General features: G+C 48.8%; 1 long non-coding RNA gene across 1 annotated transcript; it reads left to right on the top strand.

The window, feature by feature from the left end:
* The first annotated feature begins 1,681 nt into the window (after positions 1-1,681).
* Positions 1,682-41,698, top strand: LOC132537434 (uncharacterized). Its single transcript, XR_009548866.1, has 3 exons — positions 1,682-1,862; positions 38,247-38,437; positions 40,092-41,698. It is a non-coding gene; the product is annotated as an uncharacterized LOC132537434 (long non-coding RNA).
* Positions 41,699-71,437: the final 29,739 nt, after the last annotated feature.

Here is a 71,437-nt window from a genome sequence, read left to right on the forward strand (position 1 = left end):
GTGCTGGGAGCTCTCCCTCCCTCCTGGCTATCTGTCCACTGGGTTGGAGGAGCCCTGAGCAGGTGAGACCTGGCAGGACCAGGAGGAAGGGACAGTGGGGGACACAGCCAACAGGTGTAGAGAAGGCAGAAGGCAGGCAGCGGGCATGAGTGTCCTGGGCTCCAACAGGAGCCTGGCCACAGGCAGCTGGGTCCCCAGGGCCAAGCTCCGGGCAGGGCACCAGGCTCTCTGAGGCTGGCACAGGGCCCTTCTCCTTTGTGCCTGCCATTTAGACGGTCCTGGGTTCGAGGTTCTGAGCTGTGGAGTCACCCCTGGAAGCCAGCCTGCTAAGGAAGCCTCCCTCCACCCTTAGCACATTTGCTAAAGGACCCAGATGGGGTGGGTCCCCCCGACATGGGTCCCCTGAGAGAGGGACTCCTCTAGTGCAAGCAGTTCTGAGGTCTGGAAGGACTTGAGACCCCCCCCCCCCAAGTTGGGTCTAAAGGACACCTGTCCATTCAGCAAAGACCCAGTGAGGCCAATGAGGGACCTGAGGGTGGAGCTGGTGGGCAGGGGGACTCACAATGGCCTCCAAGAGAAATGCTAGAGGAGGCTGCTTGGCCTCAGCCTGAGGGCTGTCAGCAGATTCATGGAGGGACGGAGCCCGGCCTTCATTTTAGTCAGAGCAGGGGCTGCACAGGGCCTGTGCCTACCACACACAAGGCCTGAGTTCAAGCCCTGGCACCACGTGGGGAGCACTGAGAGAAGCTCTGGTGTTGTGATGTTTCTGTCTCTGAGTGAAAAGGCAGCCTGGGATGGGGAAATGGCACACAAATTAGACCCTGGACACACACACACACACACACACACACACACACACACACACACATACACACACACACCAGAGCAGTTCCAGAGAAATAGAAGGGGGTAGATGTGTTTTACTCTTTCCCACTCACTTCAGCCTGCTAAAGAGCCCAGATGGTGTTACTCCCCCATCCATCAACACCCCAAGAGAGAGGGATTCCCACAGTGCAGTTTTGGGGTCTAGAAGGACTGCTTTCACTCAAAAACAGCAGGACCAGCCTGGGGAGAGAACACACTGGTTCTGAAAAAAAAGACCTTCCTGCCTGAGGCTCTCAGGTCCCAGGTTCAGTCCCCAGCACCACCATCAGCCAGAGCTCCATGTGGAGACAGAGCGGAAAAGGGCGTGGCTGGCATCCTAGGCTGGGGGTGAAAGTATGCTGCAGACATGTTATGCGGAGCTGGGAAATGGAGCTGGCAGGGTGGGGTGGGGGGAGACCTGGGTCGGGGGGGGCCCTGAGAATAAGGGTGAGGTGAGAGACCCTTGTCTTCAGCAGGAAGCCAAGTTTGGGGAGCAGCCTCACTCAAGACTCCTCAGTGTCCTCTCAACCCCCCTCTACACTTGGGGGACCCTGCTCTTGGCACAGACTGGCCACAATTGTGCTGTAGACCTTTAAGTTCCAAATAAAATGGAAAAACAAAACACTTAAGACCAGGAAACCGGCAGAGATGGAAGGAGATGACAGAGCCACAAACCCAAAGGGCAGGCCGAGCCCCAAGCCCTGGACAGGAGGATGAGGTCTGCCCACAAGGGCAGGGTGGATGGGCCAAGGACAAGCTGCTGGCACTGTCACTACTGCGAGCTCCTCCATGTGACAATTGTCCCTGGGTTATACAAGACGGGAGAGCTGGGTGTGCGGGGACTCTCTGTACTATCTTTGCAGCTTGTCTGTGGAACTAAAATCACAGCAAAGCAGAAAGTTTGACGCGGAACAAAATCGAAGAGGATTGAGGACTCTGAGGGGAGCCGTGCCCTGGACAGGAGAGGGGGTCTTCTGCTCTCAGCCCTTCCCGGCAAGGTCTGTCTGTGCTCCTGGCCCAGTTTGGGGTGTTTCTCTGTTTCTGCAGAGTCTCTGCTTCTTCCCAAAGGAGGGCTGTGTGACCTATCTGTGCCTAAAACAGTCCCCCCACACCTCAAGTGTGGGCATCTCAGTGGACACTGAGGAGCCTGGAGAGTGGTAGCTTCCCAAACTTGGCTTCTTGCTGAAAACAAGGGTTTCTCATACCACTCTTATGCCCTGGGTCCCCCACCCAGGTGGCCCCCATCCCCATGCTCTGGTCCCCTTGTCTGGTCATAGAGAGTCCCTTGGGGCTCAGAGAGGACGGCACACTCTGTAGCCTCCATCCCTCTCTCACGGTCTATATCCCCCCCACCCCCAGACCCATCAGCTGCAAGGAGTTGCAAGCTTGAGTGTCCAGTCTGGAGATTTGCCTTGGATGGGGGGGGGGGGGGTTCTTTCTACACCAACTCCTTTTCCCCTCATCTTTCATCACAATACTTAATCTCTTTCAAGTCTCACACCAAACTCTGTCCTCCTGAGTCCCTCCCATCAAGAGACCCTGATGTTTTCCCATTCACCTCACACGGGGCCGTCAGGGCAGGGAGACAGCATGGTGGTTCTGCAAAAGGCTGTTATGCCCGAGACTCTAAAGTCCAGGGTTCAATCCTCAGCAGCACCATAAGCCAGAGGGAGAATAGCGCTCGGGCTGTAGGGCTGTCAGATTGTCCCTGGAGACAGAATACAGCTCAGGGTCCTGGGCAGGAAGACATGAGTGAGGGACAGAAGGACAATGGTGTTTGGGAGGCTTTGAGGAACACACTCTCAGCCCTGCCCTCGGCCAGGTCTAGAAGGCACTGAGGGTAGCTCCCTCCTGCCCGGGGGTCCACACAGAGGCCAGAACCCCCTAGGCGCCCCCCACCCCAGATGTGACCCCAGGGCCTCCCACACACACACACACACAGTGGGTACAGAGGGAACCACTGGGTTGTAGGTTCAGACTTTTGGGGGGTGTTCTGAAGCTCAGAATATTCTCAAGCCTCTGGAGGTGGGTTTGGGGACCTCCCAGTGAATGGAGACCAGGCTGGCCTGCTCAGCCTGGCAGGCTTTTCTCTGGCCCTGCTGGAGGCAGAAGGTCGGGCATGGGGGAGGTGCTGCTCTCAGGGTGGCCTGGGGGAAGGGGAGACCATAAGGGAGGAACCACAAGCAGCCCCTCCATTACTAACTCGTAGCATTTAGTGAACATCTATGTGCCAGTCACGTGCAGACCCGTCATTCACAGTTCTTGATCTCGCTGCATACTGCCAGATAAGCATGGTCACCCCCACTTAGCAGGAGCCGGGGGTGGGCAGACTGACTCCTACACGTCAGAACCCAGTGTCAAACTCAGGTCTGTGCTGGTGCCTTGGCTCTGCACCAGGTGGGGGCGGCAGGGTTGGCGCGGGGGCAGTGGCCCAGGCCGGGGACAAGGTCCAGTCTGAGGGACATCATGATCCTTTAAGAGTCAGGTGACAGGGCAGAGGGTGTGTGTGGTGATGTCATTCTCTGCAAGGGGGTTGGGCTTACAAGGTCAAAGTTCTTAAGGGTAAAGGGGCAAGATATTTGGGGAGGGCAGGGGAGGCTTCCAGTAAGTTATATTGTTGGGGGGATCTGAGGAGGCTGTGGCCTCTGGGCATTGATAGAATAAAGTGGAACCCAAGACTGACCCCCCCCCATACTTTGGTCACTGTTTTGTGCTTAGAGGGACCTGGATGCAGCTGTTTGTCAGTCCCTGATCTGTCCATCTTTCTGGGCCTTGCCTCTGACCCCCACCCTTCTCACCCCTCCAGGACACCCCCCAGTGCACAGCTCAGGTGTGCCCTCCCTCCCAGCATCACATCTGCCATCCCTGGGATGGCCACTCTTCCCAGCTCTTTGAATTCCAGAGCCAGGCAGGGACTGGGGCCCCCATCCCTGGACCCCCACCATGATGGATACTGGGCTTGGGGCTCTGCACACAGCAGCATGTAGGGCTAGGCCAGCTGGGTGACCCCAGGCACAGACCAGAGACCCCTCATGAGGGCCTGGAGTGCTGTTCCTTGTCCCTGGAAGGCTGAGCTCACAGCTCAAGGCCTCCTCCAGGGCCAGGGCTGGCTTTCTGCCTGGGGTTCAACCTCTCCTCTCAGCCACAGTCCCTGGGGCCAGAGGGGAGCAGTGGAGCTGGGAATGTTCTGTGACTTCAGGCTGTGGGTGCCAGGCCTGTTTCAATCAAGGTCTGAGTCACAGAGAAAGTAATTCGGCTTCCCTCCTCCCTACTTATTCTTAGAAATCCCAGAGAGCAGCCCATAGCAGCAGACAATGTGGGGAGCCAGCAGAGACCACCCTCGACCCCCACTCTGAGACTGGAGCCCTGTGTGGGCCTGACACCTTCCCCCAGTACCAGGGTGGGGGCCATTTCCTGGGCTCTAAGGCAGGTCAGGGGCCCTGCTGTGCCCAAGGCCACCCTCCTTGTCATTCGATGCCTTTCTAGTTTTAGACTCCTTGGTTGACAGGCTCTCTTCCCCTATTGAGAAATTTTATCAGTACTACCCTTCTCCCACCCCTAGGGTCTTCCTGGAGGCTACAGGATCATAGTTTCAAGTCCCTAGCTCTTAATTCCTTGTTTGTGGCCTTGGGGACCTTCGAGCCAGGCCACAATTAGTCTTGCTTATTCGAGCAGTAATTGCCTGTGGTGAGGCCAGGGGGAGACTCAGACCCCAGTCCAAGCCTCCTTAGGGAGCACAGGCTGAAAATATTGAATGCATACCCCCCCCCAAGACTATATGGAAGTCAGTCCTTAAAGAAAAACATTCCCTTATGACCCAGGGATACCACCTGCTTTTAGGCATTTATCCAGTGGACACTCAAAAAGTACTTAGAACGGACATATATGCACCCCCATGTTCATAGCTGCGTTGTTCACAATAACAAAGAGTGGAAGCAGCCTAAATGCCCATCCACAGATGACTGGGATAAGGAATTTATGGGATAGGTACCCCATAGAATACTACTCTGCAACCAAGAGGGATGATATTGTGTCCTTTAAAACAAAAGGGTAGGAGCTGGAAGTGATTATGTCTAACAAAATGAATAGAGATTTACTGCTGGATGGTTTCACTCATAGGTAGAATCAGGAGAACTGATACCCATGAACTTGATGTGTTACGGGGATGGGGTTGGTGAGTGGGTGGGTGGGGAACCAGAAGCAAAAAAATTGTTTCTAAGTCCTGTGGGAGGGAACTCTGGTGGCGATCTCTGGGAGGTGGAAGGGTGGAGGACACAGAACTTTGCTGATGGGTGTGGTGTGGCACTAGACACTGTCATTTTACAATCTTATAAACCACTATTAATCACAAATTTAAAAAACAAAAACCTGAATGCACAAATAACTCCTTAGCAACAAGTGTGGGAAGGGCCTCTGCAGGGGCCTGACAAAGCATTATGTAAGTGGGGCTGATCGGTAGCGCAGAGGGTTAAGCGCACATGGCAAAGTGCACAAAGCGCAAGGACCGGCATAAAGATCCTGGTTTGAGCCCCCGGCTCCCCACCTGCAGGGGGGGTCACTTCACAAGTGGTGAATCAGGTCTGCAAGTGTCTCTTTCTCTCCTCCTCTCTGTCTTCCCCTCCTCTCTCCATTTCTCTCTGTCCTATCCAACAACAACGACAGCTATGACAACAATAACAACAACAACTACAACAAACACAACAATAAGGGCAACAAAATGGGGAAAATGGCCTCCAGGAGCAGTGAATTCAGGCACTGAGCCCCAGCAATAACCCTGGAGGGGAAAAAAAAAGTTATATAAGCAAAGTAAGAAGTTTGTCCAACTTAAACTACCCCAGTAGGCTTCCTGGAAGAAGGGTCATTTGATTGAGACCTGAGCAGTCAATGGATTTTTGATTTTGAGTGTTAAAAGGAGAGCAGGCTGGAAAAAGTCTTGGACAAGAAGAGTTTCTGAGGTAAAGTGGGGAGAGGACTGGCCTGAGTCTGGTTCCTAAGAGAAGCCATGTGATTTTGGGAAGACTGCCTCCTCCCTGAGTGAGTCTCCTCACTGGAGGTGAAGATGTGAGAAAGCTCCCAGCCTTGGAGGCATGTGTGGGGTCACACTCATGTGTGGCTGAAGGTGCTGACACTTGGCAGAGGCTCTGGGCCGCCTCCAGGCTGATCTAGATAATTCTCTGTTTAAAGGCATTATTAGGCATCAAACGCCCTCTGCACACCGTCAGCTCGCAATCACCACCCAAGAAAGAGATCCGGATCCCTCCCAGCTCAGCACCCGGGAGTCTGTGAACTGAATCTTCAGCCCAGAGCCTGGAGGACTCCCTACTCACATCCTGCTTTGCAGAGAAAGGAGGTCTGGCCTGTTCACACAGCATGTCAGAGGAGAGTCACCCTGAGGCTCTGTCCTAATGCCAGGCCTGTCTACTTTCTGATGGACGCTTCCTTCCTTCCTGGGTCAGGCCTGGAGGGGACTTGAGCCAGTACATCCACCAAGAGGGACTGTGCACATTCAAGCAAAGGGGACATCTGTTGGTACTTTTCTCCTCAGGGCTAGTAACTCAGTCAAGGTCCTCTGCTTCTAGGGTGAAGGACAGAGGGGTGGGAGGCAGGTGGGCACAGAAGCCTTTTGCTTCTGAGCTGAAACGTTGACTCCATTCCACAAGCAGTTCAGGAAGCAGAAGGACACATAGGGCCACACTGGAGTTAATACGACCTGATCTCAAGATGGCTGCTGGGCAGAGAAGGACTCTGGGCGGCTACATTCCAGCCCAGTTGCAGAGGGACAGCTCAGTGGGTGGATCTGCAGAGAGGTGGGAGAACTGTGGGAGAGACTTCTTGCAAGATACGCTGTGCGTTCCTCAGACTGACAGAGGCTATGGCCTGGGCTGGGCCCTGCCTCCTGTGGTTTAGAAGTCAGAGCTCAGGGGCCCGGTGGTGACACACCTGATTAGTACATACATCACAATATGTAAGGACTCGGGTTCAAGCTCCCAGTCCCCACCTGTTGGGGTAGGGAAGCTTCGCGAGTGGTGAAACAGTGTGACAGGTGTCTCTCTTTTGTTCCCCCTATCTTCCCTTCCCTCTCTCTTTCAAAACATTTTTAAAATTTTATGATTGGATAGAAGCAGAGAGAAACTGAGAGGGGAGGTGGATCTTTTTGGATGGGTGTGTTGGGTTCCTTAGGAGAGTTCCAGGAGAGGAATTGCAGGATAATAGGGTAGGTCTATTTCTAGCATTCTGAGAGTTCTGAGAGTTCCCCAGACTGTTCTCCACAGAGCTTGGACCAATTTACATTCTGCCAGTAGTGCAGGAGGGTTCCTTTGACCCCACAACCTCTCCAGCATTTGCTGCTGTTACCTTTTTTGATGTATGACATTCTCACAGGAGTGAAGTGGTATCTCATTGTTGTCTTTATTTGCATTTCTCTGACAATCAGAGACTTGGAGCATTTTTTCCTGTGTTTCTCAGCCTTTTGGATCTCTTCTCTGGTGAATATTTTGTCCATGTCCTCCCCCCCCCCATTTTTGGATGGGGTTATCTGTTTTCTTGTGGTTGAGTTTGGCAAACTCTTTATATGTTTTGGTTATTAGCCTCTTGTCTAATGTATGGCATGTAAAGATCTTCTCCCATTCTATGAGGGGTCTCTTGGTATGGGTAGTAGTTTCATTTGCTATGCAGAAGCTTTTTAATTTGATGTAGTCCCATAGGTTTATGCTTGCCCTAGTCTTCTTTGTAATTGGATTCGTTTCATTGAAGATGTATTTAAAATTTATGCGGAAAGAGTTCTGCCAATATTTTCCTCTAAGTATCTGATACTTTCTGGTCTAACATCCAAATCCTTGATCCACTTGGAATTTACTTTTGTATTTGGTGAAATACGGTGGTTCAGTTTCATTCTTCTGCATGTTTCAACCCATTGTTTCCAACACCTTTTGTTGAAGAGACTCTGATTTCCCCATTTAATGGTCTGGGCCCCTTTGTCAAAGATTAGATGTCCATAGGTGTGGGGGCTTACTTCTGGGCTCTCAATTCTATTCCACTGGTCAGTGTGTCTATTCATGTTCCAGTACCAAGCAGTTTTGAGGACAGTGGCCCTGTAATACAATTTGAGATCTGGGAGTGTGATGCCTCCAGCTCTGTTCTTTCTTCTCAAGATTGTTTTGGCAATTCTAGGTCTTTTCTGGTTCCAGATAAACATTTGTAGCATTTGTTCTATTCTCCTAAAAAATGTGCTTGGGATTTTGATGGGGATAGCATTAAACTTGTAGATGGCTCTGGGTAATATATTCATTTTGATTATGTTAATTTTTCCAACCCATGGAATATCTTTCCACTTCTTTGTGTCTTTTTCAATTTCTTTGAGTAGTGACTCATAATTTTCAGAATACAAGTCTTTCACTTCTTTGGTTAGGTTTATTTCTAGATATTTTATTGTTTTTATTGCTATAGTAAAAGGAATTGATTTCTGAATTTCATCTTCTAACTTAGTGTTTGCATAGAAGAATGCCACTGACTTTTGAATGTTAATTTTGTAGCCTGACACCTTACTGTATTGCCTGATGATTTCCAAAAGCTTCTTCCTGGATTCCTCTGGTTTTTCTATGTATACTATCATGTCATCTGCAAATAGGGAGAGTTTGACTTCTTCTCTTCCAATCTGTATCCCTTTAATTCCTTGCTCCTGCCTGATTGCTATGACAAGAACTTTCAACACAATGTTGAATAGTAACGGTGATAGTGGGCAGCCCTGTCTAGTACCTGATCTGAGGGGAAATGCTTCCAGATTTTCGCCATTGAGTATGATGTTGGTTGTAGGTTTGCTATATATATATATATATATATATATATATATATAGGAATTTTCCATCTATTCCCATTTTTTGTAGTGTTTTGATCATAAAGGGATGTTGTATTTTGTCAAAGGCTCTCTCTGCATCTATTGATATGACCATGTGGTTTTTGGTCTTGCTTTCGTTGATGTGGTGGATCACATTGATTGATTTACACATATTAAACCAACCTTGCATCCCTGGGATAAACCCCACTTGGTCATGATGAAAAATCTTTTTAATAGACTGTTGTATCCAGTTGGCTAGAATTTTGTTCAATATTTTATCATCTATGTTCATCAGAGATATTGGTCTGTAGTTTTCTTTTTTGGTTGTGTCCCTGTCTACTTTTGGTATCAAAGTGATGTTGGCTTCATAGAAGCTGGAAGGGAGTGCTCCAGTGTCTTCAATCTTCTGGAAGACTTTTAAAAGTAGAGGTATGCTGGGAAATTGTGCAGATGCAGTCACATCTGCCATGTTGTGCCCTCAGGGCACTGTCGATTCCCCGTGATAGTTGGAGCGCTTTTGTTACTCCTCCCCCTTCCCATTCTCACAAGAGTTATTATCCTACCCTGGAGTGCTATGGTTACTCTCCCCCTTCCCATTCTCGCGAGAGCTATTCCCATAAAAGCCCTCCTTCTTCTGCTCCTTTCTCTCTTGCTCACCTTTCACTTCAGTGATTAGACGCAGGGAAGGTTGCTATGTGAGGCGGCCATTTTTGCTATCTCTACATGGCCCAAACTGCTGCTCTCTCACCCAGCTCTGAGGTGCCAGCGCAAATAAAGGATTGAGTTCCCTTTCTGCTCCAAACCTCCTTTTTCTGCATCCCGCTGCAGCAAGTGACAGAGGTATTAATTCTTCTTTGAAGGTTTTGTAGAATTCATTTGTAAAACCATCTGGTCCAGGACTTTTATTCTTGGGAAAGTTTTTGATAACTGTTTCAATTTCATTAGCTGTGATGGGCCTGTTCATGTTATCTAGAACCTCTTTACTTAGTTTTGGAAGTTGGTAGGTATCTAGGAAATCGTCCATTTCTTCCAGGTTCTCTAGTTTGGTGGCATATAGTTCATAGAAGTCTCGCATGCTATGTTGAATTTCTCAGTGATATCTCCTCTTTCATTTACTATCCGATTTATTTGGGTCTTCTCCCTTTTTTGTTTTGTGAGTCTGGCTAAAGGTTTGTCAATTTTGTTCACTCTTTCAAAGAACCAGCATTTACTTTTGTTGATCTTTTGTATGGTTTTGTTATTTTCAATGTTATTTATTTCTGCCCTAACTTTAGTGATTTCTGTCCTTCTTACTGCTTTAGGGTTCCTTTGTTCTTCTTCTTCTAGGTCTTTAAGATGTTCAGTCAGGCTGCTTATTTGTGCTTTTTCTTGTTTCCTAATGTGTGCTTGTATGACTATGAACTTCCCTCTCAGTACTGCCTTAGCTGTGTCCCAAATATTTTGATAGTTTGTGTCTTCGTTTTCATTGAACTCTTGACACATTTTGATTTCTTCCTTGATTTCCTCTTTGACCCAGTAGTTGTTAGTAGTGTGCTGTTGAGCTTCCATATTTTGGGACTATTACTAATCTTTTGTTGATTGTTAAGTGTTAGTTTAATTCCACTATGGTCTGAGAAGATGCTTGGGATGATTTCAATGCTCTTGAATTTGATGATGCTGTCTTTGTGGCCTAACATATGGTCTATCCTTGAGAATGACCCATGTGGATTTGAGTAAAATGTGTATTTCAGTTTCTTGGGATGAATGACTCTGAAAATGTCCAATAGTTCTAATTTATTTATCTCCTCATTTAGCTCCCTCATGTCTATTGCTTTTCTGCCTGGATGATCTGTCAAGTTGAGACAGTGGGGTGTTGAAGTCCCTTACTATGACTGTGTTGCTTTTAATATATTGCTGTAGCTCTTTCAGTAGATGTTTGATATATTTAATGGCTTCTCCTTGGGTGCATACATGTTAATAATTGTTAAGTCCTCTTGATTGACTGATCCTCTGAGCATTAAGTAGTGTCCTTACCCATCTTTTTAAATTTTATTTATTTTAAAGTCTATCATGTCAGATATGAGAATAGCTGTCCCTGCCTTTTTTTGTGGGTTGTTGGCTTATATGATAGCTTTTCATCCTTTCACTTTGAGTCTGTGTTTGTCTTGTTGAGTTAGGTGGGTTTCCTGTAGACAGCATATTGTTGGGTTGTGTTTTCTGATCCATCTTCCTACTCTGTGTCTTTTAATAGGTGAATTCAGGCCATTGACATTTATTGATATCAAAGATTGAAGATATTTTAACACCATTCTTGTAGAGTTTTAGAGTGTTTTGGTATAGGTCATATTGATGGTGGTCTGACTGTTTATAGGAGACCTTTCAGAACTTCTTTCAGGGCAGGCTTGGTGATAGTTGATTCCTTCAACTGTTGCTTGTCTGAGAAGGTTTTTATGCCTCCATCTAGTCTGAATGACAGTCTAGCAGGATACAGTATTCTTGATTGAAAGCCTTTCTCATTGAGCACTCGATAGATATCTTGCCATTCTCTTCTGGCCTGTAGTGTTTGTGTGGAGAAGTCTGCTGCTAATCTTATGGGTTTTCCTCTGTAGGTGACTCTTTGTTTTTCTCTTGCAGCCTTAAGGATCCTTTCTTTGTCCTTATTCCTTTCCATTCTAAATATGATATTTCTTGGTATCTTTAAGTCTGGGTTATGTTATGCCCAAAGGTTCAGGTCCTGATCACACACAAGGAAGTCCAGAATAGCATGCAAGTACAAGAACCTTTATTAGCAAGCTTAAGCTTGGGTCCCAAGAGCCTCCATGCAGGAGACATCTTGCGACCCCAAACATTTTTCATCTCAGGTTTTTATAGTCAGCACAGGGTGGGTACAGGTGGGGATGTTTACGCGGGTTTCAGGTCAATGGCTATTCTCCTTTCTCAATATTTGGGGACTTTCCTGCTCATCTCTGATTGGTTGGCCCTCCTCAGGTTAATTCCGTTTGGGACCCTCTGGGCTTCTTGAACCTTTATGTCTTTGATGTTGTCTAGACTAGGGAAATTCTCATCAATTATGTCCTGAAGAATGCTTTCTTCCCCTCCCTCTCTTTCTTCCTCTGGTAAGCCAATAATGCGTATATTATTTCTTTCAAAGTCATCCCATAGGTCTCTGTTTTTGTTTTCAGTATCTCTTAATCTCTTTTTGAGATCTCTTACTTCTTCTCTAGTTGTCTCTAATTTGTCCTCAATCTTTCTAATCCTGTTTTCAGCCTTATTTATTCTATATTCTCTCCCCTCTACTGTTTTTTGGAGTTCATCTATTTTGTTACCCTGTTCTGATACTGTTTTAGCTTGTTCAGCTAGCTGTGTTCTTAGCTCAGCTATTTCAGCTTTCAGCTCTCTAATAACCTTGAGATAATTAGTGTTTTATTCCAGGGTCTCATTTGTTGTTTCTGTATTTCTGATGACAATCCTTTCAAACTCTTTACTCACTCTTGTGATTATTTTCTTAACTAGTGTTTGGATGTTGACATCATTATTTTGTGCTTCAATCTTTGGAAGGCTTTTAGCTGGACTCTTGTCCTGGTTCATTTCTCCAATATTTCTTCTTGTTGGTTTAACCATTTTATATAGTATGTTATGAGGTCCCTCTCTCAAGACTTTTCAAATTATTGGTCACTCTTGCCTGGATTCATTTGTGTCTAAGTAAGGTAATGAAAGGGTTACATAATTAAAGTTATGGAAATTGACAGTTGTTTCAATAGTGTTTAAATCACTGAGTTGGAGCTCAGTGGCTTAAAAGCCTTTTTTTTTTTTTTTTTTCTTCCCTGTAGGGTATGGGAGCTGGAGGGCTTTTAAACTGTAAGTAGGTTTCTTAGCTTAATCACTGAGTCCTGACCAAGAGATAAAGCAGGGTGTGGCAGGGATAATCCAGTGGTTATGCAAAGAGACTCTCACAGCCCCAGTACTTGGCCACTGAGTTAGAGATCTTCTCGTGAATTTCCTTGTTAGTTCTCTGTCCCCTGCTGTCAGCACAGGGCCTCCTTGCTGCTGCTCCAGATTCTGAGGGCAGTAACAATGGAGACTCACAGTTGCATTTGGTGAGTCTTAGGGGAGTCCTCTCCTCCCTTCAGCCGTCTTTTTTGCTTTTTTGCACGACTGGAGGTGGTGTCTCAACTGGTAAACTGCCAGACTGTTACCAGCCACTTAATCTCTCCCTAGGCTCCTCTCTGTCCATGAGCCGTACGTGTTTGCCCTCACTGGTAATTGGTGGGTTCCTGAAGTCATTCTAGTCCTGTCTTATTGCAGTCCCAGATGATCTCCTTTGGTATTCCTAGCTGACCTTGGAGAAGAGAGGAGAGAAACACAGCTGCTGCTGCTCCATAGTTCCACCTCCAGAAGTCTAAAAGCATTTTTTTAATGATAACTTTCCTATTCTTTATCCCTCTGGGAGAATGGACCAAGGGACATTATGGGGTGCAGAAGGTGGAAGGTCTGGCTTCTGTAATTGCTTCCCCATGGAACACGGGTGTTGACAGGTCGATCCATACTCCCAGCCTGTTTTTCCCTTTCCCTAGTGGGGCGGGACTCAGGGGAATTGGGGCTCTAGGACACACTGGTGAGGTTGTCAGCCCAGGGAAGTCTGGTTGGCATCACAGTAGCATCTTGAACCTGGTGGCTGAAATATAAGAGTTAACATATAAAGCCAAACAAATTGTTGACTAATCATGAACCTAAAGGCTGGAATAGTGCAAATGAAGAGCTGGGAGTCTCTGTTTTGTAGATAGTTAGTAGGATTATATTAGTTATATTCCAAAGGGTCCATGACTATATTAGTATTTTTTGCATTCTTAACTTTGTTCTGGAGGACATGTGGTAGCTGGGCACTTCTGGTGGCCTTGAACCACCCGCTTCTCCCCTGAAGCCTGACCTAATAATAATACATTGCCAGCTGCCACCAGGATTAGTGGGTGTAGGTGCCCAGTTCCCGACACAGGGCACTATTAATACAATGCCACCAGCTGGCTTCAGCCTCCTCCAGCTTCAACCCCCCAGCCACCTCCAATCCTGGTTAATGTTACAGTGAGGTGATGGTGGGTACCCAATAATATGAGACAGGACCCTGCAGTCCGGGGGATGCCCTGAACATAAGGAAATCCGATGACTTCTCTGATGCCACCTCCCACACAATTTTTCCCCCGCTGCACCCAGAAGCCAGCTGGTCCCACAGTCTCTTTCACAGGAGGTATATAGCTGTGTCACATGTCCATTTGTCACAAAATGGAAGCATTTGGACTGCAGGGGAAGCCCTAATTTCTCACCCAAGCATTGCTGCTTTTATCTCAAGATATGAAGCAGGCCTGTTCTAATTGCATACTGAGAAGGGTGGCCCTGGATATCTGATCAGCCTCTTGTCTCCTCCCCTGCGGCAGCTTTGATGGCTGGGTGGGAGAGAGGCATCCCCAGCTCTGAGCTAATAGGCCTATGCATTATTGAGGAGCCAGGCTGGGAAGCTGACTCTTCCAGGGAGCTCTCCAGACTGCGGGCTGGAATGCCAGCTGCTGCCCTATCTGCCTGCCAAGCCCTGGAGCTCTGTGATCTGTTTTCTCGCTGAGAAAGAGCTGTCTGCTCCACTGGCCCCTCTTGCTGCTTACAGGGGTAGTGTCACAGAGTGATCCAGTGAGGTGAAAGTGCTACTCCCTGGATCCAAGGGTCTGAGGACTGATGAGCTGCCCAGGGAGCATCTTCAGGAAGTGCACATCCAAGACCTCAGCCAACCCTGGACCCACTGGGGCCTGACCATGTCCTCTTACCCCTCAGAGTAGGACATTGGGGCAAAGGTTGGGATATAAATATCCTTGAGGTTTTGCAGGAAATGATCCCCACTCTCATTTGCTGTTTGAATTGGATAGTCTCGTTAGACCGGCTTTTATTCAAAAAGAAAGTAATACCTTGAGAGGGGGCTGGGTGGTGGCACACCTAGTAGAGCGCACACGTCACAATGCACAAGGACCCAGATTCAAGACCCCCATTCCCCGCCTACAAGGGGAAAACGTCACAGTGTTGTGTTGCAGGTGTCTCTCTGTCTCTCTCCCTTTCTATCTCCTCTTCCCTCAATTTCTCTCTGTTTCTATACAATAAATAAATAAACATTTAAAAAAGTAATGTCTTTGTCAGGAAGTGCACTACCCCCAAATAGAATTAAGGAGTCTCATCTCTCCATAGCTCTGCCCCACTAAAGAAAGATAGAAACAGGCTAGGAGTATGTATCAACCTGCCAATGTCCATGTTCAGCAGAGAAACAATTACAGAAGCTAGGCCTTTCACCTTCTGCACCCCATAATGATCCTAGGTCCATGCTCCCAGAAGGATAAAAAATAGGAAAGCTATCAGGGGAGGGATGGGATACAGAACTCTGGTGGTGGGAAATATGTGGAATTTTACTTCTTTTATCCTATGCTTTCGTTGATATTTTCTATTTTGTAAATAAATTTTTATATGTTTATTTTCCCTTTTGTTGCCCTTTTTATTATTGTTGTTATAGTTATTATTGTTGTTATTGATGTCATTGTTGTTAGATAAGACAGAGAGAAATGGAGAGAGGAGGGGAAGACAGAGAGGGGGAGAGAAAGATAGACACCTGCAGACCTGCTTCACTGCCTGTGAAGCAACTCCCCTGCAGGTGAGGGGCTGGGGGCTTGAACCTCAATCCTTACTCTGGTCCTTGTGCTTTGTGCCATGTGCACTTAACCCATTGCACTACTACCCGACTCCTTATAAATAAAGATGTAAAAAGTAATTCCTTGAACATTTATTGCAATGCAACGCGCCAGGCACTGTAGCTATGACACAATACACAAGGACAAACGGGACACTCAGTACATGGCCTTAAAGTAGCACCCAGTGAGTTCTGCCATCTTGGATTCGTGCACTTAACAGAGCCCCTTGTCACTCCGATTAGGGGTATGACCAACTCTGACCTGTGTGACTGATAGAATACTGTGGAGATGATGGAGTAGAGATAATGGAATGTCTGAAGCAAGATTACATGTTTGCCTTGCTCTCTTGTTCAATAAGGGAAGCTCAATGCTGTATTCTGAGGAGACTCAAGGAGCCTGATGGAGCGACTGCACCGCCATCTTGGAAGTCATCTAGTCCCAGTCAAGCTAGAGTGACAGTTTGAATGCCATCTCATGAGAGAGATTGACCTAGAATCGTCCAGTTGAGATACCTTTGGACTTTTGACCAGTAGAAATTGTGAGGTAATAAATGCATGTTGTTTTGCGTTGCTAAGTTTCAGGGAAATGTATTGTAAACTAGTGGATAGCCAATCCATTTGTCTTCAGGGAATGTGGCCGTCTGGTGGAGACCTTGATATGGAGGAAATAATTACACCAGTCACTTGCTGTAAGTTGCAACTGCAAAAGTAGCTGTAACTTCCTCAATAAGAAGCAAGTGACCTACTCAGAGAGGTCATGGTGGCTTCTGGAAGGGAGAAGGCTGATCTGAGACTGAATGTACACCCAGTAAAGCAGGTGGAGAAGGTGACAACTCCAGGCAGGGAAGCAACCAATGCCAAGACGCTGGCTGGGAGGGAGCCAGAGGCACAAAATACAGCAAGAAGGTCGACGGTTGATGTACAGCAAGGGAGAGAAGTCAAAGGGCTGAGAAAGGCAGGAGGTGCTTTGATGCTGAAGTCGTACTGGGCATTCCCCAAGGGTTTGAGCAAATAAGCAACGGGCTCTGATCGGCACTGTTATCGGGTCAGGGTTTCATCAGGGCTTTGCACGTGCATGATTCCATCTCGCCCAGCAGACTAGCCCTTCTCTCCTTCTTTCCCTTCTTTCTCCCTTTGCCTTCTTTGCTTCCTTCCTTCCTTCCTTCCTTCGCTCTTCCTTCTTTTTCTTCTTTCTTTCTTATCCTTTTTTCCTTCCTTCCTTCTCCCTTCCTTCCTTCCTCCTTCCCTCCTCTCTCCCTTCCTCCCTTCTTTCCTTCCTGTTGTATGCTTTACATTGGGTTGTTCTAGCTCTCCCCTGCCAAGAAAATTGGATCAGTCCTGCTAATTTCGCGGGCCCGCTTGGCCCCGCCCCAAGGAACCCTGAGAGGGTTCCAGAGTTCCAGAGTTGCAGAGTTGGAGAATTGCAGCGTTAGAGAGTGCTTGGCACCGTTGCGGGGGAAAGAGGCAGCAGAGTTCTGTTTGGTGATTAGTTTGTCTTAGTTTATGAATCGTTGTTCCTGAATAAAGAAATACAGCTTCCCTGCCCAGCCATATGTCTCTGGTCGTCTCTGTTACCCACCCGTGAAGCTAGCCCGGCCAGCTAGAGCCACCGAATTTTAACAACACCTTCCTAGCTTTCTTTCTTTCTTTCTTTCTTTCCCTTTTTCTTTCTTTCTCCCTTTCTACCCTTCTTCTTTTCTTTATTTCCTGACAAAAAGAAATTGAAAGGGAAGGGAGAGAAGGGTCAAGTGGTGGTGCACCTGGTTAAGCGTACACACCACAGTGCACAAGGACCCAGATTCAAGCCCCTGGTCCCCGCCTGCAGGGGAAAATCTTCACGAGTGGTGGAATCAGGGTTGCAGGTGTCTCTCTGTCTTTCTCCCTCTCTATCTTCCCCACACCTCTCAATTTATCTCTGTCTCTATCCAATAAAAATGAAAAAAAGGGAAGGAAGGGATAGAAACAGAGAGACATTTGCAGCACTGTTCCACCACACATGAATCTCCCCCCACACAGGTGGGGGCTGGGTCCTTGTGCATGGTAGTTGTGCCCTGTACTGGGTACACCATTTCCCAGCCCTATTATTATTATTGTAAAAGGTTTTTCAGGGAGTCAGATGGTAGCACAGTGGGTTAAGTGCAGGTGGCACAAAGCGTAAAGACTGGCATAAGGATCCTGGTTCAAGGCCCCGGCTCCCCACCTGCAGGGGAGTCACTTCACAAACGGTGAAGCAGGTCTGCAGGTGTCTGTCTTTCTTCCCCCCCTCTCTGTCTTCCCTTCCTCTTTCCATTTCTCTCTGTCCTATCTAGCAACGGCATCAATAATAACTTCAACAATAAGGGCAACAAAAGGGAATAAATAAATAAATATTAAAAAATCTTTTAAAAAAGTTTTGTTATCTATATTTATTGTGTAGAGACAAACATAAATGGAGAGGGAAAGGGGAGATAGGGAGGGAGACACCTGCAGACCTGCTTCACCACTCATAAGGCTCCCCCCCTGCAGGTAGGGACAGGGGGCTCAAACCCCGGTCTTTGTGTATTGTAACAGGTGTGCTCAACCAGGTGTGCCACCACACAGGCTCCTTTAAAAGGCTTTAGGAGAAAGCCTTGAACGCATATTTGCAAGTGAATAAACATTTGATTCACCCAGGCTTCCAAGGTCATGAAGAAAGCTGTCTTTTCAAGAGCCCAGGGTGTGAGGGCCCTAGTCTCAGGGCTAATTAACAGGACAATGACCAAGGCTTTTCTTTGCCACATGCTGAAGGCTGAGCCTCCCTGCACTGACCTGAGAGCCAAGCCCGCCTGCCTGTTAGAGGCCAGTTCTGAACCCCCACTCGCAGACAGTTGGGACCTGGACTCCTCCAACATGCAGATCATGTCACACACCTGTTCCCTGAGAAGCCAGGGAAGCCCTGCCCTGCAAGGTGACACATCCCTGTCACAGGGTCAGCAACATCCTCAGTCCTGAGGGATCATTAAGAGGCCCCACCTTTGCAGCTGTGGCCGCAGCTCACAATACCGGTTAAGCTTTAGCCGACTGAATGGCAACGTGCTCCAGTTACTGGAAATGATTTCACCCTGGAGTCACTCTCCTTACAGGGCTTTTAGAGAAGATTTATTTCTTTATCTCACGAGAGGGGGGCAGAGAGATAGAGAGACCAGAGCTCCATCTGTTGTGCAGGGGACTGAACCCCAGGGCTTCCTGCCAACACGTTCTGTGTACTATATCCATGGATTGCCAGGAAGAAATGCATCATTAAAAATTATTTAACTAGTGATTTAATATTGACTTACAAAATAGTAAGATAATAGGGATATAATTTCACACCTTCCCACCACCATAATTCTGTGTCCCCATTCCCTCTATTGGAAACTGCAGAGGCTCTACCAAGATCACAGACATGGGTGGACTACTATATATATACTCATTTTTAGGGTACTGTCTTCTCCTGCTTTCTACGTCACACTGGCTACTTTTGAGTGTCCTTCCTTCCCCCCTCCCTTCTCTCTCTGGGTCCTGATGGAGTTGGAGCTCAGAGCCCTCTGATCCTCTTCCCCTAACATCTCTCCCTCTCTGGGGGTAAGGACCAAAATTCTCTATGGGGTGCAGAAAGTGGAAGATCCGGCTTCTATAATTGCTTCTAGGCCAGACACGGGTGTTGGCAGGTAGATCCATACTCCCAGACTGTTTTTTATTCTTTCCCTAGTGGGGTAGAGTTCTGGAAAGGTGAGGTTCCAGGATATATTGGTGAGGTCATCTGCCTAGGGGAATCAGGATGGAATCATAGTAGCATCTGCATCTTGGTGGCTGAAAGGTGTTAAGACATAAAGCAGGATAAAATGTTTAATAAACAGGAGCCAAAAAGTAGGAATAGAGCAGCTGAGAATAAGGGAAGAGAGGTATTTTTACATCCGTTTCAATCATTGCTTCCGAGTTGAAAACCCTCATTAGAATCCCATTGTCTCTGGATCAAGAGAATCTTCCTCACTGTCCATTAAGCCAACTACCCAGGTCAGTGTGACCCCATGAAGAGGGGAAAGGAGTCATCTGGGGGTGGAAAGGTCACTGTATCTCACCTCCAGCTCTGCCACTCCACTAACCCTCTCAGACTGAGCCCCTGCCCTTCTTTTTTTAAAATGTATTAAAAAAAAGGAGACATTAACAAAACCATAGGATAAGAGGGGTATAACTCCACACAATTCCCACCACCAGGCCTCCGTATCCCATCCCCTCCCCTGATAGCTTTCCTATTCTTTATCCCTCTGGGAATATGGACCCAGGGTCATTATGGGATGCAGAAAGTGGAAGGTCTGGCTTCTTAATTGCTTCCCCACTGAACATGGGCATTGACATACCCCCAGCCTGCCTCTCTCTTTCCCTAGTGGGGGCCCCTGCCCTTCTGTTCCAGAAAGCCTGAATCCTGGATGGGTGCTGGATGGGTGCTGTGCTGGCTCAGGTGTGCCCTGTGACATCACAGTCACCTTTTAGGTCACAAAACCTGCCGAGACAAGGTGACCCATTTCAGAAATAAACAGTGAAGTGAGGCTCCAGATGATATGGGATTAGCTGGTGGATGATAGCTGTGTACTTAGCCATTATTATTACTATTATTATTATTATTGTATTACTGTTTTGCTCATTCATCTGAGGAGTGTCTATTTCCCTGCTGATGTGCTAGGCAAACTTTCCAAGGAACTTTGCCTTTGCAGAAAGGAAAGGGGTTGGAAAAATAGCTCACCGGATAGTGTGTTGCTTCACCATGCTTATAACCCAGGTTCCAGCCCAGTCCCATTGCACTGAAAGAAGCTTCAGTGTTCTGGTCTCTTCCAGCTTCTCAGCTTTCTCTGTCTCTGTCTCTGTCACACACACACACACACACACACACACACACACACACACACGCACCAGTGCATGTCATTTTATTTCCTTGGAAAAATCAGGAAACCCAGTTTCACAAGAATGACCCCAACAATCATTCTCCAGTGGCAAATAAGAAGTTTCCTTCAGTCTGGCTCTCCAGGGTCAACTAACACAAGCCTGAAGTCCATGCCTGCCCTGGGGGTGTAACATTTGAGGGAAAGAGGGACTGGGGTCCTAGGCTCTGTGCTGTTCACTCTCTGCTCCCACCAGCTGTGGGGACATGGCCAGGCTAGTCATTGCATGGATAACAGGCAGGTCCCACTGGCACCGAGATTTTAGCCCGGCACCGCCAGCCAGAACCCACCCTTAGAAAGACCTCCCTGCTCGGCCTCCTGTGTGCAGCTGTTGAGAGAAGCAGCGAAGGAAAGTGTCCGATGATCGATGGGCTGTGTACGTCTCTTGTGCTCCTGCGGGTGTCTCTGTTGGAAGGGAGAGGCTTATCCCTCATTTTTTAAAATTGATTTTAATGCACTCGGCTGAGCTAGATCTCATCTCAAGTCCTCGGGGCCTGGGATGGATGAGGCCTGAATGCTAATGAGAGGAGCCCAGGAGAGGCCACTGTGCGCCTGGGAGACTTCCTCTGGGGCCTTGGCCTTCCTGGCTGAAGTCCAGGATGGGTCCTCTGGACGTCAGGGGGACAGTGTGGATATGGGGGGTGGGGATGACTCGGAATGCCTTGAAAGAGCACCGTGATGACAGTTACTGCAGCCTAGAGGGCTTCTGCTGCCATCCACAGGCAGCTGTGGGCCTCCAGCTACGGCCGCCCGCCTTTCCCAGACTAGCCCCTCTCCTTCCACCCACCCATTCAATGTACTCCCACCTCCTCTTCAAAACCTCCTTGGGACTTGAGCAACATTTCTCTATAGCACCTGGGAGTGGGTGGGGCTTTGCTTCCCACTTCCTGTCTTTCTCTTTTTCGCCACCTGTGTATCTGGCGTCCATCTGTCCCTCCATCCTGGCTGGGCTCTGCCTCTTTGTGTGAGCTGACACCAATCCCCAAGTTCCTCTGGCTCTCAGGTTTCTCCTCCCACGAAAGGGCGGTAGCAGGGGTCACAGGGCACCAGGAGGCGGAGAAGGCGGGCAGGTGAAGAAGCAGCAACGCTGTGCACAGAGCAGGTGTTTTCACTTCCACCAACAGGGAGGCAAGAAGAAACAGGATGGAGACACCAGAAGCAGGAGGAGGCTGGGGGTGAACTGGGACCCTCTTATAACTGTGTGACAGGAGAGTTAACTGATGAATGGATGCCCAGCCCTGTTTTTCTCGACTGGGCCAAGGGGTGTGTGAGAGGTAGGAGCTCTCAGGATTCTCTGCTAGGGGAGAAACACACCAGGCTGTGCTCTGGTAAACCAGAACCAGGCTGATTCCCGTGGCCTGGGGAGGGTCGGGGGAGAGGGAGGTTGGGAATATTAGAAGGCTGCTGAGGGGAGTCGGGCTGTAGCGCAGCGGGTTAAGCGCAGGTGGCGCAAAGCACAAGGACCGGCATAAGGATCCCACAAGGACCGGCATAAGGATCCCGGTTCGAACCCCGGCTCCCCACCTGCAGGGGAGTTGCTTCACAGGCGGTGAAGCAGGTCTGCAGGTGTCTGTCTTTCTCTCCTCCTCTCTGTCTTCCCCTCCTCTCTCCATTTCTCTCTGTCCTACCCAACAACGACAACAACAATAATAACTACAACAATAGAACAACAAGGGCAATAAATAAATAAAATAAATATTAAAAAAAAAAAAGAAGGCTGCTGAGTTGAAGATGTGCTGGAGTGGAAGAACTTATCCCAAAGCAGGGCCCCTCCAGCGTTCACTTATTCATTCTACTCGGTAGGCCTCTGCAGGCCTTTTCCTGGGGTCCCTACAGGGTCTCCATCAACCCAGGCGACAGGTGAGTGGAGGAGGAGGCATCTGTCTCTTCATGTTTCTTCTTTTAATTGTCACCAGGGTTACCGCGGGGCTTGGTGCCTGTAGCATGAATCAATGACTCCTGGTACCCTTTCCTTTTCCCCTCTTAGCTTTTCTCTTTTTTTTTTTATGTGCAATTAATAATGGATTATAAAATTCTAAGATTACAGGTTATCATTCCACACTACACCCACCACCGACTATGTCCCTACCCTCTCACCTTCCAAAGATGACACCCAGAGTTCTCACAAAGTCTTAGAAACAATGTGCTTGCTTCAGTTTTCTCTTTCTTCCTTCCTTTCTTTATTCCTTCCTTTTTTTCCTCCCCTTCTTTCTTTCTCTCTTTCTTTCTTTCTTCTCTTCTTTCATTCTTTCTTTCTTCCTTTCTGGCAAGTTCAGGTGTTGCAGATCTGTAGATTCCACAGATAAGTGAAACTATCTGCTAGTTGTTGTTTGTCTCTTTACTTAATTCGCTAAGCACAATCACACCCAGTTCCATCCATTTCACCCCAAAGGACACAGTATTGTCTTTTTGATTGCAGAGTAGTATTCCATGGAATATATATCCTATAACTTCTTTAGCAAGTCATCTGGTGATGGGCATTTAGGCTGCTTCCACTCTTTGGCTATTGTGAATAATGCAGCTGTGAACATAGGGGTGCCTGTGTCCCTTTGAATTAGTCTCTGAGTGTCCACTGGAAAAATGCCTAAGAGTGGTATAGCTGGGTCATAAAGTACTTCCATTTTTCCTTGTTTAAGAATTCTCTATACAATTTTACAAAAGGGCTACTCCAGAATGCATTTTGATGGTCATTTCTTTTTCTTTTCCTTGATTGGACAGAGAGAAATTGATGGGAAAGGGAGCTATAGGGAGAGAGAGACACCTGCAGACCTGCTTTACCACTTGGGAAGCTTCCCCCCTGGGGGCTGAACCTAGGGCCTTGCTCATGGTGATGTGCACACTCAGCTGGGTGCTCCACCACCTGGCTCCCCTCCATCCTTCTTACCATCCATCTCCTCACCTCTCACTCAGGAGAGCCAGCTAATCCCCATAGGAGATGCATGTTCAAGGGCTTCTGTCATGCCCCGGCCAGCGGGGCGTGAACAGGGGCTAGGAACCCATGAACCTGGAATGAATGGAACAGGAGACACAAGAAATGACAGCAAGACAGGATTCTGATCAAGCTGCAAAATTTTATTGTGTTCACAGGCATTATAAGGCTTTGGGGAAGGGGGAGTGGAGGAGAAGGAGGGGGGGGAGCAATTATCAGGGTGGAATGTCCCTTGCAACATACATAGCCGAAACCATGTTTGTTACTATAACTATGTGGTGTGTCACCTGATTTCTGATAAATGGCCTACCTGCGGGGAAATAGAAATTTGTCTCCAGGGCTTCCATTGTTTCAAATCTTATCTTCTATCAAGCAGAGAAATGGCTCTTGGCACTGTCATGGGCTCAGAGACCCAAGCTCTAGTGTCTCCAAATGTTCAAATGACAGAACACCCTTCGCCACAGACGCCTCTAGTCCTCAATGTACCTTCTGACGAACACGGACTCCGTGCTCGTTGTCATTTTTATTGAAACCCACGCAGTTACAGACACAACGCAGGAAAAGAACTGTGAAGGTCTGCGACTTCCCCTCACATCTAAACGCCTGAGCTGGCGCATAGATGCTGGTAGAAAACGCACACCTCCTGTGTCAGAGTGGAGAGAAAGATGGCTTCCTTCACACAGCGTCTGAGTGCTCATCCTTACAGGATGGCAGAGCTCCTGGACTCAATGACATCTGGCTGGCAGTGATGTCATCAACTCTGAGTACCTGGGAGGAGATTGGAGCTCAGGACACCGAGCAGTGAAATGGGAGCCCTGTCTGCCCTGGGCCCCAGAGGGAGATGCTAAGGTGACTTGCATTACAGCATCTTTAGAAAGATAGCCTGGCTCCCCACCTGCAGGGGAGTCGCTTCACAGGTGGTGAAGCAGGTCTGCAGATGTCTTTCTCTCCCCCTCTCTGTCTTCCCCTCCTCTCTCCATTTCTCTCTGTCCTATCCAACAACGACATCAATAATAACTATGTATGGAAAACTGAGAAATGTTATGCATGTACAAACCATTGTATTTACTGTCGAATGTAAAACATTAATCCCCACTAAAGAAATTAAAATAATGATAATAATAATAACTACAACAACGAATGACATCAACAGCAACAATAATAACCACAACAAAGCTACAACAACAAGGGCAACAAAAGGTGCAAAAAATGGCCTCCAGGAGCAGTGGATTCATGGTGCAGGCACTGAGCCCCAGCAATAAGCCTGGAGGCAAAAAAAAAGATAGCTGGGTGTGGGGGGAGGTAATAGCAGAGTGGTTCTGCAAAAGACTCTCACAGTCCTTAAACAAATAAAGATGGAAAAACCTTATGGTCCCACAATACCAGTCTTGGGCATTTATCCAGGGGACACTCAAACACTAATTAGAAGAGGCACATTCACCCCTATGTGCATTGTTCACAACAGTCAAATAGTGGAAGCAGCCTCAGTGCCCATCTTCAGGTGACTGGCTAAAGAAGTTATGGGATGTATATTCCACATAATACTACTTTTTTTTTGCAGTCAAAAAAGATGATCTTGTATCCTTTGGGACAAAATGGGTGGAACTGAAGGTGATATCACGCTGCTTAGTGAAATAAGTAAAGAGATAAAAGACAATGACCAGATGGTTTTGCTCGTATGTGAAATCTAGAGACCTGATACACAGGCACTTGAAGAAAAACAAACAAACAAACAAAAACAAGAGCAAGCAAAGTGATTCTAAGACTCTGTGAGAAATCTGGTGGTTCTCTTTGGGAGTTGAGAGCATGGGGACACAGAACTCTAATGGTGGGTGTGGTGTGGAGCTAAATGCTGTAATCTTACAATCTTGTAACCCACTATTAATCACAGATTTTTTTTTAAAAAAAAAAAGAGCCAAGAGACCTTGAACTCTGAAGGCCGGCCCATGATGTCACAATGGCTGCTTGACTTCATCACACACACACACACACACACACACACACACACACACACACACACACGGGCATCCCTCCTCAGTATTTGAAATGCCCTGTGGAAGTCCTGCTCTGTTGTGACCAAGAGCCCTGCCCTAGAACATGAAATTCCTCAGTCTCCAAATCCCTTCCCAGGACACCTGGCCACTCACTGCCCCTCTGGCTCACCCCCTCGCCCGTGCTCTCTCCTGCTTCCCTCCCCTGCCCCCGCACCAGAACACATGGTGCTGGCTGGAAACAGCAGACCAGGGTTCCCTCCCCGCTGCATAGCAGCGCCAGAGAACCTTCTCCACTTCCCCCTGCAATTTCAGAAGATGCTGATTGCTGTCAGCTGCACTAATGAATCACAGCCTGGGAGGCGCCAACCTTCCTAAAAATATCCCAGAACCCTCAGTGCTGGGAGCGGCTGTGAAGGCGTGTGCACCCCAGGGCAGCCTGCATGCCTGCATGCCTGCCGAGGCCAGCTGCCTTCATGCCTGCTGTCCCTCTGTGACCCCAGGTTCTCCTGATCTGAGCCCCACAGCCTGGTTGTCATGCCCGTAGTCACAGGACTGGCAGGGGATAGTCTTCTCTCAGGAGCCCTGAGCCGGGCTTAACTAGCCCCGGAATGAGCCCTGCTGCAGTGGGGTTCACAGGTACCCCATGGACCCCCATAAAGAGCTCTTCTGGGTAGGGGTAACCATCAGGAACAGGTGGATTGTAAGGAAAACACGAGTGTCCCTAGGTCCTGGTGGGGTCACCCAATCACAGCCCTTTGTGACTTTTTAAAAAATATATGTTTTTATTTAATTATTATCCAATAGAGACAGAGAGAAATTGAGAGGGGAGGGGAGGTAGGGAAGGAAAGAGACAGAGACCTGCAGCACTGCTTTGTCAATTGTGAAGTTTTCCCCCTACAGGTGCGGACTAGGGGTTTGAACCTGGGTCCTTGCATATTGTAATGTGTGAGCTTAAGCAGATGCACCACCGCCGGGCCCATGTGCTTTTTTTTTTCCAATTGCCTCCAGGGTTATCACTGGGGATCAGTGCCAGTAACGACTGCCACCTCTCCAGATTCAAAGGAGGTCTCGAAACTTTACATCAGGCTCAACCTGACGCTGTTGACTGGCTACGGAAGAAAGGCAAATGCTAGAAGAAGAAGAAGAAGAAGTGCCAGTATTACAAATCCACTGCTCCTGCCAACTATTCTTCCTTCCTTCCTTTCTTTCTTCCTATTTTATTGGAAAGGAGAGAAGAGAGAAATTGAGAAGGGGAAGGGAGAAACAGAAAGGAAGAAAGAAATATAGACACCTACAGACCTGCTTCACTGCTCATGAAGTGTCCCCTGCAGGTGGGGAGTGGGGGCGTGAACCCAGGTGCTCGTGTATGGTAATGTGTGCTCTTAATGGGTGCACCACAGCCCAGCCCCAGCCCTTTATGCTTCTGCGAAGCCAAGGTGGCCTGCTACCACAGAAAGCTTAGGCAGGACCAGAAATCTGGCTTATCGTGCTCTCTGGGAGTTCATGAGATCAGATCCAAGTGCTCTCCTCAGAAGAGTGTCAGCCTCTTCTGTAGGTAGAGCTTGGGAAGGTGACAAAGTCAGGAGCTGGATTTATTTTTTGTCAGTGATTTAATAATGATTAACAAGATTTTAAGATCACAGGGGTATAATTCCACACAGTTCCCACCACCAGAGTTCTGTGTCCCATCCGCTCCACTGGAAGCTTCCTTATTCTTGATACCTCTGGGAGTATGGACCAAAATTCTTTATGGGGTAGATAAAGGTGGCTGTCTGGCTTCTGTAATTGCTTCTCCAGTGGAGAAGCTGAACTTTTGACTGTTGACTGTTGGGTGGGGATCCTCAATCTCCCCAGCTCCTACAACACTTCCTGCCACTAAGACCACAGAGCCCACAGTGGATCTCCACAGCTCTTCCTTGTAACAAGAGCTGACTCCCTGAGGAAAGGGGTGGAGTTTGATCCCTCAGGCTGCCCTGTGTTCAGACTGGATTCTAGCACAACCAGTGCCCAGACTGAAGTTCAACACAACTTACAATTCCCTGGGCATCCCCTCTCCCGAGGGATCCAGTCTCTCTGGGGATTGATTCCATTTGAGCAGTGAGACTAGGAATAATCCCAGCTGGAAAGCAGTCAATTTAGTTCTGCTTCAGAAAATACTAAGACCACTCCTTTGAAATGTCTCCAGGGATGGGGGGGGGGGCACTTCTCAGCCCTCACCCACCCTCCCTCTGGGTCTCAAGAATGGTCACAACCTGGTTTCTTTTACCAAGTGTGGTGTCAAGACTGAACCTGCTCAGTTGCCTTGCCCAGTGGCTCCAGGACCCATTGGATGTGCTGAGATGTGCTGGCTTATGGAGGTTGCCAGCGGGACTCCTGCAAGGGCCCAGTTGCACGTGCTCAACATTGTTAACGGGCCAGAGAGTGGGGAGGTCTGCAAGAGGAGAGGATGTCAGACTAGCTTCGTGGGCAGGAGACAGACGACCAGGGACTCATGGCTGAGCTGGGAATGTAGTTCAATCTTTATTGGTGAGCAGGAATTCAGTGCAATAAATCTAATCTCTATTCATTAGAAAATCCTGTTCTTTATATCTCCTGAGGCGCAAGTGTCAGGTCGGAAGAGGATGTACGTAGGATAGTGGGTGGAGAGAAGGAAAAAAGCACTCGAGTTTGGAGTATCAAGCTTGCATCTAACCAGTGGGGATTAAACCAATGCCCTGTAGGCAGGGCAGGTCTCAGGTAAAGCAATGATTATGTAAATAGACCACAGCGTTAAGCAATGCAAGCAAACCTAACGTGATGATCAAAACAGAAGGGGTGAATATTCTGTCCAAGTCCTCCCCCCATTTTTGGATGGGGTTATTTGTTGTCTTGTTGTTGAGTCTGGCAAGCTCTTTATATATGTTGGTTATTAAACTCTTATCTGATGTATGGCATGTAAAGATCTTCTCCCATTCTGTGAGGGGTCTCTTGGTTTGGGTAGTGGTTTCTTTTGCTGTGAAGAAGCTTTTTAATTTGATGTAGTCCCATAGGTTTATACTTGCCTTAGTCTTCCTTGTAATTGGATTCGTTTCATTGAAAATGTCTTTAAAATTTATGCGGAAAAAAGTTCTGCCAATATTTTCCTCTAAGTATCTGATAATTTCTGGTCTAACATCCAAGTCCTTGATCCACTTGGAATTTACTTTTGTATTTGGTGATATACAGTGATTCAGTTTCATTCTTCTGCATGTTTCAACCCATTGTTTCCAACACCATTTGTTGCAGAGACTCTGCTTTCCCCATGTAATAGTCTGGGCCCCTTTGTCAAAGATTAGATGTCCATACGTGTGGGGCCTCATTTCTGGGCTCTCAATTCTATTTCACTGGTCAGTGTGTCTGTTCATGTTCCAGTACCAAGCAGTTTTGATGACAATGGCCCTATAATACAGTTTGAGATCTGGGAGTGTGATGCCTCCAGTTCTGTTCTTTTTGGACAAAATATTCACCACAGAAGAGATCCAAAAGGCCGAGAAACACATGAAAAAATGCTCCAAGTCTCTGATTGTCAGAGAAATGCAAATCAAGACAACAATGAGATATCACTTCACTCCTGTGAGAATGTCATACATCAGAAAAGGTAACAGCAGCAAATGCTGGAGAGGGTGTGGGGTCAAAGGAACCCTCCTGCACTGCTGGTGGGAATGTAAATTGGTCCAGCCTCTGTGGAGAACAGTCTGGAGAACTCTCAGAAGGCTAGAAATGGACCTACCCTATGACCCTGCAATTCCCCTCCTGGGGATATATCCTAAGGAACCCAACACATCCATCCAAAAAGATCTGTGTACACATATGTTCTTGGCAGCACAATTTGTAATAGCCAAAACCTGGAAGCAACCCAGGTGTCCAACAACAGATGAGTGGCTGAGCAAGTTGTGGTCTATATACACAATGGAATACTACTCAGCTGTAAAAAATGGTGACTTCACCGTTTTCAGCTGATCTTGGATGGACCTTGAAAAAATCATGTTAAGTGAAATAAGTCAGAAACAGAAGGATGAATATGGGATGATCTCACTCTCAGGCCGAAGTTGAAAAACAAGATTAGAAAAGAAAACACAAGTCGAACCTGAAATGGAATTGGAGTATTACACCAAAGTAAAAGACTCTGGGGTGGGTGGGGAGAATACAGGTCCATGAAAGATGATGAATGACATAGTGGGGGTTGTATTGTTAAATGGGAATATGGGGAATGTTATGCATGTACAAACTATTGTATTTACTGTTGAATGTAAAACATTAATTCCCCAATAAAGAAATAAATTATTAAAAAAAAAATGGAAGGGGTCTTATAAGCAGAATTAGAAGCAGACCAACAAGAGGAGAAGTCTCCAGGAGGACAAATCCCCAGGAGAAGTAAAGACGGCCGCCCAGATGGCTCCTCCTGGAAGAACTAGGTTCATGGAGTGAATCCAGGGGAATAAGGCCATCAGACTGGGTCTAGTCCTGCCCTCTTCCTTCCTAAGGTAGGGAGCCCCTCTGTAGTCTTTCTGACAGCTGCTCCTGGCTGGGGGCTCCCTCTGTGCTGGAGGACTCACTACCTGTCTCTGCCCCAAGTGCTCAGCTTGGGAGCACAGACCCACCTCCAGGAGCAAATCTGGGGGTGAGGGGGTATATAGCGCCAACACCAGCTGGGAACCTTTCAGAGATGCAGAATCCCAGGCCCCAGACCCAATGAATCAGCAGCTCTGGTGGTGGGCCCGGGCATCTGTCTTAGAAACCTCCAGGTGAATTATTTACAAATTTGAGTCTGGCACCTCTGATCTAGAAGACACTGCTGCCCTGAGGTCCCAGGACTAACAAGATAACATTTTAGTAGTGAGGAAAGTTGATCAAACCCAGAGCTGGGTGGTGGCGCAGCGGGTTAAGCGCACAAGGCACAAAGTGTAAGGACTGGTTTAAGGATCACAGTCTGAGTCCCCGGCTCCCCACCTGCAGGGGGTTTACTTCAAAGGCGGTGAAGCAGGTCTGCAGGTATCTATTTTTCTCTCCCCTCCTCTGTCTTCCCCTCCTCTCTCCATTTCTCTCTGTCCTATCCAACAACAACAGCAATAGCAACAAAACTAATAACAAGGGCAAAAAAAAAAAAAAGGGAAGTGAGGGAGTCAGCCAGTAGCACAGCAGGTTAAGCACACCTGGCATAAAGTGCAAGGACCAGCTTAAGGATCCCTGTTCGAGCCCCTGGCTCCCCACCTGCAGGGGGGCCGCTTCACAGGTGATGAAGCAGGTCTGCAGGTGTCTCTCTTTCTCTCCTCCTCTCTGTCTTCCCCTCCTCTCTCTATTTCTCTCTGTCCTATCCAACAACAATGACATCAATAACAACAACAATGATAACTAAAACAATAAAAAAACATGGGCAACAAAAGGAAATAAATAAATAATTTTTTTTTTTAAATGGGAAGAGAGAGAGAGAGAAAAAAAAAACACCTCCAGGAGCAGTGGATTTGTAGTGCAGGCACCTAGCCCCCACGATAACCCTGAAGACAATAAAAAAAAAAAAAGAAGAAGAAAAAAGAAAAGAAAAGAAAAGAAAAGAAAAGTTGACCAAACCCACCAGGACTAGCAGAAGCCTCCCACTGCCGGTCTAGGAACTTGGGGTCTCCAGAAGTGGGTGTGACCTGCTTCCCAGGACAGGAGCCCCCTGTAGCCTCCAGGCCACGCTCTGAGACTTTGCATCTTAGACCTGGGGGTGGGGGCTCCCTGTGCTGGCCAGTTTTACGCAGCCTTTATTTTCTTTTCCTCTTCCTTTGTTACTGATTGATTTTTGGATACAGAGAAACATTGAAAGGGAAGGAGAAGTAAAGAGGGAGAGACACCTGCAGCACTGCTTCACTACTGATGAAACTCCCCACCCCTCCAGGTGGGGTCTCGGGGCTTGTACCCAGTTCTTTGCGCTCTGTAATGTGTGCGCTTAATCAGGTGAGCCACTGCCCAGTGCCCTCTTTTTCTTTTTTAATGCAAGAGATCTGAGTGTCACTCAAGTCTGGCATATACAGTGCCCAGGATCAAACCCAGGACTTAAAAAAAAATTTTTTTTAATATTTTATTTATTGATTGATGAGAAAGATAGGAGGAGAGAGAGAAAGAACCAGACATCACTCTGGTACATGTGCTGCCAGGGCTTGAACTCAGGACCTCACGCTTGAGAGTCAAGCGCTTTTTATCTACTACGCCACCTCCTGGACCACTTAAAATTTTTTTATTATCTTTATTTATTTATTAGAGAGAGACACCCAGAAATTGAGATGGGAGGTGTTATAGAGAGGGAGAGAGACAGAGAGACACCCGCAACACTGCCTTACCACTCACAGAACTTTCTCCCTGCAGGTAGAGACCAGCAGGGCCTTGAACCTTGGTCCTTGCGCATTGTGACATGCGCGCTCAACCAGGTGCGCCACCACCTGGTCCCTGAGCCGGGGACTTCTTATGTGCAAGTCCTGTGCTCTTCCACCAGCTCTCTTCCTGAACCTTGAGTCATTCTCCCTGGACTGACTTGGGTGGCTTCCTTGTGCCCCTCACCCTCATCGTGGGAGTCTGTGTGGGGCTGTCAGAGGGTCTCCGTGGCTGTGGGCTGGCCTCCGGGGATGGCTGAGCCCCACTTCTGGGCCCAGCTGCCCAAGCTGATCGTGAGTCTGACGCATGGGCCAGGGCAGGGGGTCTCCCAGCTCTCTGCTTTCCTGCCCCAGCTGCCCAGGAGCTCTTAGCACCCCTCAAGGTCTCACGTGCCTTCCCATGCTTTGTAATTAAGTAATTTATTTACTTATTTATTGCCACCAGGGTTAGTGCTGGAATTCGGTGCCTGGACAATGAACCCACTGCTCCTGGCAGACTAATTTTTTGGGTTTTTTGTTTGTTTGTTTGTTTGTTTATAGAGACAGAAATTGAAAGGGGATGGGGAGATAGTTAGAGAGAAAGAGAGATGGAGGGAGGGAGAGAGATGACAATGACACCTGCAGCCCTCCTTCACCACTTGTAAAGCTCCCCCCCCCAACAGGTAGGGACCGGGGTTTGAACCTGGGTCCTTCTATATGGTAATGTGTGTGTTTCTCTGAGTGTATCAGTGCCCTGACCCACCCCACTCTTGATCCAGGGTGATGGGAGAAGATTCTCCTAGTGGCCCAGCACGGGCTCCTCTCCCTGGCTGCATCCCCCTCAGGAAGATTCCTCATGGCATCTTGAGAGAAGTACCAGAGACTCTGGGATCAGGTGTGCAAAGCTCAAACTTCTTTATTAAAAAGCTGTGAGGTAGAAATTGTGCTGCTCTCAGGGAGAGAGTCCCTTCCCAGGGATGAAGGGGACTGGCCAGAATATGCGCATTCTCCCTTTCTTTATATCCCAGTCTCCATCACACCTGCGCTAGCTTCCCATTGGTCTGCTCAGATCACCAGATGTGGTCACCTGACTAAAACACCTCCCACAGTGTTCAAGATGCTTCCACATCAAGGTGCTTTCTGGTGCTACTTTGAACTTCTTCCCCGATGGCATGGGGAGATGTGATAACATGCAAAAGAAGTGTCCGTCTCTGGGCTGTTTGGGGTTCCAGGCCTCCTTCTCCTTTCCCTGCGGGTCCGTTTCTCCTGCTCCTCCTCACACTAACGCTGCCCTGTTTTGGCTACCTGCATGTATCCATTTAACCTTCTGAGCATCATTAACTGGTTTTACAAATGATACAACCAAGCCCACTGCTGGGAAGTGCCACCTTGGTAAGGGACTGGATGGGGGAACCTCTAGGGGGGCGTGGTAGAGCCTGCCTGTAGGCAGTTGGGGGTGGGGAGACAGCCCCAGGGACCTCTGTCCACCACCCCCTCACCCCAGCTGGCCAGCTTGGTCAGACAGTGGCCCCTGAGGAAGACAGGCCATTAGCAGCCAAACAATGGGGTCTGCAGTCTGTCAGACATTTCCTCCCCCACACAAAGCCTTGCTTCCCCCCCAGACGCAGGCCTCATGCCACAAGGACCCCAAAGAATGCCTGGAATGTCTGGGGGGCCAGACAGCCTCCTGCCTCTGAGGAGAGGCTGGCTTTGTGCTGCTCCTCAGAATGATTTGACCCCAAGTTAGAAAGGCCACTCTCTGACCCCTGACCCTGCCTCTCACCAGGCTCCTGAGAGTGACTGGGCTTCCCTCCTCAGAACCCCCAGAGTCCCTTTCATGCCAGGGTGACCTGGCAGCTTCGGGGAAGGAGACAGGAGCACTGGTTGGTGGCAGTGGCAGTGTCCAGAAGGCCCAGAAGGCCCAGGCCTGGCCTTGCAGCTGAGGGAACAGATGGGGGAGTGGAGGGTGAGGGGGCTATGTCCACCCAGACTCCAAAGCCAGAAAAACATGTCCGCTGGCCTGTGACTCACATTTCCTCAGCAGAAAACTTTGTTTTTTCCTTCAAAAGTCACAGACTTCCACCTTCAGACAATGCCGTGTTCTGAGGAAGTGGCACGCTTTGTTTTTCAGGGGCCGTGTTATGTCTAAGGAATGTGCTACTCTTGGGGCTGGGGAGGGCAGGCTGGGTTCAGGCTGTATCCCCTCAGGCCTGGCTGTTCCACCCCCCCCCACCCCCACCCAATAGAGGGCGACCAGATCTGAAAATGAAAACACACCTGGGGGATTCACAGGTGCCCAGTGAGGGAAGTATGTCCTGGGCAGTACTGGTGTGCATGGAGATGAAGATGGGTTTATTTCTCTGGAATTAAAATTAAGCCTGTGGGGGCCCGGTGGTGGTGCATGCAGCTGAGCATACGTGACCATTCACAAGGACCTGGGTTCGAGCTCCTGCTCCCTAGCTGCAGGGGGAGCTTCAGGAGCGGAGGAGCAGGGCTGGAGGAGTTCCTCTTTGCCTCTTTTCCTCTCAGTCTCCCCTTTCTCTTTCATTTCTCTCCATTTTTCTTCATAAAGAAAGAAAGAAAAAAAAATCAGACCTGTGTTTTCCTTCACCACCTTGTCCTTGAGCCTGCTGTCCTCGCCTCTCCCAGCCACCAGCACCCAGGCATCCCCAAGGTCCCTGCTGATGCCGGTGGGCTTAGAGCAGGCTCCTAGATCCCTCTCTTCCTGTGGCCCTGGAGGTCACAGGTCAGACTGGGGGTGCAGCTTCAGAGCCTCCAAGAAGCTCCACCCCTCTCCCTGTCCCCCATTGCTCCCCAGCTCTCCTCCCCTTCACTTTCATAAAGTCTGACAGGAAATACTGTCCCCTGTTCTCCAGCCCTCAGTCCCACTTCTGGGGTCAGCATCTCTAGGGAGCACTGGCCTGCTCCCTGCTTGACCTTTCTGGCCTCCAGCTGAGGGACACAAGCCTGAAGCTGAGGGGCTGCCCCAGCTGCACCTCGAGTTACCCCTCACTGCCGCGCCCTGCAGACATATGCCTCCTGGGCTCTGGGCACCCCAGCACCTGCCTCTTGGGCAAGTTTGAAAGAAGAGCTTCTACCATGCTTTTCTGGGGGAGATGATTGAATCCAGTGTCCGGCTCCCTTTTATTCTCTTTCTTTTTTTTCCTTCTTCCTTCCTTCCTTTCTTCTTATTTTTTAAGTTTTATTTATAGATTTGCTTGTTTTGAAGGGGAGAGAGAGACAGAGAGAGAGGATGAGACTAGAGAGTAGAGAGGGGCCGGGTGGTGGCGCACCTGGTGGAGCACACATGTTACAGTGCACAAGGACCTGGGTTCGAGCCCCTCGTCCTCATCTGCAGGGGGAAAGCTTTGCGATTGGTGAAGCAGTGCTACTGCAGGTGTTTCTCTGTTTCTTTCCCTCTCTATCACCTGCTGGGCTAGCGTGAGGGTATTTCTTCCCGGGCATGTGCTCTCTGGGTTGAAGAGAACTCGAACGGAGCCAACCTGGGCTGCTGCTTACTCAGCGACATGGGAGAGGAACCAGGAACTTGTGGTGGAGCGGGAACGCAATGTGTCTTTATTGATCAGAAATAACCCTTTTATATCTTAGAAACTGGGAGTGGCAAGTCGGAAAATGAAATAGCTAGCAAACAGGGTAGAGAAAAGCAAAAGGCGGGCTAATGGTAGAAACTTCCTTAGTAACTGTTGTGAAGGTTTTAACCAGTGGGATTAATATCCTGCAGACAGGGCGGGCATCCAGATAGAAAGAAGATAGATCAGGCAAAACAATGATTATGTAAATGACCATAGTGTCAGCAATGGAGGATGGAGCAGAGCGGGGGGGGGGGGGGATGGCTTTAAGGCCCAACAATCGCCCCCTTCCTCTTGATTTCTTTTTTTTATATATATATTTATTTTTTTATTTACTCCCTTTTGTTGCCCTTGTTGTTTTATTGTTGTAGTGATTATTGTTGTTGTCGTTGTTGGATAGGACAGAGAGAAATGGAGAGAGGAGGGGAAGACAGAGAGGAGGAGAGAAAGACAGACACCTGCAGACCTGCTTCACCGCCTGTGAAGCGACTCCCCTGCAGGTGGGGAGCCGGGGTTCGAACCGGCATCCTTATGCCGGTCCTTGTGCTTTGCGCCACCTGCGCTTAACCCGCTGCGCTACAGCCCGACTCCCGTTCCTCTTGATTTCTAGCTGTCTCTATCCAATAAATAAAGAGAACAATAAAAAAGATTGAAAGAGAGAGAGAGAGAATGAGACTAGAGCACTGCTCTTTCATTTTGCTTGATGCCAGGGATGGTACCCAAAGTTCTGCATTTCTCTACTCAGCAAGGCCTGTGCTCTACCCAGAGCTGTCTCTCCAGCCCTCCTTTTGAGGCATTTCATCGCCACTCTTTGAGGAGTGTGTGTGTGTGTGTGTGTGTGTGTGTGTGTGTGTGTTTCAGCTTGCTCCCCTTCTCTGCAGGCACCCTAGTCATCTCATTGTTTTTTCTACCTCCAGGCTTGAACCCTCCTGAATCCACACTGCCTAAGTCCTCAGTGTGCTTTGGAAGAGGGACACTGGCAGTTTCTGGGTCCCCAGGCAAAATGGGAGGCTGGGTCCAGTGCCATGACAGCAGGTGGCAATTCTTGAGCTGGCCACCTCTCCACTGGTGGGACCACAGGTCACTCAGTCTCTTCTGTGGGTTTATCGGGGCTCAGAGGGCTGAGACTGCCAGACTGAGAAGAACAGAAGCAGCATGGGGACCCTGGCTCTCACACTGCCTGCCCCCACCCCCAGTCACTTGCAGTATTGGTCCTGGGGGGCAGGCCCAGGGACTCCCCGCCCACTTCTATGTTGCCCCTCCTGCTTCTCTCTGGACTTGGCTTTCTCCTTCCAGCCCAGAGCACCAAGATTCCCAAGTCTGAAGTCCAGCTCCAGTGCTGTAGTGTCCGTCCTTCTTTCTGTCTCTCTATCTGAATGACGAAGTGGTTCAGAGCTGCGAAATGGCACATAGCGAGGTCCCAGTTCCATCAAAACCAGAACAAAACAAAACACAATTTGTTTTCCCTCGAGCAAACTTTAGTCAGGTACTACTGAACTCTCTCTTCTCTACGAAGCCAGTCTGTTTATGTCACTTTCACTAGAGTTTCCCCTGAAATCTCACCTCTATGTCTGATAGGAGTCCTCACTACCCCCTCCAAGATGGCTGTCCACTTCTCTCATGTCCTGTAAGAGCTCTGCTAGGTTACCTTAGCCAGAATCTCCCTCTTACCCATGATGCTCCTCTTGATAGCTTCCCACTCGCTTTTCACCCACCCCTGCCTGACCACCCCTCAGCTTTCAGTAGATTCTAGTTTTCTCCTGTGTCTGAGTGGAGCACAGTCTCCCTTACTCCCAAGCCCTTTGCTGTGCTCACTCCCTGAGATTACAGTATCACCACTCTCTTCTCCAAATAAAGCCTGCCTCGCCATTCTTTCACAAACAAACACCACAACAATTTTTCTTTCCGCAGCCTCAGTTCCCACCAGAATGTCGCCCCACTGCCCCTCCGCCTCCAACAACCTGGACTGTGGGGCTATAAAGACTTCAGATTTAGGTCTTGTTGGAACTCTGAGACTTTGAAGTCCTCTCTTCTACCTGGGTCTGTGATTCAGAACTCTTTGCTACAAGGAGAGGCAGCAGCATGGTGCCCTGAGGGCCTCACCCTCTGACCATTCTGCGTTCTTATTTTTGGTACTGTCCCTTAGTAGCTGCGAGATCTGGGTCAGGCTTCTGAGGCTCTGGGAGCCTCAATGTTCTCATCTATAAAGAGGCCAGGATCACTGAGACTTACAAAAAAAAAAAAAAAAAAAAAAATGAAGAAACTGCCGCATAGCAGAGCCTTGGTAGAAGACAACAATTCATGAGACCTTTAATGCCCCGAGTCTGTGGACAGGCACCAGTGGCCTCAGGTCTAGGGTGCAGCCCTGGCCCCTGCACTTCTAAATGGTTCGTGTCACTTGACTCATTCATGACCCCTGGTGCTATTTCCTCTGGAGATAGGGTCTCTGTTGCTGTAATTAAGAATCATGACTTGAGGGGCTGGGAGGTGGCACACTTGGTTGAGCACACGTTACAATGGGCAAGGACCTGGGTTCAAGACCCCAGCCCCGACCTGCAGTGGGATAGCTTCCTAAGTGATGAAGCAGTGCTGTAAGACTCTCTCTCCCTCTCTCTCTCTCCCCCTCCATTCTCAATTAAAATTAAAGAATAATGACCTGAAACCATCCTGTATTTAAGGGGAATTCTAAGTCCAAAGGCTGATGCCCCTGTGTGAAAAAGGAGGACAGTTGACACACATAGGAAAGAGGGTCATGTGAAAATGGAGGTGGGAATTGGAGTGATGTGGCCACAAGCCAAGGAATGTTGGTGGTACCAACAATTGGAAGAGGCAAAGAAGGAGTTTCTCCTGGAATTTACAAAGGGAGCACAGCCCTGCCTACACCTTGATCTCAGACTTTCAGCTCCAGAAAGGAGTGAGAATACATTTCTGCATCTTTGGCAACCATATATGTGGTGGCAACCCAGAGAAACAAATCCACCTACCTTGTTTGGAAAGAAGGTCTTGGTAGATGTAAAGAGGTCAAAATCCTAAATGCCGCCACCTCTCTCCCTATAGGAGGGAGGCCAGGGAGAGTTGACACAGAGAAGGAATGTGAAGAGAAAGAATTGAAGTTGCTGCTGTCCTTGAAGACTGGACTGAAGAGGTCACAAACCAGGGGAAGCCAGCAGCCACCAAAAGCACAGGCCTGCCCTTGACTTGATTTCGGACTCTTGGCCTTTAAAGAACCAGAGAATTCATTTCCCTTGGTAAGCCACCGGGTTTGCAGCAATGGTTACTGTGTCTGTAATACTGTGACAGAAGTCCCCCCACAAAGGCCCCAGTAGCTCCCTCTTCTTGGGGTTAAGCAACCAGGAACAGCATCCCACACACCCTTCCTCAGTTCCCTCCTTCCAGATGCCTGGGCTAGGACACTGGGGAATGGACACTCAGGGGAGTGGACACCTTGCCTCAGTTACTGCCAAATTTGGGTCTAGGAGCCAGGACTTGAAGTTTCAAGCTCTTTCCAGAATTCTGTCTGACCTTGCCCCAGGGGAAAACATTGACTTCATTCGTGCATAGAAAAAGACCTTTTAAGTTGTACCCCTCTTATCCTATGGTTTAGTCAATGTTTCCTTTTTATAAATAAAAAATTTAAAAAAGAAAGAAAAAGACCTTTTTCTTTCTTTCTTTTTTTTATTTAAGAAAGGATTAATGAACAAAACCATAGGGTAGGAGGGGTACAACTCCACACAATTCCCACCACCCAATCCCCATATCCCACCCCCTCCCCTGATAGCTTTCCCATTCTCTATCCCTCTGGGAGCATGGACCCAGGGAAAGACCTTTTTCTTATATAGTAATAAAAGGGATGAATTTGGAATAAAGTGGATGGAATTGGAAAAGATGATACTCAGTGAAGCAAGTAAGGAGGTGAAGGACAGCTACAGAATGGTTTCATTTGTATGCAGAACATAAACAACTGAACATACAAATGTAGAAAAAATGTAAACCAATGTTCTTTTTTATTTCTTTATTGGGGAATTAATGTTTTACATTTGACAGTAAATACAATAGTTTGTATATGCATAACATTTCCCAGTTTTCCATATAACAATACAACCCTCACTAGGTCCTCTGTCATCCTTCTTGGACCATTACTCTCTCTCCCACCCACCCATCCACCCACCCCAGAGTCTTTTACTTTGGTGCAATATGCCAATTCCAGTTCAGGTTCTACTTGTGTTTTGTCTTCTGATCTTGTTTTTCAACTTCTGCCTGAGAGTGAGATCATCCCATATTCATTCTTCTGTTTCTGACTTATTTCACTTAACATGAATTTTGCAAGGTCCATCCAAGATCGGCTGAAAATGGTGAAATCACCATTTTTTATAGCTGAGTAGTATCTATCTATCTATACATATATATACCACAACTTGCTCAGCCACTCATCTGTTGTTGGACACCTGGGTTGCTTCCAGGTTTTGGCTATGACAAATTGTGCTGCTGAGAACATAGGTATACACAAATCTTTTTGGATGGGTGTGTTGGGTTCCTTAGGATATATCCCCAAGAGAGGAATTGCAGGATCATAGGGTAGGTCCATTTCTAGCCTTCTGAGAGTTCTCCAGACTGTTCTCCACAGAGGTTGGACCCATTGACATTCCCACCAGCAGTGCAGGAGGGTTCCTTTGACCCCACACCCTCTCCAGCATTTGCTGCTGCTACCTTTTCTGATGTCTGACATTCTCACAGGAGTGAAGTGATATCTCATTGTTGTCTTGATTTGCATTTCATCAACAAATTTTCAAGACTGTGGGGGGAGAACTATACTGGTTATCTAGCAGTGTGGGGATGGGGACACAGACCTTTGGTGATGGAAGTGATGAAATAAAGAAATAAAATGTTTTTTTTTTAAAAAAGGAGAAATTGGGTTGAAGTAAGCAGAAGAATTAGAAGAAGGAGAAGGAGAAGGAGGAAAAGCAGCAGAAGGAAGAGGAGGAGGAGAAGAAGGAGAAGGAAAAGAAGGAGGAGGTGGAGAAAAGAAGAAACAAGAGAAGGAGGGGAAGGACAAGGAGAAGATGGAGAAGGAGAAAAAGAAGAAAAGAAAGGAAAAGACCTCTTCAGTCTTGGCACTCCCCACCCAAGGCTGCTTTGAGTCTTCAGGCCGTGGGCTTTATAACTTGTTCTTCCAGGGAAACTCCAAAAATGAACTCCAGCTTGTTCGATCCAGTGCTGAGACCCACACTGCCCTGTAGTTCTGAGTCAGCTCTCTGTAGACTGAAAAACCAAGAGCCAGAGGTTCCCCACCAAAAGGATCCTGCCAAGTTCTTTGCTCCTTGAGGCTTAGCCAAATCCTCAGCTCTCTGTTGTTGACTCAGTTGGGAACTAATGGTTTCCCCTTCCTGTTCTACTATTGGCTTAAGCTGTTTTCCTTCTGGTCTGCAAGGAACAAAAACAAGTACTTTTCTCATAAAAATAACAATTAGCCGAATCCTGGATTCCAGAGAGCCTTCAGCCTGAGCTCCCTGGTGTGAGCAAGCAAGCTTCAGGTTTCTTGAGGACACAGGATTCTGGTCCCCATCTGAACTATGAGAGCCAAGTGTTAGAGGCAGAATGATGGCAATACATAGACATTACAGAATTACCTGAGACATGGGCCTTTTTGTTTTCAGCTTCAGCACAGAGGGGGACAGGAAAAGAAGAGCACCTGAGGAGGAAGTAACTATGGAACAGATGTGGGTGGGACTTAGAAAGGAAGAAGATGATGGGGCCTTAGAAAGGACATTGACTGCGAACTCATGTGCTAAATATGAACAGACGTGTTCCCTACGTCAGATCTATGGGGTTTACAGTTAACGGTATTTATATACTTTTCCCCTATTTGGGAGCTTCTCCCTCTGCCCTGATACAGCTTTCTAGTCCTATTTTCAACTCTGACACCATCTTCCCAGACAATACTCTTAACCCACCTGCATGTTAGCTGTCAGGCTCAGGCAAAAATCAGGAAAGTCAAGGGCCACCTGAAATATGATTAAATTAGACTTCCCAGCTTTTTCCAGCATTAAGACCCCGAATCTCATCTGCTATACTCTTACCTTCCCAATTATTAAACAATTTGTTCTGCTTTATATCTTGATGTTTTTTCAGCCACCAAGTTGCAGATGCCATGACGCCAACCTGACTTCCCTAAACAGGCAACCTCATCAATGCCTCCTGGAATCTCACTTTCTCTGGAGTTCTACCCCACTAGGGGAAGGTAGAAACACGCTGGGAGTATGGATCCACCTGTCAACACCCATGTCCAGTGGAGAAGCAATTACAGAAGCCAAACCTCCCACTTTCTGTACCCCATAGTGATCCTGGGTCCATATTCCCAGAGGGATAAAGAAAAGGCTAACTTCCAGTGGAGGGGAGGGGATATGGAACTCTGGTGGTGGGAACTGAATTTTATTGAATTGTACCCCCCTTATCACACAATCTTGTCAATCACTGTTAAATTTTTAACAAAGGAAGGAAGGAATGAAGGAATGAAGAAAGAAAGGAAATGAAATGAAAGAAAGAAGGAATGAGGACAGGTCTAAATGGAGACCTAGCAATTTAAATATAAACAGGTTAATGAAAAGTTCATTCCAAGTGGACAGACTGAGATATCAATGTTTTCTTTCTTTCTTTTGGTATTATATTTATTTATTTATTTATGTATTGTATAGAGACAGCCAGAAGTTGAGAGGGAAGGGGGTGACAGACAGGAAGAGAGACAGAGAGACACCTGTAGCCTTGCTTCACCACATGCAAAGATTTCTCCCTGCAGGTAGGGACTGGGGGCTTTGCTCCTGCCTTCCAAGAGGCCACCTGCTTGAGGGAAGCAGTGTCACACCAAGCTTCTCCTGAAAACTGCCAGGCCTGTCTGTGAGACTCAAGTGAACCTCTTTAGAATTTCAGGCACTAAATGTTCTTATTCAAGAATAAGCTCTGGTGACAAGCTGGGGAAAGAAGGCAAAAATCAGTCTCTGAGTCAGCGATATTTCTTTCCCTGCTAAAAATATTAGCCACATACATGCAGTGAAAGAGAGCTAGATAATTGCGAATTATCTGAGAGCCAGCCGGTGGCTAATTGTCTACGGATGCGTGCTAATTATCTCTTTCTACCTTCTTCCCAACTGCTGGGGTGGGTGGGGTGGGGGCTGTTGAGTTCTGCACTCCGCCTACCTGCATTAAGGAGTGTGGGAACCCGTTCCCAGGCTCCAGAGGGCAGGGCCTCAGTGGGAAGATCAGAGCTCTATGTAGGGGACACAGCCTTCACAGCAAGGCTGGGCTGGGGCTGCCCTCCTGCCGTCTCACAGGAGAACAACTTCCTTATCTGTGGGTTCAAGTCAGAAACACAATCTTGTCCCCTGAGTCCATGTCTATCCCCCACCCCCACACCTCATAGAACTGGGCAGGAAAAAAGCTGGGCACTGGATTCAATTCCCAGCTCCAGCATTTACTAAGTTTGGAACTCAGGATAAAATATAGGCCTCAGGTTGGCATGATGGTAGCATCTGTAACTTGTTGGCTGAAAAAGCATTAAGATATAAAGCAGAACAAATCGTTTAATAGTCAGGAAACTAAAGAGAAAACCATAGCCTGTGAGATTTGGGGGTTCCATTTTGTAAAAAGCTAGCAGATCTATTTTAGGTATACTCCAATGGGCCTGTGACTTTACTAATTTTTGCCTGAAGCTGACAGCTAACATGCAGGTGGGGCGAAGCCTCTGTCTGGGAAGATGGTGTCCGAGCTGGAAATAGAACTAGAAAGCTGGATCAGGGAAGAGAGTAGCTCTCAATTATGGGGAATGTATACAACTATTGTGAACTGTAAACCCCATCGATTTGATCTGGGGTCTGTATTCAGTACAACAGCCTATGTAAACCTCTGCATCCCTGTAGGTCTGAGCTGGCATTCTGTGGTCACGGCTGAGAACGTTCTAGGCTGCACTCATTGCAGGACCCGTCCTCCTCAAGTGCCAGAGTATGTTGACCCAACCTCCCTTCAGAGAATGGGGCAGTCCCCACCCATGTTGACCCACATTGAGAGCAAGGTCCTGTAGAGGCCCACAAGAGGGTCCACTATGTTCCTGATGGAGATGACCAGCATTAGTGGGGAGAGGGATCAGCTAGAGGTCTAGGCCCATCGTGTCTATGTGGGAATCCCAGGATTCCCTGCCTATAGGGCTCTGGATAAAAGGGTGGCCTGGTAGTGACCAAAAGAGAGATCATTAAAGTATGTCTAGCCCCATCCAGCTTTTGTTGTCCTTACATTGTCTGTCAAGGTTGGCCTTAGAGAGACTGAGGGAAGTGAAACAGGAAGTAGGTGAGGAGGGTATCTAGGTCTAAGTAGAAACTGTTTGATTAAGTGCTTTACAAAAAAACAAATGGGGCCTCATGGCTCCCTAGTGCCTTCACCCTCCACAGGGGCAGCTCCTGTTAGTCTTGCCTGGGTCTTTGCCAGGATTAAAGAAAGGTTGTTATTATTGGCCAGAGAAGCCTGTTTCCCAGCTCCTGAATGGGAGACTGTCTGGATGCCTGAGGAGAAAGTCTCTGCCAGCCCCTGCCCGGCACTCCCTCCTCACTTCCATAGTGCTGGGAGTTTGTTTTGGTCTCTCTGGAACTTCCTGAACAGAGGGCTCTGAGGGGTTGCTTCTCCAGTGCTCTCTCGCTCACTTAGGGGATGGGATTTGCTGAGCTGGGGCCACATTCTGAGGAGGCAAGGCCTGGGGGCTGGGGTCCCCTGGTTTAGCCCAGGGTCCCCACTGCAGCTCCCGAAGTGGGTTGGGACACCGCATCTTCCTCTGCTCACCAGACTCACACTTTGAAGTATCACCTGTTTGTCCATGGGCCCATGGGGTCAGGCCTCCTCCACTAGGACCCTGGTCATGATGTATCCACCATCTCCCTCACCCTACCCAGCCCGGGGAGGAGGGCAGCAGCTGAAGATTTAAAGTGCAGATTGGTATTCAAAGCTAATGTAATTAACCTGGGAGGGACCGCTTATTAAAAGATAAGTGTTTGGGAGTCGGGCTGTAGCGCAGCGGGTTAAGCGCAGGTGGTGCAAAGCACAAGGACCGGCATAAGGATCCCGGTTCGAACCCTGGCTCCCCGCCTGCAGGGGAGTCGCTTCACAGGCGGTGAAGCAGGTCTGCAGGTGTCTGTCTTTCTCTCCTCCTCTCTGTCTTCCCCTCCTCTCTCCATTTCTGTCCTATCCAACAACGACAACCAGGTTATTGTCTGGGGAGATGATGTCATGGCTGGGAAAAGGGCTAGAAAGCTGGCTCAGGGAAGAGAGTAGCTCCCAAATACGGGAAAAGTGTATAAATATTGCTGACTGTGAACCCCATCGATTTGATCTGGGGCCCATATTCAGCACAGGCGCTTATGTGACCTCTACATCCCTGTAGGTCCAAACTTGCATTCAGTGGTCATCAGTAGGAACATTCCAAGTTGCACCAATTTCAGGACCCCAGAAGTTTTTTATTATTATTATTGCTTATTGATTTGTTTGTTATTGGATAAAGACAGAGAAAAGTTGAGAGGGGAGGGGGAGATAGAGTGAGAAAGAGACAGACAGACACCTGTAGCCTTCCTTGCTTCACCACTCATGAAGCTCTCCCCCTGCAGGCGGGGACCAATGTGTGTTCAACCAGGTGTGCCACTGCCTGGCCCCCAAGGGCTTGCCAGTTTATAAAGTTCATTGATGACGATACTTGGCCAACTCACGAATTCATTCTGCCACGTCGTTAAGGGCATGACCCAGGATTCTCAGGGGCTGCAGGGTCTTGTTTGGCCTCAGCTCTAAAGAGTCCAGGAGTTGAAGTAACATTTGGGGAGGCCTTTTGTGAGCATGTGGGGAGAGGGGGAGGATAACAGTCCCTCGACTTCACCCTGCACATGAACTCTGCTTATTCTTCTTTTATTTTTTAAATTATTTTATTAATAGTTTGTTACAAGATTGTAAGATTACTTTGTATAGTTCCACACCACACACCCACTGCCAGAGTCCTGTGTTCCCCACCTTCCCATTTCCCAAAGATAACCACCAGAGTTCTCATAAGTCTTGTGAACAGTTGACTTGCTTCTGTTTTGTTGGGATTTTTTGTTTTTGGCAAGTTCAGGTAAATCAGACCTCTAGAGTTCACTTATGAGTCAAACCATCTGGTAATTGTCTTTTTTTAAAAAAAAGTTTATATTTATTTATATTTATTTTCCCTTTTGTTGCCCTTGTTGTTTGTTATTGTTGTTGTAGTTATTATTGTTGTTGATGTCGTTGTTGTTACATAAGACAGAGAGAAATGGAGAGAGGAAGGGAAGACAGAGAGGGGGAGAGAAAGAGAGACACTTGCAGACATGCTTCACCGCCTGTGAAGCGACTCCCCTACAGGTGGGGAGCTGGGGCTCAAATTGGGATCCTTATGCCCGGTCCTTGCGCTTTGTGCTACGTGAGCTTGACCCGCTGCGCTACCGCCAGACTCCCGGTAGTTTTCTTTTATCTCCTTACTTATTTCGCTAAGCATAGTCACCTCCAGTTCCATCCATTTTGTTCCAAAGGATACAACATCATCTTTTTGATGGCAGAGTAATATTCCATGTATATCTCAGAACCTCTTTAGCCAGTCTTCTGCAGATGGGCATCTTGGCTGCTTCCACTCTTACTATCACCTCCTCTGAGAAGCCTTCACAGTACCGACGCTCCTGCCCCTGGAGTCATAGCACAGGCAACTTGTTCCCTATGTGTTCCTGTCTGGGACTTCTTGGGCCTGATTCCAGAGACTCTAGACACTGGTAAAGGTCAACTAATTCTTGGTGTCCCAGGTGTTCTGCAAGAGAGAGCCCTTGAGTGGTTTTCTGTGTGAGTCCAGGACCCGCATCACAGTTCAGAGACGTTTAGCTCACAACAGAAATGGTAAATTTGGTGGGGGAGGGGTGCAGCATAGTGGTTCTGCCATGCCTGAGACTATCATGCCTGAGGCTCTGAAGACCCAGGTTCGAACCACCATAAACTAGAGCTGAGTGGGGCTCTGGTCGAAAGGAAAAAGAAGGGAGAAGAGGAGGAAGAGGAGAAAGAAAGAAAAGGAAGGGAGAGAGAAACTTAGAAAGAGAAAAAAGAAAGAAAGAGTAAGAAAAAGAGAAAGGGACCGCTTCTCAGCCTTTTGGCTAAGATCAAGTGTAGTCTCTTATCAGTTTCATAAAAAGAGAAAGGAAGGACAGAAGATAGGAAGGGAGAAAGAGAGAGAAAGATAGAGAAGAAGAGAAAGAGATAGAGAGAAAGGAAGAAAGAAAGAGAGGGAGAAAGAGAGAGGAAGGAAGAAGGTTATCAAGGAGGGAAGAAAGGACGGAGGGAAGGAAGGAGGGAAGGAAAGAAAAGAAGGAGAAAAGGAAAAAAGGAAGGAGGGATGGAAGGAAAGAAAGGAAGAAGGGAAGGAGGAAGGAAGGAGGGAAAGGAGGGAAGGAGAAAGAAAGGGAGGAAGAAAGAGGAAGAAAGAAAGAGAGAAAGAAAGAAAGAAAGAAAGAAAGAAAGAAAGAAAGAAAGAAAGAAAGAGAGAAAGAAAAAAATGATCCTATCACTTGGAATCTACACAGATTCTGGGACCCTTTCTTGCCTTTGGGAAGCAGCTCTCTTCAGCAGAGGACAGACAATACAGGCTGAGTGTCTGTTGTCCTTCTGCAGACAAGTGGCCACGTTCTAAGAAACAATGACATCCAGTCATTTCCTTTTCTTTAGTGGAAAGCAGAAATAATACTCGGGGGGGGGGGGCGGTGTCACAGAATTCCCATCGATGAACCTCTTCCCAGAAAGAGTTTCCACAATGCCGGTGCTTGTGCCAGGGGACTGGGCATTCCCTGGGTGGCCCTTTTGCCTGGGACTCCAGCTTCGCATGTGGCCACCTTCAGAGGAAGGTCAGGTCTGGGCTTCCCGGTCATGCAAGTGTTCCAGAAGGGCCGGTCCTGTCACAAGGCCGGTGCCAAGAGCTGTTACCCCAGCATCTACATTCAGCCAGACTGCGACCTGCCTGCTGTGCTGAAGGCCTGCTGTGTTCAGTATCACACAACATAGGGATCTAAAGACCCGAACATTGTGGAATGATCGTTATTTTCCTTTACAATCGACCATCAAATACAGTAGCTGGTCCATGTGTAACATTTCTCAGTTTTCCACATAACACTGCTAACTCCCCTGCCCCCAACACCTAGGTCCTCCTCTTCCATCATGTTCCAGAACCCTCCCTCCCTACTCCAGAGTCCTTTGCTTTGGTGCTATACACCAACTCCAGTCCAAGTTCTGCTTTGGTCTTCTCTTCTGTTCTTACTTTCCAACTTCTGCCTCTAGCTATGAGTGAGATCATCCCATATTCATCCTTCTCTTTCTGCCTTACCTCACTTCACATGATTCCTTCAAGCTCCATCCAAGATGAGGTGAAGAAGGTGAAGTCATCATTTTTAATAGCTGAGTAGTATTCCATTGTGTCTATAAAACACAACTTGCTCAGCCACTCATCTGTTGCTGGACACCTGGGTTGCTTCCAGGTTTTGACTGTTACAAATTATGCTGCCATGAATATAGGTGTACACAGTGATCCTTTGGATGGGTGTGTTTAGTTCCTTAGGATACTGTGGAATAACATTTGCCCACACAAAATCTCAGTGGCTCTGTTGATCCATGACCCAGCAGTTCTGAGAACTGGGCAGAACTTTGGAGATGAGTGAAGCTCGGAGCTCCAGGCAAGACAGGGAGAGAACAGGGTAGGTGGAGAAAAGGCAGGGCTGGGAGTCTAGCCATGGACTGAAGCTCTTTGGCGGAGGGACCACAAGCAGGACTGTGGGCTTCGAGCAGAAGGTGTGAGAGAGGCATGGTGTCGGGGAAGAGACCTCTCTGGGCTTTGGTGCTGGGTGAGCAATCAAATCAACATCAGAGTCACAGGAAGGAAAAAAAAAAATGGGGCTGGGTGCACTCTGGGTTTGCACTGAGATAGGGGTACCCAGTGCAGGGCAGGGACCTAGGACTGTGGGGAGACTGAGAACTGGAGACACTGCTTACTCAGAGCCCTGCCCCACTAGGGAAAGAGAGAGGCAGGCTGGGAGTATGGATCCACCTGTCAACACCCATGTTCAGCGGGGAAGCAATGACAGAAGCCAGACCTTCCACCTTCTGCATCTCACAATGACCTTGAGTCCATACTCCCAGAGGGTTAAAGAATAGGAAAGCTATCAGGGGAGGGGATGGGGTACGGAGTTCTGGTGATGGGAACTGTGTGGAGTTGAGGGGAAAAGAATAGGAAAGCAGTGAGCCCCTGCTCCCCACCTGCATACAGGTTGCTTCACAAGCAGTGAAGCAAATCTGCAGGTATCTATCTTTTTCTTTCCCTGTCTCCGCTCCTCTCTCAATTTCTCTCTGTCCTATCCAATAAAATAGAAAGGGGGGGGGGAAGAATAGGAAAGCTATCAGGGGAGGGGATGGGATACGGAGCTCCGGTGGTGGGAATTGGACCCCTCTTATCCTATGGTCTTGTCAGTGTTCCCATTTTATAAATAAATTAATTAATTAAAAAAAAAGAACTGGAAAAACTCTAAATTGATGTTTTTATAGTACAGACTCATTATCTCTGTCCAGAGGAGAGGCTGGGAGCTGCGCAGGAGAAGACGGAGAAGGAGAACCATTTGGGTTGATCCCAGCAGTTCAGCTCTGTTCCCCACATCCCAGGTCACTTGGCAAGACTTGAACGCTTGCAGGCCTGGGCTCTGCAGAAAGCCTCCTGACAACCCGCTTAGTGTGATCCTCCGCTGCAAGTGTCTTGTCCACGTGCTTCTGCTCTTCATTCCTGGTGGCTGCTGCACGCATCCAGAGCTCCGTGCAAGGAGTATCATCCAAGCCCAACAGTGTGCTGGCCTTGGAAGTGGTGTTGTCAGCCTGTAGCCCAGTCTTATCAGTTCTAGCCCTGCCCCCAAACCTTGACTTCCTTCAGTGTGACTGTAACTCCTGCCAGAGTCAGGCGCTTCCAGGCCCAGAGGTCACCGCACCCTTGTAAAACCCACGGTGACAGTGTCCAGTTTCTCGGAACAATCCAGCCAGCTAGGAGCCCCTGACACAGGGGGAAGGGGGGAAGATGCCCAGGGCAGGGGCTTCTCTGGCTTCTCTGCCTGTGGCCTGTTTGTTCCAGGCTACTGTGGGGGTGCGGTGGGGGTGTGGGAGGGAGATGGCAATGTGTGCTGGAGAGCCTTGGCCTTCAAGGTTTCTGGGGGTTCAGTCTGGGCTCCCCACTCCTCTCCTCTGGGCCCTGCTGATATGGGCCATATGAATACATCTATATATCCGTATATATTAGACAATATATATATTATATGTATAATATATATATTATAATATATATATATATATATATATATTAGAGACAGATAAATTGAGAGGGAAGTGGGAGACAGGGAGAGAGAAAGAAAGAGACACCTGCAGCATTGCTTCCCCACTCATGAAGCTTTCCTCTCCTGCAGGTGGAGGTTGGGCGCTTGAACCTGGTGTTGAGGGAGAGGGCGAAGGTGCCACCCAGAAATAGGAGTGGTTACAGGTGTGGCTTGAAAGGTGGAGGTGGGGTTTTGGGTATAAAACTGAGAGTCTGAGGGGGGCTAGATCTTCTGGGGGGACTACCACCACAATGTAAGTTTATTTACCATTCTCTCTCTCCCTCTCTCTCTCTCATGCTCTATGTTTTGTCCTCAATAAAGTTTAAACTACCTGGATAATCATGTTCTCTCCCCAATTCATTGTAGAGATTATGTGTGACGGATCCTTAGGATGGGGGGGGGGCAGGTGCCCTCAGACCTTTTCCCTGTAACACGGGGGCCTTGAACGTGGTAACACATACACTCTAGCAGGCACGGCACCACCCCGCCCTCTGGCCTGGATTTTTATTTATTTATTAGTTTTTATTTATAAATTGGGGGCACTGACAAAACCATAGGATAAGAGGGGTACAACTCCACACAATTCCCACCACCGGAACTCCATATCCCATCACCTCCCTTGATAGCTTTCCAATTCTTTAACCCTCTGGGAGCATGGACCCAGGGTCATTATGGGATACAGAAGGTGGAAGGTCTGGCTTCTGTAACTGCTTCTCCGCTGAACATGGGTGTTGACTGGTCGGTCCATACTCCCAACCTGTCTCTTTCCCTAATGGGGCAGAGCTCCTGTGCTGACTATGGGTCCCAGATCAAATCAATGGGATTCACAGTTAACTATATTTACATACTTTTCCTGTATTTGGGAGCTACTGTCTTCCCTGAGCCACTTTTTTGGTCCTTTTTCCAACTATGACACCATCCCCCCAAACAATAGTTTAGGTCACCCACATATTAGATGTCAGGCGCAGGTGAAAGCTAGTTGGGTCATGGACCCCCTGGAATATACCTAAAATTGGCCTGGATTTTTTATTTTACTTTTACTTTTAAAATTTATTTTCCCTTTTGTTGCCCTTGTTTTATTGTTGTTGTAGTTATTATTGTTGTCATCTTTGTTGGATAGGACAGAGAGAAATGGAGAGAGGAGGGGAAGACAGAGAGGGGGAGAGAAAGACAGACACCTGCAGACCTGCTTCACCACCTGTGAATCGACTCCCCTGCAGGTGGGGAGCCATGGGCTCGAACTGGGATCCTTACACCGGTCTCAGCGCCAGGTGCACTTAACCTGCTACGTTACCACCCGGCCTGAATTTTTTTATACCTGCTGATTTCTCTTCTGCTGAGGGTGGCCATGCCCGAGACCAGACATTCCCTTCAGCCCCACCCCCCACTCAGTGACGCCCCCCACACACACACACCCACTCCTGCTGGAGAGGGGAGGCGGGAGTTTCCCAGGAACTTGCTGAGGCCCAGAACCTCTGAATCTCTGAGCCAGGAGGCTAACCAGGAGTCACTTCAAAGCGGAGGGAACCAGGAGCCTTTTGAACTCTGAACTGTCTGGCTGGGCCCTGCGGTGGGGCAGAGGGGGTGACCAGAGATGGATGATGGCTCTGTGTATGGGAACCTTTACGGAGGGACAGTTAACAGGCTGAAGCTGGGGCTCTGCTCTAGGAGGAAGTACTAAGAGTCTTGCCAGCCCTGAAGGTGGGGAGACCTGGGGGTTTATGACCCTGAGTGCCTGATGAAGACCCTGATGACCAACCCCATCCCCCAAATCCAGCTCTTGCCCTTCCAAGCACCCCTCTCCCCGCACTCCTCCCTCCCGAATAAAAGCTAGCAGTCCCTGGTCAAGGAGACAGATGTGAGATAAAATTCCTGGACCTCCAATCTTGGACTCCAACAACAAGGAGGCATTTCCCTTCACGCGGGAGGCATTTCCCTTAGATGGCACCAGACTGCGGGATCTCACTGGGCTTCACTCTCCTGTGGCACAGACTGGACCTGAGTGGGGCAGCTGGCACAGGTGAACCCACACCTGCCCCCAGCCGGCCCGCTGACATGCCCCCTCCAGCCCAGGCCACAGAGGACACTGAGCCTCAGAGAGGAACAGGAAGGAACTCCGGGTCACACAGCTCAAAGGTGTGAGGCCCTGCAACTCTGAAGCCATTTTGACATAAAAGAGCAACGTCAAGATCCCCAGAATCCACATGGCCACAGGACCACGGGGTTCCTCATCTTCTGAACCTCCCCTGTGGAATCCAGCCAAATAATTCCTCCCCCCCCCAAGACATATCTGCCATCTCTGGCTGGGGATGTGCGTAGGATCTGGTCGAATAAGGTGGCAGGTAGCAGAAGGTTATAAAAAGTTACAGAAAGGCCCTAGGAGTCTGCAAGTAGGAGCTGGGCAGATAGTAAAAGCAGAGATGCTTGTAGGCCAGGTGGAAACTGATAATCACTGGTTATCTGCCCTCTGATTGAAATTAGGTTGTCTTGGGTAAACAGAGGCCGGAGGGTGGTTGACATCTTGGGGAGCTTCCTGAGTTGTTTTTTGTTTGTTTGTTTGTTTGTTTGTTTTTGCCTCCAGGGTTATTGCTGGGGCTTGGTGCCTGCACTATAAATACACTGCTCCTAGAGATTGTTTTTTTCCTTTTTGTTGCCTTTGTTGTTTATTGTTGTTGTTGTTGTTGTTGTTATCATTGTTGGCTAGGACACAGAGAAATTGAGAGAGGAGAGGAAGATAGAGGGGGAGAGAAAGATAGACACCTGCAGACCTATTTCACCACTTGTGAAGCAAACTCCCCACCCCACGACGTGGGGAGCCAGGGGCTTGAACCAGGATCCTTACATCAACCCTTGCACTTCACAACATGTGCGCTTGACCTGCTGTGTTACAGCTCGGCTCCCAGCTTCCTGTTTTAATACCAGGCGCATCAGCTTTTGCACATGCAGATATCTATTAGCTCCATCTAAGGCCTGGAATTTTCTGGCCAAACTCTGGGACTATCTATCATCAGTCTAGAAAAAGAAGGGAAAAAAGCAGGGCTGTGTGGCTCAGTGGATAGTGCCTTGGACTTCTAGAGTAAATGGAAAAAGAAGGGGGGGGGGAGAAAGCTATATTTATAATCTTATGCCACAGCATTCCTCCTTCCCCAGTTTCCCCCAGAGTCCATCTAAACCAGGTTTGGGGGACCACCCACCCCAGCCCTCAGCTTCCTGCCAGCCTTCTCTTCTCAGTTTCTGGAGTCTCCTTGTGAGGCCAAGAAATTCCCCAGGACACAGCTGAGGCTGGGCGGCCAGCACACATGTGCTGTGACCAGAGAACAGAGTGGGGTTTCCCTGCGCTCCCTGGACACCAGGACCCCCTCCTCAGGGCTGGTTCTGTCTGCTCGGCACCTGCCCCGCCCTCCACCTGCAGGAGCTCTCCCTCAAGGCCAGGCAGTCCGGGATGACAGCTTCCCGGGACTGTCCAGTGACAGGGTTTCCCCCAGCAGAGCAGCGAGGAGCCCATCCGCCCTCCCAGGCTGACATAGCTCAGGCACAACAAAGGCAGGCGGTTGGTAGGGAGAGATCCTGCATGAGTCACCCAGGGCCTCCACACGACGGGGAGGGGGAGTTTCCGGTCCTCAGGAGCCAGACACAGACGGCCTTGTTTGTCCCAGAGCCCCCACTACTGCTGCAACCTCAATGGGGTCATTTGTTCATTCTCCCAGGCTCTCGGTAACCCTCCTCACCCACCAGGCGGTCAGTCTCCTGGAAGAGGAGGAACAGCAATGGTCAGTCTCCTCCGAGGACTCTTCTTGCCAATGTTTGGATCTGTAAACAAACGGTCTGCATTTCTCTGAGAAAGACAATTCCGAAGGTTTGGGCCCTACATTACCACCTGTGACAGGGAGGTGAGAAGTTGTACCCAGATGTCAACAGCTGTATGGTAAACCACTAACCCCCCACCCCCAACAAAATGGGGAAAAAATAGTTGGACCACATGACCTTGAGGGGCTGAGCAGTGGTGCAGCCAGCTGAGCCTACACATTACCAAAGGACCAGGGTTCAGGCCCCCGGTCCCCACCTGCAGGGGGGAAGCTTCTCTCCTCTAACTCTCCTCCCCCCACAATTTCTCTCTGTTCTGTCAAATATTATTAAAAATGCGGCGGGGGGGAAGTTGGGAAGTGGAAGATTGGCAGCTAGGAGCTGTGGATTTATGGGGCAGAACGATACTCATGTAGTCTTAATGCACTTGCAGATCATTATTAAATCAGTAATAAAAAAATGAATAAAAAGGTGGCGCTGGGTGGTGGCACACCTGGTTGAGTGTACATGTTATAATGCACAAGGATCCAGGTTCAAATCCCGCTTCACAAGTGGTGAAGTCATGCTGCAGGTGTCTCTCTGTCTCTCTCCCTCTCTCCCTCCCCCTTCCCTGTTGATTTCTGGCTGTCTCTGATAAATAAATAAATAAATAAAGATAAAACAACAACAACAACACAAAAACTAAAAGTGCCTCTTTTAGAGGCCAAGCAGGACCTGGGGCTGAGAGGGAGCTGGCTTCCCTCCTGGGTTTAAAAATAAAGGCAAGTAGCAAGGTAGCAGTGGGGACAGGAATGACAGCTTGAATCTGCTCCGACAGACTCTCTGCCAACGCTTATCTAGGGCAGTGACACTCAGAACTTACACCCACACTCTGCCCGGGAACCTGGCACAGAAGGCCCAGGGCCTGGTGGTCAGGGAGCAGGGGGTGGGGTGAGGGTGGGGTGTGTGGAGGGGGGAGAGAACCATGGGTGGGGCCGGGCAGGGCTGAGCAGCAGAGTTAAGGAAGAGCATCTGCAGAGAGTAAAAGCTAAATAATGCACATGTTCACAGTGAAGTTGTTGGCCCCATGAGATTGACACAGAATGACCCAGACAGACAGCATCCGGGCTGGCAAGGATATGGGGGAGCCCTCAGGGGCCGCAGGTGGGAAGAGACAGCAGGCAGTGCTGAGCTGCTTGACTGCTTTGAATGATTCTTTTTGCTTTTTTCCTTTATTCAGTAGGACAGAGAGAAATGGAGCCAGGAGAGGAAGATAGAGAGGGAAAGAGACAGAGAGAGAATTTCAGTATTTGCTTCACCACTCGTGAATCTTCCCGCCTGCGAGTGGGGACTGGAGGACTCAAACCTGAGTCCTCTCTCACGTGTGCTTAACCAGGTGACCCTTGGGGGCGGCTTGGAACCAGAGCTCTGACCTTGAAAAACAAAAAAAATCAGACACTGAGCCCCCTTTCCAAGTTGCAGCCTGACCCCTGCCCTTCCATTTTACTGCAACTTTTGTTGTTGTTGTTCCCTATTGTCATGAATTTGGCAGTTTGGTCTCCCTCATCTCACAGTTCCAGTGGGCCAGGAGTCTGGGCCTGTCTCAGCTGGGCCTTTTGCTCAGGGTCTAAGACGGTCATTGGAGCGTGACCTGGGCAGCATTCTCAGCTGGGAGCTCCAGTGGGGAGGACCTGGTTTCCAAGTCTGTGTGTTTCCTTGCAGCTGTGAGATGGAGGCCCAGTTCTTTGGCTAACATTTGGCTGGAGGTCACCCCCAAATGGGCGACTTGAACACAGCCGCATACTCCTTCAAGCCAGCAAGGAGTTCTGGAGCTCTTCCTCCTCCTCCTTCTCCTCCTTCTTCCTCTCCTCCTCTTCCTCTCTCCTTCTTCTCCTCCTTTTTCCTCTCCTCCTCCTCTTCCTCCTTCTTTCTCCTCCTCCTCCTCCTCCTCCTCCTCCTCCTCCTTCTTCTAAGAACTTCCAGCTGACAAAGCCAGGCCCACATGGATAACATAGTTGTGAGTCAAAAGTGATGACTCTGAGATCTCACCAACACCTACCAAATCCCTTCACCTCTGCCATATTCTGTCAGCTAGAAGTAGGTCAACTTCTGCCCACATTCCAGGGGAGGGGCTGGTCCTGAACTGGAAACCTGGTGCCACTCTGGGTCTATCCACCACCTTCCTCTGTCAAGGCAGCGCAGAACAGCCTGCTGAGACTCAACCCTCCCAGTGAGGGTAGGAGAGGGCAGGGTCCTCTGGAGGAAGCTCCGGTAGGGGATGGTACTGTGTGTCCACCTGAGGTGTGGATGAGGCCAGGATAGAAGTGAGGGAGGGAAGAGGAATCCAGGCAAGGGGTGGGTGCCCCTGATGGGAGTGTACTATGGGGGTGCCCTGGATAAATGTTTCCATCCAGCTCAGAGAGCAGTACCTGCCCCACCCCCACCTCACGAGCTGGCCACGGACTCTGTAGCCTCCTTCTTTGCCCCTTCAGCCTCACCGCCTGCCCCACCATTGTTGGTATGCTTTTAAATTCTGATTATAAGACCCCTTCTGTTGCGTTACTTACAATGTGGTCTATTTACATAAATCACTGTTAACTAAGCACCGCCCTGCCTGCAGGGTATTGGTTTAATCCCCACTGGTTAGATGGAAGCTTTCTATGTTCTGTTCGAGCTCTTTTTTTTTGCTCCGTCCCCTCTCTTAGTCATTTCCTTTCCTTTGTCACTTCCGGTGAAGAGATGCATAAAAGGCGATGTATCTGATTAATAAACGAGATACTGCTTCCCAGTTCAGCCATTTGTTTTCCATCTATACCATGCCTCGGCCTCGCGTGAGCTTAATGTGCAGCTTGGCGATACGAGAATCCGGCATGAAGCCCAGCCAGTCTATCTTGGCGTTACTCTCGATTGCACCCTGTCATTTCACGAACATCTCATAAAAACTGCAGCAAAGGTGGGCGCGAGGAATAACATCATTGCAAGACTGGCCAGCTCCTCATGAGGTGCGAGCGCTTCCACACTACGATCATCATCTCTGGCATTATGCTATTCCACTGCAGAATACTGTGCCCCAGTATGGTTCCGTAGCCCCCATGTCCACTTGGTCGATTCCAAATTATATTCCTCCATGAGGATAATTTCTGGAACCATCCTTTCCACCCCGGTTCCATGGCTGCCAGTCCTTAGCAACATCGCCCCGCCAGATATTCGTCGGGATGCGGCATCATCTAAGTTCATTTCCCACGTCTACGCTCGACCGGACCTGCCAATATACGCAGATATCTTTGCCCACCCTGTCCAATGCTTGACGTCTCGTCACCCAATCTGGTCCCCTATGCCTACACTGAACTTCTCTGTTCCAGTCTCTTGGAAACAGAGTTGGCAGTCAGCTGAGGTAAAGAACAAACACCTCATCACAGACCCCTGCAAGCATCAACCCGGCTTTGACCTAGCACATTATGATTGGGCCCTCCTCAATCGCTATCGAACAGGCCATGGCCAGTGCGCCGCTATGTTCCATCGCTGGGGAGCCAGAGATGACCCGAACTGCCCCTGCGGCTCCAGACAGACTATGACCCACATAGTCAACAACTGCCACCTCTCCAGATTCAAAGGAGGTCTCAAAACTTTACATCAGGCTCTACCTGACACTGTTGACTGGCTACGGAAGAAGGGCAAACGCTAGAAGAAGAAGTTCAGCCATGAGTCTCTGGTCGTCTGTCTCCCGCCTGCGAAGCTAGACCGGCACACCATCATCACTCCACAGAGGCCCAAGAGACCAGCTGAAGAGCAGCAACATGGGCACTGTTTGTCCCCACCAAGCACTGTCACCAGACAGCTCGCCCGCTCCAGGGAGGAACAGACACCTGCTGTGTTGGGTGCAGACCCTCCAGGGAACCACTGGACATGTCAGAAGCTGAGGCATTGAGGCTCTGGCATCTTTGGGACACAGGCCTGAGTGCTGGTCCCCGGCTACATCCCTGCCCAGTCTGTGAGCTCTCGTGGGATGGGGTGTGTGTGTGTGTGTGTGTGTGTGTGTGTGTGTGTGTGTGTGTGGCAGTGGGGGCTGGTAAGGGGGGCTTTCAGGTTACCTTCTCGCTCTGACTAGGCTAAAGAAGGGCCTCAGCCCTGTGCCAACTGCCGGGTGCTGGGCCTGCCTCAGTGTCCCCTGACATTCTGGTTTACTTGCTACTGTCTCCTTAGAGCAGGGCTCCCAGAGCTCTTAGCTCAAACCAACAATTATTCTGGATCAGGTCAGGTGACATTCAGGGGGTGGTAGGCACCATGGACACCACCCCATGAGCTCTCCTGTGCCTAACCCTCACACCCTGAGCCTTCACTCATGCTCCCCTGCAAACCACGGCAATAGTCTGGGCTACCTTCCTTAGCAAAGGCTAGTGGGTAGCCCAGCGGATGCTCAGGAAGACTGGAGAGCCACATGGCGCAGGCAGAGCTGGAAAAGTGGGCACAACTGGGCTGATGGGGGGCACTGCTGGGGAAAGTTCTGAACCCCTTTCTCTGAATCCCTGCATCCTGCCCCCCAACATTCAAAATGCCAAAAAGAGGAGTCCAAGTGTTCATGCAAAAACCCCTCAACCATCACACAGTTGGGTAAGAGAGAAGAACGGACATTAGCCACATGTCACCCTCCATGGTGGGAGCTGTTAGGTTCACCTTCCTAGAGAGCCCACCAGCAGACAGGGAGCCTCCACACTCCGAGGGGAGCTCCCCCCTGGCCTTGGCTATTGGAACCCCTCATGTCCAGTGCACCCCAGGCTGTGCCGTGGAGGTCAAGGATGTGCTGGCCCATTTGAGGGCCGCAGGGAGGCAGGTGGTTCTTTGGACCTGCTGTGGGGGGGCTGGGATGGGAGGTAAGGAGAAAAATCGGCCAGGGTTCAAAGACAGACCCCAGGGTCAGTTCTCTCTTGGGAGACGTTGGGTCCAGTCACAGTGGCACTTTGGAAGAATTGCAAGTGACTCCATAATCAGGTGTGTAAAGTGCAAACTTTTGATTACAAAGAAGGGAGGTAGGAGTTGTGCTTAAATAATATTAGGTGCAGGGCTGCTTGCGTGACAGTTTACATGAGAGCCAAGTGTGCTTTCTCTTCTCTTAAATTCCTGATTCCAGTCCCACCTGCACCCAGCTTCCCATTGTTCTGTTGAGATCACCTGCCTATTAGGTTACTGTTTCCATGTGTTGGTTACCCTCCTAAAGTTCCTCCCACAGTGAAAAGGTGCTTCCCCTGTGCTCTCAAAAGCCCTTCCTACTACTTCCTGGTGTTACCTTTAAGTTCTTCCCTGCATGTAAGGGGAAACATATGATAACACTTAACAAGGTTAGATTTTGACAGTTTCAAACCTTCTTTCCCTCTAAATTGCCCTTAAAAGACCCAGCAGGACCACTGCTCCCTCTATGGTGACAGAGAAGGCCTCACACAATCTCCCACCAAGCAGCCTCAGGTCTCTGCTTCTGTCCCAAGGCCCCGTGCTGCTTCTTTGTGCTGCTCTCTAATTGGGGTCCTTATGTTTGGTGCCCACCTACCAGATTTCAGTGCCACTAGTGCTTGGCTTCTCTAGCAAAAGGTCACCCTCACCCTCACCAAAAGGCATGACTTTGCCCTCAACTAACTGGTCGCTCAAAACAAGGACACAGAGCTGTGTCCCCAGAGAGTCCCTGGCGTAGTGCCATCCCCAAGGCACCCAGCACTCCTGGAGGGCTGCTCCCCTGGGGCAGGGGGTGTGGCTGTGCTCTGGGTCCCAGGACAAGGCTCCTCTCCCCAGCTCAGGGTCTGAACCTCAGGAGAACTGGAGGGCCTCCCCAAGCCATCTGATCACTCACCCTCTACCTGGAATGGGGTCCCCATAACCCCTCTGTCCTCTTGTCTCCAACACATACATAAGAGGCTGCAGCCTGCAGCTTCCTTGGAGCCAGTGGGGACCTGGGCGGGGCTTCCAGGCGGGGGAAGCAGCTGAGGTGCAGGAGGAATTTGCCCCTAACAGAGAGGATCAGATTGCACATTCCTGAGGCCTGAGTCACCAGGGTTCCTGCTCACTTCAGGAATGTGTTTATGCTGAGGGGAAGCTGAGGGGGGTCCTGCACCAAGTACCTCAGAAGGCTCTGGATCCCCCTTCTCCCCATCCACCTCCTGCTCCTGGTTCAGGAATGAGGGGGAGGCGATCTTGACCTACTGCATTCTGCCTGGGCCAAGCCTGGCTATTCTGCGGGGACCCTAGGGAAAAAGACCCCTCATCTCTTCCTTCCTCCTGCCAAGGACTGGAAGGCTTCCTGGGGGAGCTGGCATCACATGACTCCCTGCCCTTCTGGGCTCTGTGTGGCCGGGACCCCGATCCTCAGTACTTACCTTCAACCTGTCCGGGGCTCTGTAGTGACAAGTGTAAGGCAGTGGTGGAGGGTGGCAGTGTCTTTTATGTCTCCAGTCCAGGTCAAGTGCCAAGCCAATATATTCTGGGTCACCCAGTCCTGGAGAGAGCCCCACAATGCCACAACTCCAGCAATAACTCTGGAGACAAAAAAAAAAAAATTTTAAATAGTGGTTTGCAAGATTGTAACATTACAAGGGTATATAGTTCCACATCACAGCGATCACCAAAGATCTGTGCCACCCCACCTCACCATAACTGCCGCAGTTCTCCCCAAATCTTCAGGACATTACCCCTCCCCTCTCTCTCCATATATATCCTCTCTCCCTAGTTTGCTCATTTCAGTTCCCTATATTCCACAAATGAGCAAAAACATTCGGTAGTTGTCTTTCCCTCCTTATTTATGCCACTAACAGTCACCTCAGGTTCCACCCATGTTGTCCTGAAGGGCACAATGTCACCTTTTCTTATCTGCAGCCCGTTGAATGTGTGTCCACAACTTCTTTAGCCAGGCTATTGATTGCCACCAGAGTTGTCACTGGGACTCAGTGCCAACACCACGAATCCACTGCTCCCAGCAGCCATAGTTTTCCCCTTTCTTTCTTTCTTTCTTTCTTTCTTTCTTTCTTTCTTTCTTTCTTTCCTTCCTTCCTTCCTTCCTTCCTTCCTTCCTTCTTTCTCCTTCTTCTTCTTCCCCTTTCCCTTCCCCTTCTTCTTCTTTTATTTGAATGGACAGAGAGAAATTGAAAAGGGGGAGGTAGAGGAGAGAGAATGAGAGACACCTACAGACCTGCTTCACTGCATGGGAAGCTCCCCCACTGGAGGTGAGAAGCAGGGGCTTGAACCCCAGTCCTTGTGCATAGTACCTAACATCTGTGCTCAGCTGTGTATACTCAGCTGAGTGACCCACTCACTGCCAGGCCCTTGATACCTCACATTTAAGGACTGTATAAAAGGTCTTTTCTTTTTCATTTCATTTCTTCCTTAATTTCTTTTTGGCGCGGGGGGGGGGGGGGGGGGGGCACCCGCAGGCAGGGGAGGGGGAGGGGGAGGGCAGAAAGGGTCAGATGCCCTTTGGAACTGAGCACAGCCTTGAAGATGGAGCCCTTTCTGAAGTCCTGTTGTCCACAGGAGAGCAGCACATCCACCGTGAGTGCCTCTCCTTTCCAGCACGCTGGCCACCAGGGACAAGGGGACACAGCAAACAAATTCCAGATGTCCCAGGGAGAAGGGGACTGGGGAAAAGGATGTTTGTTCAGAACTTACCAAAATTAGAGAACCCAGAAGAGGAAGACGCAACCTCTTGACCCACTTGCAAGCTATTTCCCAGGAAAGACTTTCTAAGTACCGGACAATGTCTCAGAAGGCAATGGCTTTGACAATGGGAGCCTCAAACTTGGTTACATTAAAAAAAAAACACACACACACACAGAAAAGGCAAATGTTAGCAACACAGGAGTGCCCTGTCATGCAGCAGGTGTCACAGTGAGCTGAAGCATAGAGCTTATAAGGTGAGTGTTTACTGAAGTTACTTAAACCTTATCAGAGGAAAACCGGTGAGATAGGAGAGACAGAGCAGGGGTCGCACACAGGGTGCATAATGTCCAGGTTGGGTTTCAGGCACCATTGATAGCCAGAGCTGAGCAGTGCTCTGGTGGAAAGAAAGAAAGAGGGCTGGGGAGATAGTGTAATGGTTATACAGAAAGACTCTTATGCCTGAGACTCCAAGGTCCCAGGTTCCATCCCCAACACCACCGTAAGCCAGAGCTGAGAAGTGCTCTGATCTTTCTCTCTGTATCTCTCTCTCTCTCACTAAAATAAAATAAAATATTTTAAAGAAAGAAAAGAAAGAAAGGCAGAGGAAGGAAGGAAGGAAGGAAGGAAGGAAGGAAGGAAGGAAGGGAGAGGGAAGGGAAGAGAAAAAGGGAGAAGAAGGAGAAAAAGAAAGTAAGGCAAAAGGAGACGGGAAAGGATAAATAAATACAAGGAAAGAAAACAAATACTTAATGGTCCAAATTTAAAATGACTTAATAATCATGAACATTTTCATTTAATTGATAAATTATAATTTGAACCCTCATGTATTTGCTTTCAGTTAATGGGATTACTTTTGCTGGTGTCATTCTCCACTAAGAGAGACCTGAGGCATCCACCTTCTCAGAGCTGGGTGGGTGGCAGCATATAAGAAGGGCATCCCTCCTTGAAAGACTTTGCAGATATGTGGTGGTACTTAGCTAGGAAAAATCAAATGCCTTGGAATTCTTGGAGGGCATGGCTAGAAAGTCACACGACGATGATCATCACAAGGAATATGGAGTCATGAAACCCAGGTAAATAATGAGACACATTATTACAGGACTGCAGTCACTTAAGATGATGTTTATTTACTTATTTAAAAAAATATTAGATAGAGACAGAGAAATTGAGAGGGAGGAGGAGGGAGAGAAGCAGAGAGACAGATGCAGCCCTACTTCTCCATTCGTGAAGCTTTCCTCTTGCAGGTGGTGGTGACCAGAGGCTTGAACCTGGGTCCTTGCTCACTGCATTGAGTACTTAACCATGTGCGCCACTGCCTGACCCCTCAAGATGATGTTTTTGAACACTAGTCATACAAAGGAGAAGAAATTATAAAGCATTAAGTGAAAAATGTAGACAGCAAAGGAACTGTATGATCCTGATTTTCTTTTTAAATTTATTTTATTTTCAAGAAAGAGAGAGTTAAAGAGAAAGACAGAGAGAAAGATCAGAGCACTGCTCATCTCTGGCTTATGACGGTGCTGCGAATTGAACCTGGGATCCCAGAGCCTCAGGCATAAAAGGTTTTTGCAGAATTTTATGCTGTCTCCCCAATCCTAACTTTTAAAATTATACACACTTACATAAACAGTGTGGCCGGATGGGAGCATGACCGGTGTCACTAGGAACACTTGCTGTTTATTATGGCAGAGAAAGTAAGCGTGACTGCATCTCTTCAGGAAGCAGAGCTGTGGTGAGCTCTCCTGAGGACTGAATGAGGCAGAGCATGGGGTGGGAGTCCGGGAGGATGGTTGAGAGTTAAGGGGCCTGCAGTGCAAGATGTTCAGTTTCTTGGAGATGGGTGTCTTGGAAAGTCGGGGCCAGTGAATCAAGCGCAACTCACATCAAGGGGTAGGACAAGCCCAGTAGCCTGGAGCTATGGGGAGCCCGAACCATAAGTCCAGGCTTTGCCTTGGTTATCCCAAGACCCTTCCCCCCACAGCCTCAGGCCCCCAGGGACACCAACATCTCAGGATGGGGCAGGAAGGCACTCTTAGAGCCTCCCTTGGGGGTCAGACTAGCACACCCCAAACTGGTGACCAAGAGAAGGAGACATGTCTTTCCAGCAGGTTAAAAACAAACGATCAAACTGTAGCCTGTGGAGGCATGGTGAAACATCCTGTTCATTTTTTTTTGATGTGCTTTCTATATTTTCCTGCACAGAATCTATAGTGCCTCTATAATTCAAGCAAGTGACAAAAGTTGCAGAAAATGATGGACACACTTTTTTTATTATTGCTATCAGGGGGTTATCACTGGGGCTCAGAGCTGGCATTATGAATCTGCCACTCCTGGATGTCCCCCCCCCCTTTTTTTTTCTTTCTTTCAATTTTATTGAATAGGACAGAGAGAAACTGAGAATGGAGGGAGAAATAGTGAGGGAGAGAAAAAGACATCTGCAGATCTGCTTCACTGCTTAGGAAGCACCCCTCCTGCTGGTGGGGAACAGGGCTTGAACCCAGGCCTTTGCGTAACGTGCGTATAACGGGGTGTGCCACCACTCTGCCCCTAACAGACATACTTTTATATCTTACCAGAAGAAATGTTTTCTCCACTTTTTCCAAACCAATGTTCTCCTGGCATTTTCAAGGTCAGGAGGGTTCTGTCCACAACACTAAAGCTTCCTCCAGTGCCATGGAGGCTGGGCTCATGCCTGAGCAGTGCACATGACGAAGCTGGTGTCCAGACTGGTGAGTGACCTTGCTGGTCCCACATGCCTTTCAGGGAAGCTTGGGGTCTTCAAAAATCCAGCCTGGGCCCATCCAGATTCTGTGGTCCAGGGAAGCCCTGACAACAGTTCCAGGAAGCATTCTCCAGATGGTTCCAGGGAGTTACACTGCTAGACTTTGGGCTTTGAGCTGCTGTTTTCAGTGCAAGGGAGCATTGCTGTTCCAGGAATCAGGAGGGTGAGTAGGGCCTCAAGTCACCTCAGGATTCTGACGGGAGTCTGAGCTTCTCTGGCCGACTCTGACACTAACACTGGCATCAGTCCACTCTCTGTCAGCCTGCGAGGAAGCCATGTGGACAGGGCATGTGACCTATGGATTCTGTGTGGGCGATTATAACAGAGCAAGAAGGGACTAAAATGATTGCCAAGGAGTCCTGGTTTGCATCTATCAGTGTTAAGAAAGGAATTTTAGTTTGTATCAACTAGTGTCAAGAAAGGAATTCTTTTTTTTATCATTATTTTTATTAGTGACTTAATAGTTATTAACAAGATTATAAGATAATAAGAGTACAATTCCATATAGTTCCCACCACCAGAGTGCCATGTCCCATCCCCTCCATTAGAAATTTTCCTATTCTTTTTTTTATTATATTTATTTTTATTGGATAGAGACAGCCAGAAATCAAGAGGGTGATAGAGAGGGAGAGAGAAAGAGAGACACCTGCAGCTCTACTTCACCACTCGCAAAGCTTTCCTTCTGCTGGTGGGGAATGGGGGCTTGAACCTGGGTCCTTGCACATTGTAATACGTGCTCTCAACCAGGTGCGCCACCACCCGGCCCTCGAAATTTTCCTATTCTTTATCCCTCTGGGAGTATAGACCAAAGATTTTTATGGGGTGCAGAAGGTGGAAGGTCTGGCTTCTGTAATTGCTTCTCTGCAGGAGATGGACGTTGGCAGGTTGACCCACACCCCCAACCTGTTTCTGTCTTTCCTTAGTGGGGCAGGGCTCTGGGGAGGAGAGGTTCAGGACACATTGGTGGGGTTGTCTGCTCAGGCCAGTCAGGTTGGCATCATGGCAGCATCTGCCACTTGGTGGCTGAAAGTCAGTAAGATATAAAGCAGAACAAATTTGACCTTCAAACATTTGTCTTTAAGAAAAGCAACTTCAGGCTGCATCTTTTAGCGGTAAAACAGGACCTCTAATTTGATCCTTCCTGCATCTCCTGCTTTGGAAAAGAAACACATGGCTTGAGGACACAGAGATTGTATATGAGGAAAAGCATCCTGGGGGTGGGAGTGTACATGATCTGAGAGATTTCCCTCTCTCTCCCCATTCCTATTGGCAAGCAGGATCTTGTTAACAACCCTTTTTTTTTTTTTTTTACCAGAGCACTGCTTAGCTCTGGCCAATAGCAGTGCAGGGAATTGAACCTAGGACTTCAGAGCCTTAGGCATGAGAGTCTCTTTGCTTCAGAACCATTATGCTGTCTCCCGCCCCTGTTAACAACCTTTAAGATTTCTATTTTCCCAGGGCTGAGTGGTGGCACACCTGGTTGAGTGCACACATTACCGTGCACAAGGGCCTGGGTTCGAGTCCCCAGTCCCCACCTGTAGGGGGGAAGCTTCACGAGTGGTGAAGCAGGGCTACAGGTGTTTCTGTCTTTCTTTCTCTCTATCTCCCTCTTCCCTTTCAATTTCTCTCTGTCTCTATCTAATAAATAAATAAAGATTTTTAAAAAAAGATTTCTATTTCCCTCACAAGTCATGTGCGAGGTTGATTTGGGGGGAGGAACATACCTCTCACGCTCTTTTCCAAGACCTGAGGCAGAACTGTAATGACACACCCAGCCCCCAGATGCTCTTCCTGGAGGCAGCCCGGCCATCCCATCCCCCGACCTCCCAACCCACCCACCCAGTGGGGCCCATGTTCTGGGCGGCTTCAGCGCTGACTGCCTGAGCACACAACACCTTGACCAACGCAAGGTGTCAGCGTGTGTCAGATCAGTTGTCCAGTTACAAGCTCAGATGGTTGGCTCCTAAATAACCCCCACCCCAGCCCACGCCACCCCACCTCCCTCCTTGAGCTCAGTGCTCCTTACTGGAAGTCAGGATGTGTGTCAGAGGAGTTGGCAGAGGCAGGTTGGGGCAGACAGGTGCAATCTTGTCTGAGGGAGATGGGACTGTGGTTTTGCACTGGCTCCCCCGGAGGTGGGGGTGAGCACTGCTTCAGGACCCTGGGGCCTGCCTGAGCAGGAAAGAATTCCAGCTCCACTCCCCTGAGGCCCTCTCTCCGGCTCATACATCCAACAGGAAATAGCCTCCACTCCAGGCCTGGGACAGGAGGCTGGAGTGTTGGCTTCTCCGAGAGCCTTACCGGGATGGAGAATTACAAGGCTGACAGAGAATTTCATGCTGTCTGAGGGGCTCTTGGCTCTGCCTGTGCCCTGTGGTGCAGTCATGGCCTCAGAAGCAAGTTGAGTTTCCTGTGTCTGCACTTGTGGCATAACAGAGGCCTTCCCTGCTCCCCTGCCCCCCACTCCCCTGCTCTCTAGGGGAGATGCCTGTAGTGGGGTCTTCTGGGTGACTGGGTGACCTAGAACTCAAAGTCCAGGCAGGTGGGGGTGTTCTGAGCACCTGCAGAGCACCTGAGTGCTGGCACTGAGCTGAGTGTTTCACCAAGCTCTCTGGAGGCTTCAAGGGAGAACTTCTGCTCTTCTGGGTTCAGTGGCTCCTGACACTCCTTGACTTGTGGCCGCATCACTCTGCCTTCATGTGGCCCTTGTTGTTAAAAATTTCGGAAGCTCTAGCCGGGCGGGTTGGCTTCACGGGCAGGTAACAGAGACGCGGAGACAACGGCTGGGCAGGGAAGCTGTATTTCTTTATTTAGGAACAACGATTCATAAACTAAACCAAACTAATCACCAAACAAAACTCTGCTGTCTCTTTGCGGCGGCGCAAGCACTCTCCCTAACTCTGTCCGTCTCCAACTCTGGAACTCTGGCACTCTCTCTTACTCTCGAACTCAGGAACTCTCTAACTTTGCAACTCTTCAACTCTCCAACTCTCTCTCTGGAACTCTGGAACTCTCTCAACTCTGGAACTCTCCAACTCTGGAACTCTGGCCCTCTCTTACTCTGCAACTCTGGAACTCTCGAACTCTGGAACTCTTCAACTTTGGAACCCTCTCTCGGGGTTCCTAGGGGCGGGCCAAGCGGGCCCACGAAAACTAACTGGACTGATCCAATTCTCTTGGTGGGGGAGAACTAGAACCTAATGTAAAGCATACAACAGGCCCTCTTTGCTTTGTCTCTCCTTCCTTTGTGTGCCATTTGTAAGGACATTTGGCATTGAATTTAGGACCCTCTGCATTGTCCAGGATTATCTCATCTCAAAATCTTCAGTCTTAGTTTTCTAAAGAAGAGATGCACATGGCCCATAGGCACATGAAGATATACTTTGTGCTGATTACCTTTAGAGAAATGCAAATTGAGACTATGCCGAGATGCCATCTCACATCTGGGAGAATGGCTAACATCAACAAACCAAGAAATGACAGGTGTTGGAGAGGTTGTGGAGAAAAGGGATCTCTGCTACATGGCTGGTGGGAGCGCAAACTGGTATGACCTCTGTGGAAGACTGTATGGAGAGTTGTTGAGCTGCGCCACGGAGAAGAGAGAGAGGAGACCTGGACCTAAGAGGGAACATAAATCTTTATTTGCGCTGGCACCTCAGAGTTGGGTGAGAGAGAAACAAGTTGGGCCACGTGGAGGTAGCAAAAATGGCCACCTCATGCAGTAACCTTTCCTGTGTCTAAACACTGAAGTGAAGAGCCGGCAAGAGAGAGAGGTGCGGAAGAAGAAGGGCTTTTATGGGAGCAGCTTTCTCGAGAATGGGAAGGGGGAGGAGTAACCAGAGCACTTCAACTATTTCGGGGAATAGACAATGCCCTGAGGGCACAACATGGCAGAACAGGCGCTCTGAGAATGTCCCAACTCTCGCGGGAACTAGCAATAGACTGAGGGGTCAACATGGCCGATGTGACTGCATCTGCACAATTTCCCAGTAGAGAGTCCTTAAAGAAATAAAAATGGAATTACCTTATGACCCAGCAATATCACTCTTAGGCTTTAATCCAATTTGCTGGGGAATTATACAGATGCAGTCACATCTGCCAAGCTGTCCCCTCAGGCTTTGCCACTTCCAGGGATATTTTCATAGTGCCTTTTTCAACCAATCCTGTCCTGACACGTCACTCCTGGTTGTTGCCCTATAAAGTCCTTCTTCTTCGTCCCCTCATCTCTCTTGCCCGCTTTTCACATTGGTGATTAGACACAAGGGAGGGTGGTCCGGGAGGCGGCCATTTTTGGCTAGCTCCACGTGGCCCGAACCACTGCACTCTCACCCAACTCTGAGGTGCCCATGCGAATAAAGATTTGTGTTCCCTCTTCACTCCGGATCTCCTCTCTCTCTTCTCCGCAGTGCAGCCCGACACCAATTAATCAATTAATCCAATTGAGTGGACACTCAAGCACTAAATAGAGGAGACAGATGCACCCCTGTGTTCACAGCTGCATTCTCCACAGTAGCTAAAGAGTGGAAGCAGCCTAAATGCCCACCATCAGATGACTGGGTAAAGAACTGATGGGACATATATTTCGTGGAATACTACTCTGCAATCAAAAAAAGATGATCTTGTGTCACTTGAGACAAAACGGGTGGAACTGGAGGTGATGGTGCTTAACATAATAAGAAGAGAGATGAAACATGCTCCAGATTGTTTCACTCAAATGTGAAATCTAGAGATATTATTCTCACGAAACTGCAAAAAAAAAAAAAAATCAAACGAAGCAGTAACAAGCAAACTGTAAGACTTGTGAGAACTCCGGTAGTTCTCTTTGGGAGGTAGGAGGGTGGGAACTCAGAACTTTGGTGATGGGTGTGGTGTGGCACTATACAATGTAATCTTAGAATCTGGTAACCAACTATTAATACCAAATAAAAAAACTCCAGTCTTATCTGGAAAGACTCCCTTTTTCAAAGAAGGGCATGTGCTCGTGGGGTTGAGAGTGTAGAGCTGCCTTTGGTGCGGGAGGGGGCCAGTAAGCCCCCTGCCAGTCGTAGCACCACACATCTCAAGTCTTCACCGTGACCCGTGAGGCCTGCTGGGATCCACTTCAGCCAGGCTACACACCTCCCACCTCACAGCAGTCCCCTCAGCCTCCACTCCTCACTCCAGGGCTCCTGCTGCTCCTTTAGTTCCTTGTCTGCAGCTGCCTGGGGTTTGAGGTACTGGTCCCTCTGTCTCTCACTTCCTTCGGGGTCAGTCAGTTCAGTGGTCACCTCCTCCAAATACTTCCCCTCTCTCCTGCTCTTCCTGGGCCCAGCAACTTACCACTATTGAACATACGTGTGTTACACTCATCACCCTGTTTGTCTTCTGTCTCTCCGCAGGAGGGTGGGGATGCATGTCCTGGGCAGCTAGAGCATTTCCTGCCACAAGATGGCCATGAATGAATGAAAAGGAAGAAGGAAGGAAGGAGGGAGGGAAGGAAGGAAGGAAGGAAGGAAGGAAGGAAGGAAGGAAGGAAGGAAGGAAGGAGTGAATGAATGAGTAAAGTGTCGCTCAGCCTCAGTTCTGAGCTCAGAAGCCTTCATGGACACGTCCAGACCATGCAACTCTGAGCTAGTTCACCTGGGTACTCTTGAGACCTCCACAAGCCAAGCCCTGTCTGTCTTCCCTTCCAAGTATGTGGGTCTAGAACAAGGCCTTGCTGGCCTCTGAGCAGGTACCCCAAGTCAGCCCCAGGTCTGAGTCCTTGCCTAGCCCTTCTTCCCCAGCGGGGCCACATTCAGTCACATGTTCAGAGACCACTGTGGGATCACCACAGGGATCCTGCCCATGCCAGAGCTTCCATGTTACAGGGGGCCTGGATGGGTGGGGGACAGGCCTTTCTGTGCACTGGTGCCTGCGTTGAGGGTCTCCAAATGGACATGAGTTTGCACACGGATTGGCCCTGGGGGACTAATTCTAACTGTGATGGGGGCCTCCCTGAAGAAAATGCACCTCACATTTGGTGGGGAACCCCTAGCTGATACCAGTAGCATCTTTTTCTGAAGAGGTAGATTTTGGCCCTAACAATGTCTCATCTACCTCCCAGTCCACGTCCTCCATTAGGGACCCAAATCTACCCCCTGACTGAGCCATGAGGCAGGGAGGCCCACAGAAAGTGGGAGTCATTCCCCGGAAGGCTGCATGGAGGAGGGAGGCTTTGTGCTGGGCCTTGCCCGGCCTGCAGCGGCAGTGACTCTGTGCACAATCCCTGAGGATGGGCTGAATCCCGCAGAGGGTCCTCACAGGTGGCTGTGCTCTTTCCTGCCACTCTGCTCTGCTTCCTGTGGACTCGTCAGGATGATCCCTGCTGGTGAGTTATGCTGACTTCAAAGCTGAGGAAGTCTGCTGCCAGGGTCATCCCCACAGGACCCTGCTGGGCAGAGAAGATGGTCAAGGTCAGGGCCATGTCCACCCCTGCCCCCTTCCAGGACGGAGGCCTTTTCCAGCGCCTGGGTCACTGGATGTTGGAGGAGAGGACTTCTCACACAGTCATCAGCAGTTATTCTTGACATGGAATCTAGAATAAAAAATGGCGGAAGGATCCACCTAGAGTTTCCCCCATGGCCACCCTGGGGGACCTTAAAGCCCTCTGACACAGCTGCCACTCCTTGGGTTCCTAGTTGCCTGGAAGCTGGTCACACAGGCTGTGACCCAAAGTTTTCTTACCTTCTCCCTGGCACTCCCAACCCCCCTCTGAACTCCACCTCAGGCCACACCAGACACTTCCTGTCTTGGCCCCGCCTCTAGTATTTACTAATTTATTTATTTGAATTGCCACCAGGGTTATCCATGGTTCCTGGTATCTATTTTTTACATTTTTTTTCTCTCTCACTTTTTTTGTTATTTGACAGGACAGTGAGACACTGATAGAGAAGGGGAGATAGAAAGGGAGAAAGAAAGACACCTGCAGACCTGCTTCGCCGCCCATGAAGCATCCTCCTTGCATGTGGGGAGTGGGGGTTTGAACACGGATCCGTGTGTGTTTGAGTGTTCCACCACCCAGCCCCCACCTCTAGTGTTTTTAACATTGCTATTCTGTCCTCCTGGGATGCCCAGTTTCTCTCCTTGCCTCTTGTTCTTCTCCCAGGAAACTCCTAGTCATGCTTCAAGTTCCCAGGAGGATACCACCTCCTCCAAGAAGCCTACCTTGATCTCCTTTCTCCCCAAACCTTCACATATGCTGGCAAAATAATTCTCCCTCTTCTACACCAGTTTCCCTACTGTTAAAGTATTCTTTCCACTGCGTTTGCTTTTATTTTATTTTTATCTTACTCATTTTTATTAGTGACTTAACATTGATTTGCAGAGTGATATCAGGGGTACAATTCCACATTGTTCCCACCACCAGAGTCCTTTGTCTTTATTTCCTCCACTAGAAACTGCTGTAGTTCTCCCCACATCACAGATAAGGGTTGACTAATGTCTGTCTGTCTGTCTGTCTGTCTGTCTATCTATCTATCTATCTATCTATCTATCTATGCATCTATCATCTTTTTGCCCATTTTTTTCTGTGGCTCTGCCTTCTCTTCCTTTCTTACATTTATTTATTTATTTTCCCTTTTGTTGCCCTTGTTGTTTTTTATTGTTGTTGTAGT

This window comes from Erinaceus europaeus, chromosome 3 (assembly GCF_950295315.1).
Source record: "Erinaceus europaeus chromosome 3, mEriEur2.1, whole genome shotgun sequence".
Taxonomy (NCBI): domain Eukaryota; kingdom Metazoa; phylum Chordata; class Mammalia; order Eulipotyphla; family Erinaceidae; genus Erinaceus; species Erinaceus europaeus.